Source organism: Zea mays, chromosome 6, assembly GCF_902167145.1.
Source record: "Zea mays cultivar B73 chromosome 6, Zm-B73-REFERENCE-NAM-5.0, whole genome shotgun sequence".
Taxonomy (NCBI): domain Eukaryota; kingdom Viridiplantae; phylum Streptophyta; class Magnoliopsida; order Poales; family Poaceae; genus Zea; species Zea mays.
Genome location: NC_050101.1, coordinates 93,390,447 through 93,462,535, shown reverse-complemented (window position 1 = coordinate 93,462,535; position 72,089 = coordinate 93,390,447). Strand labels below are relative to the sequence as shown.

General features: G+C 47.0%; 1 protein-coding gene across 6 annotated transcripts; it reads right to left on the bottom strand.

The window, feature by feature from the left end:
• Positions 1 to 58,978: 58,978 nt before the first annotated feature.
• On the bottom strand, positions 58,979 to 62,410 carry LOC100282457 (uncharacterized). Of its 6 annotated transcripts, none has more exons than NM_001412153.1 (3): positions 62,182 to 62,410; positions 61,173 to 62,043; positions 58,979 to 59,676 (listed from the first exon to the last, which is right to left on the bottom strand). In NM_001412153.1, exon 2 carries the CDS (start codon positions 61,976 to 61,978, stop codon positions 61,175 to 61,177), a length of 804 nt encoding a protein of 267 aa, NP_001399082.1. In that variant the 5' UTR covers positions 61,979 to 62,043; positions 62,182 to 62,410; the 3' UTR covers positions 58,979 to 59,676; positions 61,173 to 61,174. The 6 variants fall into 6 exon arrangements, with proteins under 6 accessions (NP_001399082.1, NP_001399081.1, NP_001399083.1 ...); NM_001412152.1 differs by having other exon boundaries at positions 61,173 to 61,980; NM_001412154.1 differs by having other exon boundaries at positions 61,173 to 61,983; positions 62,186 to 62,410.
• Positions 62,411 to 72,089: the final 9,679 nt, after the last annotated feature.

Sequence of the window (72,089 nt, the reverse complement as noted above, 5' to 3'; positions counted from 1 at the left end):
CATCTCTTTCCAGGGTGTTCTAGGGTTAATTTGGCGCCATTTTGTCAATTGGGTCGAAGGGTTTTGAAAAGGGGATTAAGGTGAACATGTGGAGTCTTTGTGCAAAGGTTAGTTTTTGTACTTAGGCAAAAACTGAATTCTCCCTTGTGCTGAATCTTAGGTGAACTTTTTAGGGCTTTTCTGAAAACTTTTTGGGGGTACTTCCTTACTATTAATTGTAGGTTATTAAGTATATTACAACTTTTATATTTGGCCCAAACCATGATCATAAGGTTTACATGATCTTTTGGTCATGGCTTCAATTAGGGCTCCCATTGCCTATGGGGGTTTTGCTTTAGGGTTTTGGGGAGATCCCCACTTAGATGTGCATGATAAGCTAGGGCATGACATCCAAGGTGGGTTACACTTGCTTAGGACCTAGAATTCCAAGTTTGGTATACTTTGCCCAATTCAATCTTCATGTGATAATGGGTGAAAAAGGGGGTAACCCTGGGGTGGACACCCTGAGTAACACCTAGGGTGTTACAGCCCTCCCCCCTTAAAGGAATCTCGCCCCGAGATTTCAGGTAGAGCCCTTTGGAGGGATGCTTGAAGGTGTGCTGGTGTTGTTTTCCCCTTTATACATAAGTTTCTCTTATTTACTGCTCTTCGAATGTCATCCTCTTTGCAACTTCAGAAGGAAGCCCTTCTTAAATTAAATCCACAACTTAGACTATCCTTGTTATCTAAGTTTTTCTTATAATTGATTTCAAAGGGCAGGTGGGGGTGGGGTTTTGGGGTTACGTACCGACTCCTTTGGACAGAAAGTCGGGGAAGCGAGAGCGTAGAAAATCCTCAGTCTCCCATGTAGCTTCTTCCGCTGAATGGTGACTCCACTGAACTTTATACATTCTGATCGACCTTGCCCGAGTTGATCTCTCTTTTTGATCTAGCACCTTGACGGGGTACTCTTGGTAGGACAAGTCTGGTTCTATCTCAATGTCTGGTTCCGGTAGCACTTCAGTGGGTAGACGAACACATTTCCGCAGCTGAGATACATGGAACATATTATGAACTGCTGACATGTGAGGTGGTAATTCCAATTGGTAGGCTACGGGTCCACAGCTTGCCTTGATCTTATAGGGTCCAATGTAGCGAGGAGCTAACTTGCCCTTGATCCCGAATCTCTGGACACCCTTGGTGGGTGATACCTTAAGATAGACATGATCTCCCACCTCAAACTGTAGAGGCTTCCGCCTCTTGTCATGATAGCTCCTTTGCCTGGCCTGAGCAGCTTCTAAGTTCTTGGTAATGACCCTGACCTTTGCCTCTGCCTCGAATACCAAGTCTGGCCCAAAAATTTCCCTTTCTCCTGCTTGAGACCAGTTTAGTGGGGTCCTACACCTTCTCCCATATAATGCCTCAAAAGGTGCCATCTTCAGACTGGACTGATAGCTGTTATTGTAAGAAAATTCTGCCAAGGACAGACACTTGTCCCAATCCTTTCCATAATGTAGTGCACATGCTCGCAACATGTCTTCCAAAATCTGATTCACCCTTTCGGTCTGGCCATCTATTTGTGGGTGATATGCTGAGCTTCGGATGACATGGGTCCCAAGCGACTCTTGCAATTGCTCCCAAAATCGTGCCACAAAGGGTGCTCCTCTGTCAGATATAATGGTCTTGGGAATACCATGCAACCTTACTATCTGATCAACATAAATTTCTGCGTACTTCTCTGTCCTGTGGGTGGTGTGCACTGGCAAGAAATGAGCAGTCTTGGTCAATCTGTCTACGATAACCCAAATAGAATCATGGTGCCTGGAGGTATTGGGTAATCCCACTATGAAGTCCATGCAAATGTCCTCCCATTTCCAAGATGGTATGGGAAGGGGTTGCAAATGGCCTGCTGCCTTCAAGTGACTAGCCTCAATTCTCTGGCAGGTGTCACATTCGGATATGTACTTGGCGATTTCCCTTTTCATTCTAGTCCACCAATATAGAGATCTGAGATCATGGTACATCTTGTTGCTACCAGGGTGCATGGAGAATTTTGAAAGGTGAGCTTCATCCAATATTTGCTTTCTGAGCTCAGGGTCCTTGGGAACAACCAATCGATCTCCAAACCATAGAATTCCCTTGCTGTCCTGTCGGAAACACTTGTATTTTTCTGCCTTTTGCTTGATCACATCCTTGATAACCTGAACACCCTTATCCTCAGCCTGGGCCCTGATGATCTGCTCTTGCAACGTGGGTTCCACCGAGATATAGCTTAGGTTACCCGAAGAGACAACTTCCAGGTTCAGCTTGCACAACTCATCACACAGGGTGGTCACTCCCACATCCATGCTCATACAATTACACTGGGTCTTTCTGCTCAAGGCATCTGCCACAACATTGGCCTTACCAGGGTGGTAATGCACCTTCAAGTCATAGTCCTTGATTAACTCCAACCATCTCCTTTGCCTCATGTTCAGACCTGCCTGAGTGAAGATGTATTTGAGACTCTTGTGATCAGTGTAGATGTTACAGTGAGCTCCCATCAAGTAGTGTCTCCATATCTTTAGAGCATGGACTACCGCTGCCAATTCTAGATCATGTGTAGGGTAGTTCTGCTCATGGGGCCTGAGTGCCCGGGAAGCATAAGCAATCACTCTGTTCTCTTGCATCAAGACACATCCCAATCCGGTACCAGAAGCATCGCAATAAACTTCAAATGACTTGGTGTTGTCAGGTTGGGCCAGCACTGGGGCTGTTGTCAAATGCTGCCTCAAGGTATGAAAGGCATCTTCACACTTTTGGCTCCACTCAAATTTGACTCCCTTCTTCAACAGTTCAGTCATTGGTTTGGCAATTCTGGAGAAATCCGGAATAAATCGTCGATAATACCCTGCCAATCCCAGAAAACTCCGAATCTGCCTCACTGTAGTCGGGGGTTTCCAATCCATTACCTCTTGTACCTTCTCAGGATCAACTGATACCCCATCCTGAGAAATTGTGTGACCCAGGAATTTAATCTCCCTCAGCCAGAACTCACATTTAGACAACTTAGCATAAAGATGATGATCGTGCAGTCGCTGAAGCACAATGTGCAGGTGCTCAGTATGTTCGTCCTCATTCTTGGAATAGACCAGAATATCATCAATGAAAACGACCACGAACTTGTCCAATTCTGGCATAAACACTGAGTTCATCAGGTACATGAAATAAGCCGGGGCATTGGTCAGCCCAAAAGACATCACCAGAAACTCATATAGTCCATATCTGGTAGAGAAAGCCGTCTTGGGAATATCGCTGGCACGGATCTTGATCTGATGGTATCCTGAGCGAAGGTCTATCTTGGAGAATACCTTGGCTCCTACCAACTGATCAAACAGAACATCAATGCGGGGCAGTGGGTATTTGTTCTTAATAGTTACCGCATTGAGAGGGCGGTAGTCAACACACATCCTCAAACTCTCATCCTTTTTCTTCACAAATAAGGCTGGACATCCCCATGGTGAAGTGCTTGGACGAATGAACCCCTTGTCCAACAATTCTTGCAATTGTTTCTTCAATTCCGCCAATTCCGCGGGAGGCATCCTATAGGGTCTCTTGGAGATAGGAGCAGTCCCGGGTTGCAATTTGATGGCGAACTCAATATCTCGGTCAGGTGGCATCCCTGGCAATTCGTCTGGGAAAACATCTGGGTAGTCGCAGACCACTGGGATCTTTTCCACCGGGGATTCTATCATAACAAAGGCACAAGATCGGGTACAACCCTGGTCGGGTAAATATAAAACAGTCTCGCCATAAGCAGGGGAATGAATTTCAATGGCTCTGGCTGCAATGTCCAATACTGCCTGATGCCTGGTCAACCAGTTAGCTCCCAAAATAATATCCATGCTATCCAATCCTAAGATGAGAAGGGTGGTCCTAATCACCAGACTACCAAATTTTATAGGCACTTGCCTGTTGATTTGATAAGTGGCAACTCTGCCTCCTGGCGTTGAAATTGTAATGCCCCCATCGGTATGGTGAAAGGGCAACTGGCACTTGGCACTAAACTTAGCACTGATAAAACTATGCGATGCACCCGAATCAAATAAAATAATCGCAGGATAATTCAAAACTGTAAAGATACCAGTCATGACGGGTGCTCCCTCAGGAATGTCAGCCATGGTGGTGAAGTTCAGCCTGCCTTGCCTCACTTGCACCCTCTGCCTCTTGCCTTGGCTCTGATTAGCATTCTGCCCCTGCCTCTGCTGGTTCCTGGGGCAATTCTTGGCATAATGCCCAGTGTTGCCACATGTGAAGCATCTGTTGTCATTGGCCGGGCGGTACTGCTGCTGCTGCTGATTGCTCCTCTAAGCTGGAAATTGGGTGCGGTTGGGTGCCTGCTGCTGCTGCTGCTGCTGAGGTCGGATCACCCATCGCCCTTGCTGCTGCTGGGGTCCCCTACCCTGGGTGTCGGACACAATCCTGAAGCGCTGTGGCTGAGCTGAGGGTCCTGCCACAGGGGTCTTCCTCTTCTTCTCTGCCTGCCTAGCTGTAATGCAGTCCTCCTGGGAGATGGCCATGTTGACCAACTCATTGTAGCTGTTGGCCCTGACGGTGTTGAGACGATCCCGGAGCTTAGTGTTGAGCCCCCTCCTGAACCGATCCCTCTTCTTCTCATCTGTATCTGCATGATATCCCGCGTACTGGCACAAGTCATTAAAGGCCTGGGCATATTGCAACACTGTCCTGTTGCCCTGAGTGAGTGCCAAGAACTCATTGAGCTTCCTGTCCATGATCCCGGCGGGTATATGGTGTCCTCTAAAAGCTGCCTTGAACTCCCTCCACTCCACCTCTCGGTCCTCTGGCTGCATAGCAAGAAAATGATCCCACCAAGTCCTTGCGGGTCCGCGAAGCTGCTGGGTGGCGAACCTGACTTTGGTGACCTCTGAGCAAGCCCCATGGAGTAGTGGGAATTTGGATTCCACCACTCGCAGCCATACATCTGCGTCAAGTGGGTCCTCCGCCCTCGTGAACAATGGAGGCTGGGTGCTAAGGAACTCCTGGTATGTAGCCGCCGCGGGGTGACGCTGATGGTCTCCACCACCATAATGCTGAGGTGGTGGCTGACGCTGAGCCAGCTGCCTCAGGATCTCATTCTGCTGAGCCATGAGCTCCTGTAGAGTGGGAGGTGGTGGCGGCGGTGGAGGAACGTGCTCGTTCTGGCCACGACGCTGCCTCCTGGCCATCTGAAAAAATCACATACTTACTTAACACCACAGTTCCAAATTTCAAGATTTTATCACGGGGAAAAGTTAAAACAACATGATAGACTCCGACTTCCACAAAAGGGGTTTCAAGAGGCGTAAATTCCTCCTTCCAAATCTAAACTGATAATAGCATCCATCAAACTAGCTCCCAAGAGAGTTTTAGCACGATTACATCAATTTGTTCCAAAATGACTCAACTCTATCTAGCCTAGTACCCCAAGGGTGCAAAAGCTAAGCTAGCTGCGAGGAGTCCGACTATCCAACTTCTAAGCCTACCCTGGACACCTAGTGAGCGAACGAAGCAACACTCGACTCGGGGGAAGGTGGTCTTCCCGAGCCAGCAGTGTCCACACTGGAGGCAGGCTCATCTCCTCCCTCAAGGTCGACGTCCTCGTTGGCCTCCTGGTCCTGGATCTCCTGGTGGTGCATGTCCAGGTGCTCGTTAGCCTCAGCGAGCTGCTGCTGAGTGTTAAGGAGCTGATCCTCCAGAACCTCGATGGTGTTCTCCCGGGTGCCTACCAGCTCCTCCAACTCCTGAATGTTAGTGGACAGCTGCTCCACCTGCAAGTCCTTCTCCACCATTTCTTGAGACAAGTCAACCACAAGTTCCTCTCGGTTGTCCAATGTAATCTTTGTTGCCTCCAACAGTGCCATCAGATGGGACATTGCCTCACCGCGCATCACTTGCAGACGGTACAAAGCATTCATGCACCGTACTGTCAAGTGCGCAGTCTGACCTGGGTAGATGGCCCAGATATCCTTGGCATGCTCCACCCGATCCTTCCACATTGGGTCGTCCTCCTTCTCAGCGGGGAACAAGCCAATGGGGTGGGTAGCCAGCTCCAAGGGATGGAATCCGCAGAAGGTAGTCAATCCATGCAGAGCGATCGCCTCGATCGTGTCCTCTGCCCAGTACCCGAAAGACTCGGAGTCCAAGGAGCGCCATCCTGGCTGCAGGGGATGAGGCTCCAAGGTCATCCTCACCCTACAGCGAGGCACTCGGTGCTTCTCGAACTGCTGCACCGCGTACTGAGGGGGTGTCGTGTATCCGGCCCCCTGAAGTACTTCCCACAAAATGCGGGGAAAGCCCTCTCGTGCAAGTCCGTCAGTGTGGGTCAGTGCATTTCCGTCATCGGAGGATCCGTGGGAAGTCATCTGTGTACGGTTAAGCGTAAGTAAAAGAAAAAGAATTATAAAAGAACAAGGAAAAAAAATAAAACTCAGCCCTTCTTTAGTTAATGAAAAGGCACTGGAGACCTAGTTGGTTGTTATCTTGTTTTTAAGTCCTTTACTCAGTTATCTATTTGCTTAATCATGAATGCATGCATGCTCGTCCTGAACGACCTCACAATAAGATGAAAGAAGTAGGGAGGAACTCCCATCCCGAAAAAAGTGGCCTGTAGGGCCTAGTTACTTAGCCACCTAGCTACCCTTCTATTAACCTAAGGCTTCACGTCCTAGGTTTATCCTGCTCGTCCTACTATCTATCCAACCTTGTTTCTATCAAGTTTTATTTAGAAAATTGATGGTATTTACATTTTATTGATTCCTCTGTGGTGGTACAAGCTCCGATACCAGCTGTGGCGGAACTGCCCGAATTATTCCAACTTAAGTGCCCAAGTCCCGCCTTAGAGGCTAGACCACACTTAAATGGGAATAACCCGTCAATCCCTCGGATCTAGTCCGACACGGCCACTGACAGGATCAAGTACCACAATCTCACTCGAAGGTGAGTCACAGAGCAAATACAATAAAGCATAAAACCATACATGTCACAATGTTAAATTATTACATCACCATCATCATCATCGGAGTTTTTGCAAAAGTAACCATCATTGTTCGAAGTGCAGCGGAATAAAACTAACGATAATTTAACCGAGAGATGGGGAAGCCTGTCCCATCACTCCACATGCTCCTCCTCAGCCGAGGCAGGGTCCCACTCAACAGTCCAACCCGGTGGCAAGGTGGACGGCCAAGTTATCCCAGCAACCATCTCCTCCAGAGAACCTGTAAAAATTATGCCACAAGCAAGGCTGAGTATACTAATACTCAGCTAGACTTACCCGGTGTGAGGAGTCTACTCCTCTACCTCTAGACATGCAGCTGTTTGGCTGTGGGGTTTGGTTGCCAAAAGCACTAGCTGAGTTTCTAAATCAAAGTTTTAACTTAGTCAAAGTTAAGTGTGACTCTCTTAAGGCTAAAAGTGGACTATCTACTCATACATGGTAGCAAGCATTATTAACAATCAACATCTTATCTCAACTCATCATACTTCCACTTGTTACTCAATGTAGCAGCATGGATCAAGCAGTCTCATTATCTGTGAGAAGCAGACGATTCGAATCGAGTTTTTATCCTTGCAAGGTAAACCTAAACACACGACATGTAGGGGCATTCCATCCCCACACACATCAACCGTCCCCATCGATTCCCCGTCAGCAGAGAGGGGCTCACCACCTTGGCGTACAATGCCTCACTGACCCCGACTGGACGTCGTGCAGTGACCGCACTTGTACCCACCATAACCGGAATGGGAGACCTCGTCTCAGGTCGCGTGAGGAGGGCAATCTGCTGCCAGGTTCAATCAGGTACTAGGCTTACCGATTTACCATATTTCTCGGCATGTGCTTAGTACGTTCAAACGCTTGACACACGGTACCACACCTTAATCCTTATTCCCATCTTTACCTTGTAAACAACCAATCCCCATGGATTGTTGTCCACCAACTAGTATCATGACAGTGTGAAAGTGGGTACAATCAATTTCCTGATCTCGCGCGAGTGCTAGAAAAATCACTCGTCTTCTACCGAGATCCTAATTAAATAAAGCAACTACTCGACCTGTCATACTAGTATTCATTTCAAAAGGATTCCTGAGATCATGCAACTAGGGCTTCAAACAATTCCTACACCTAAGTGCACAATCAATCCTACAATCATTAAGTGAAGTAAAATAGCATAAATAACAGGTTATGCATAAAACCGGGGCTTGCCTTCCAAAGCAGTGGCAGGCAGGTCCTCTGGTGCAGGCTCGAGTGCTGGATCTGGGGCTACCTCCTGAGCAGCTCCTTGCTCCGGCACGAGGATGTACTCTCCGTCAGCAAGATTACAGTCTATCGAATGCAATGAACATGCATGTCATGATTATGCAGGATGTAATAATATTATGCGGAAGAGAACTAAGTTAAGAAGTAACTTAGGGTTTCTTAGTCATGCGGGGCTTCCAGTGGGTTAGGTTCAATACTCCTTAGGCTTGGGTTTTTAGTGAGGATAACATAGTGGATTGGTATTACCTTAATACATTTTAGTGGACAGATTACAAAGGTTTTAGGATAACATTAATTCACATCTTTCATTTTTCTTTCCTTAATTTCCATTTAGGGTTTTTAGTGTAGCTTTGAACTACAACAGGGTTTTAATAATTTCCAAAAATTCTGTAAAAATTACAGTGGGTTGTCACTGGCTATTCTAGCTAGTTTTAAGAATTTGAGGCTTAAAGTATAAAAGCTAGGCTTTAAACAAAAATAACAACAGTTAGGCAAAATGGGCCACTTTACACTACACCTCATAGTTAGGGGTATGTTCTGTCCTAAAGGTTATTTTTGCTGGCATCCCATAGTAATAATAGGTCTCTGTGCTAAAAATCACAGAAAACTAAGGGGTGGTTATTTAGTTATGATTTTCTTAAGTTTAATGTTAAAAAGGCACTTTCTACTACATTATTATTTGAAAAATGTCAAACAGCAGATTTCATATTTTTCCTAAGTTCTCTCTAATAAAACAATAGTTATCCCAAGGGTGGGGGTGTTTTTACCTTGGGGTTATTTTTGTAGAGTTTTCCTAAGTTTTACTTGTTTTATTAAAACAAAAGGGGTCTTACTTATTTTACACTAAAAGAGGGTATGATATATTTTTCCAGGGAACTATATTGAATAAGTAACCTAATAAAAAATAGAGGCACTCTCTGGTTCATTAATTAAATTACATTTCCTATTTTCCTTATCCTTAAGCATATTATAGAATAAGGGGTAAAACTAATTTAAATGGAGTAGACAGAGGGGTTTAACATTTTTACTTGGTCTAGTCGATAGATATAAACTTCTCAAAAATTTTCTAACCCTGGTCAAACAATATTCCTATTTTTCCTTCTAATATTGAGTTTTGAGCAGTTTTCTTATTTAATTCAAAGCTTCAGAAAGGAATACAGAAGACATAGGTTCTATTATTTTTATCTGATAGTTCATGAACTCCAGAATCTAGCAAAATTGGTTTGAACATTTTTGGAGGATTATTCTTCGAGTTATGCATTTATTTAGCTATCTGTTATAACAAAAAGAAAAGAAATTCGAAAATGGAAAAGAAAACAGGTTTACGCTGAGGCCCCTGGGGTTTTTTTCCTTTTCTTTTCTCACAGAACAGCCCTTGGTCCACTATTGGCTTGGGTCACTGACATTGCGCAAAGCCCCCTGGACTTAACTGAAATCTAACCCGCGCTCCCTGACCGGCTTAAACAGTACCCGCGGTATAGATTACGGCGGTGGGGCTTACCGGCGGCAGTAGAGCTCCGGCGGGGTGGTCAGTGACGTCCGGGAGGTCGCGACGGTCACGTCGGTGTGCGGGTCGGTGTCGGAGGTGGTCGGAGCTACCCTAGCCACGAGCACAGGCGGCGGGGGTCGTCGGTGGCTCCTGCTCCGGCCAAACCACGGCGGTATAGTTCAATTAGGGTGCACGAGGAGCTTCACGGGGTGACACAGAGGCCATGCGCGCAAGGAATTTGAAAACGGTGCAGGGGCTTACCCGGTCCACGTGCGCCGGCGGGTCTTTGAACTCCGGTGAGCACGATTGAGTTATTCCGGTGACGCGGGTCCACGGGTTAAGCTTGAGCAAGTCTCTCGGCCTCACCAGGAAGCTATCTGAGGGCTTGGATCGAACGGAGGAGGACGGGTGAAAGGGAATTAGGCTTACACCTAGTCCCTAATTAATTTTGGTGGTTGAATTGCCCAACACAAATAATTGGACTAACTAGTTTGCCCAAGTGTATAGATTATACAGGTGTAAAAGGTTCACACTCAGCCAATAAAAAGACCAAGTTTTGGATTCAACAAAGGAGCAAAGGGGCAACCGAAGGCACCCCTGGTCTGGCGCACCGGACTGTCCGGTGTACACCGGACATGTCCGGTGCACCAGGGGAACTCAGACTCAAACTCGCCACCCTCGGGAATTCCCAGAGGCGACTCGGCTATAATTCACCGGACAGTGTCCGGTGCGCCAAGGGAGGTCGGCCTCAGGAACTCGCTAGCTTCGGGAATCTCCAACGGCTGGTCCACTATAATTCACCGGACTGTCCGGTGTGCACCGGACTGTCCGGTGCGACTCCGGAGCAACGGCTATCTCCGCGCCAACGGCTCTCTGCAGAGCAATAAATGCGCGCGCAGCGCGCACAGGAGTCAGAATCGCCCATGCTGGCACACCGGACAACAAACAGTACATGTCCGGTGTGCACCGGACACCCTGGAGGGCCCACAAGACAGAAGCTCCAACGGTCAGAATCCAACGGCAGTGATGACGTGGCAGGGGGCACCGGACTGTCCGGTGTGCACCGGACTGTCCGGTGCGCCATCGAACAGACAGACTCCCAACGGCCACTTTTGGTGTTTGGGGCTATAAATACCCCAACCACCCCACCATTCATTGCATCCAAGTTTTCCACTTCCCAACTACTACAAGAGCTCTAGCATTCAATTCTAGACACACCAAAGAGATCAAATCCTCTCCAAATTCCACACAACGCCATAGTGACTAGAGAGAGTGATTTGCTTGTGTTCTTTCGAGCTCTTGCGCTTGGATTGCTTCTTTTCTTTCTCGCTTGTTCTTGAGATCATAACTCACTTGTAATTGAGGCAAGAGACACCAATCTTGTGGTGGTCCTTGTTGGAACTTTGTGTTCCAAGTGATTGAGAAGAGAAAGCTCACTCGATCCGTGGATCGTTTGAGAGAGGGAAGGGTTGAAAGAGACCCGGCCTTTGTGGCCTCCTCAACGGGGAGTAGGTTTGCAAGAACCGAACCTCGGTAAAACAAATCTCCGTGTCTCACTTGCTTATTCGCTTGGGATTTGTTTTGCACCCTCTCTCTCGCGGACTCGTTTCTTTATTACTAACGCTAACCCGGCTTGTAGTTGTGTTTATATTTGCAAATTTCAGTTTCGCCCTATTCACCCCCCCTCTAGGCGACTTTCAATTGGTATCAGAACCCGGTGCTTCATTAGAGCCTAACCGCTCGAAGTGATGTCGGGAGATCACGCCAAGAAGGAGATGGAGACCGGCGAAAAACCCACTACAAGCCACGGGAGCACTTCATCGGAAGAGTCCCGCACCAAGAGGAAGGAGAAGAAGAAGGACTCCTCCAAACGGAAGGAGAAAAAGTCTTCCTCTTCTCACCACAAAGAGAAGAAGGAAAAATCTTCTTCCCACAAGCCGCATCGGAAAAGCGACAAGCACAAGAGGATGAGGAAAGTGGTCTACTACGAGACAGACACTTCATCAACATCAACCTCCGACTCCGATGCGCCCTCCGTCACTTCTAAGCGCCAAGAGCGCAAGAAGTATAGTAAGATCCCCCTACACTACCCTCGCATTTCCAAACATACACCTTTACTTTCCGTCCCATTAGGCAAACCACCAACTTTTGATGGTGAAGATTACGCTAGGTGGAGCGATTTAATGCGATTTCATCTAACCTCGCTCCACAAAAGTATATGGGATGTTGTTGAGTTTGGTGCACAGGTACCGTCGATAGGGGATGAGAACTATGATGAGGATGAGGTGGCCCAAATCGAGCACTTCAACTCTCAAGCAACAACAATACTCCTCGCCTCTCTAAGTAGAGAGGAGTATAACAAAGTACAAGGGTTGAAGAGCGCCAAGGAGATTTGGGATGTGCTCAAAACCGCACACGAGGGAGACGAGCTCACCAAGATCACCAAGCGGGAAACGATCGAGGGGGAGCTCGGTCGGTTCCGGCTTCGCAAAGGGGAGGAGCCACAACACATGTACAACCGGCTCAAGACCTTGGTGAATCAAGTGCGCAACCTCGGGAGCGTAAAATGGGATGACCACGAGATGGTTAAGGTTATTCTAAGATCTCTTATTTTCCTTAACCCAACTCAAGTTCAATTAATTCGTGGTAATCCTAGATATACTAAAATGACCCCCGAGGAAGTAATCGGACATTTTGTAAGTTTTGAGTGCATGATCGAAGGCTCGAGAAAGATCAACGAGCTTGACGAACCCACCACATCCGAAGCTCAACCCGTCGCATTCAAGGCGACGGAAGAAAAGAAGGAGGAGGCTACACCAAGTCAACAACCAATAGACGCCTCCAAGCTCGACAATGAGGAAATGGCGCTCGTCATCAAGAGCTTCCGCCAAATCCTCAAGCAAAGGAGGGGGAAAGACTACAAGTCCCGCTCCAAGAAGGTTTGCTACAAATGTGGTAAGCCCGGTCATTTTATTGCTAAATGTCCTATATCTAGTGACAGTGACCGAGGCGACGACAAGAAAGGGAGAAGAAAGGAGAAGAAGAGGTACTACAAGAAGAAGGGCGGCGATGCCCATGTTTGTCGGGAATGGGATTCCGACGAAAGCTCAAGCGACTCCTCCGATGACGAGGACGCCGCCAACATCGCCGTCACCAAGGGACTTCTCTTCCCCAACGTCGGCCACAAGTGCCTCATGGCAAAGGACGGCAAAAAGAAAAAGGTTAAATCTAACTCCTCCACTAAATATGAATCTTCTAGTGATGATAATGCTAGTGATGAGGAGGATAGTTTGCGTTCCCTTTTTGCCAACCTTAACATAGCTCAAAAGGAAAAATTAAATGAATTAGTCAGTACTATTCATGAAAAGGATGATCTTTTGGATTCTCAAGAGGATTGTCTAATTAAAGAAAACAAGAAACATGTTAAGGTTAAAAAGGCTTATGCTCTTGAGATTGAGAAATGTGAAAAATTATCTAGTGAGCTAAGCACTTGCCGTGAGATGATTGACAACCTTAGACATGAAAATGCTAGTTTAAATGCTAAGGTTGATTCACATGTTTGTAATGTTTCAATTCCCAATCCTAGAGATAATAATGATTTGCTTGCTAGGATTGAAGAATTAAACATTTCACTTGCTAGCCTTAGAATAGAAAATGAAAAATTAATTGCTAAGGCTAAAGAACTAGATGTTTGCAATGCTACCATTTCCAACCTTAGAGATAAAAATGATATTCTTCATGCTAAGATTGTTGAACTTAATTCTTGCAAACCCTCTACATCTATTGTTGAGCATGTATCTATTTGTACTAAATGTAGAGATGTTGATGTTAATGCTATTCATGATCATATGGCTTTAATTAAACAACAAAATGATCATATAGCAAAATTAGATGCTACAATTGCCGAGCACAACTTAGAAAATGAGAAATTTAAATTTGCTCGTAGCATGCTTTATAATGGGAGACGCCCGGGCATTAAGGATGGCATTGGCTTCCAAAGGGGAGACAATGTCAAAATTAGTGCCCCTCCTAAGAGATTGTCCAACTTTGTTAAGGGCAAAGCTCCCATGCCTCATGATAACGAGGGTTACATTTTATACCCTGCCGGTTATCCCGAGAGCAAAATTAGGAGAATTCATTCTAGGAAGTCTCACTCTGGCCCAAATCATGCTTTTATGTATAAGGGTGAGACATCTAGTTCTAGGCAACCAACCCGTGCTAAGTTGCCTAAGAAAACTCCTAGTGCATCAAATGAACATAGTCTTTCATTTAAAACTTTTGATGCATCTTATGTTTTAACTAACAAATCCGGCAAGATAGTTGCCAAGTATGTTGGGGGCAAGCACAAGGGGTCAAAGACTTGTGTTTGGGTACCCAAAGTTCTTGTGTCTAATGCCAAAGGACCCAAAACCATTTGGGTACCTAAAGTCAAGAACTAAACTTGTTTTGTAGGTTTATGCATCCGGGGGCTCAAGTTGGATACTCGACAGCGGGTGCACAAACCACATGACAGGGGAGAAACGAATGTTCTCCTCATACGAGAAAAACCAAGATCCCCAAAGAGCGATTACATTCGGGGATGGAAATCAAGGTTTGGTCAAAGGTTTGGGTAAAATTGCTATATCTCCTGACCACTCTATTTCCAATGTTTTTCTTGTTGATTCTTTAGATTACAACTTGCTTTCTGTATCTCAATTATGTCAAATGGGCTACAACTGTCTTTTTACCGATATAGGTGTCACTGTCTTTAGAAGAAGTGATGATTCAATAGCATTTAAGGGAGTGTTAGAGGGTCAGCTATACTTGGTAGATTTTGATAGAGCTGAACTCGACACTTGCTTAATTGCTAAGACTAACATGGGTTGGCTCTGGCACCGCTGACTAGCCCATGTTGGGATGAAGAATCTTCACAAGCTTCTAAAGGGAGAACACATTTTAGGATTAACAAATGTTCATTTTGAGAAAGACAGGATTTGTAGCGCATGCCAAGCAGGGAAGCAAGTTGGCACTCATCATCCGCATAAGAACATAATGACGACCGACAGGCCACTAGAGCTCCTACACATGGATCTATTCGGCCCGATCGCTTACATAAGCATCGGCGGGAGTAAGTACTGTCTAGTTATTGTGGATGATTATTCTCGCTTCACTTGGGTATTCTTTTTACAGGAAAAATCTCAAACCCAAGAGACCTTAAAAGGATTCTTGAGACGGGCTCAAAATGAGTTCGGCTTAAGAATCAAGAAAATTAGAAGCGACAATGGGACGGAGTTCAAGAACTCTCAAATCGAAGGCTTTCTTGAGGAGGAGGGCATCAAGCATGAGTTCTCTTCTCCCTACACGCCACAACAAAATGGTGTAGTGGAGAGGAAGAATCGAACTCTATTGGATATGGCTAGAACCATGCTTGATGAATACAAGACTTCGGATCGGTTTTGGGCGGAAGCGGTCAACACCGCTTGCTACGCCATCAACCGGTTGTATCTACACCGAATCCTCAAGAAGACATCATATGAACTCCTAACCGGTAAAAAGTCCAACATTTCATATTTTAGAGTTTTTGGTAGCAAATGCTTTATTCTTGTTAAAAGAGGTAGAAAATCTAAATTTGCTCCTAAAACTGTAGAAGGCCTTTTACTTGGTTATGACTCAAACACAAGGGCATATAGGGTCTTTAACAAGTCCACCGGACTAGTTGAAGTCTCATGTGACGTTGTGTTTGATGAAACTAATGGCTCTCAAGTAGAGCAAGTTGATCTTGATGAGATAGGTGAAGAAGAGGCTCCATGCATCGCGCTAAGGAACATGTCCATTGGGGATGTGTGTCCTAAGGAATCCGAAGAGCCTTCAAATGCACAAGATCAACCTTCCTCCTCCATGCAAGCATCTCCACCAACTCAAAATGAGGATGAAGCTCAAGTTGATGAAGTAGAAGATCAAGCAAATGAGCCACCTCAAGATGACGGCAATGATCAAGGAGGAGATGCAAATGATCAAGACAAGGAGGATGAAGAGCAAAGGCTGCCACACCCAAGAGTCCACCAAGCAATCCAACGAGATCACCCCGTCGACACCATCCTCGGCGACATTCATAAGGGGGTAACCACTCGATCTCGTGTTGCACATTTCTGTGAACATTACTCTTTTGTTTCCTCTATTGAGCCACACAGGGTAGAGGAAGCACTACAAGATTCGGATTGGGTGGTGGCGATGCAAGAGGAGCTCAACAATTTCACAAGGAACGAGGTATGGCACCTAGTTCCACGTCCTAACCAAAATGTTGTAGGAACCAAATGGGTCTTCCGCAACAAGCAAGATGAGCATGGTGTGGTGACAAGGAACAAAGCTCGACTTGTGGCCAAAGGATACTCCCAAGTCGAAGGTTTGGATTTCGGTGAAACCTATGCACCCGTAGCTAGGCTTGAGTCAATTCGCATATTATTAGCCTACGCTACTTACCATGGCTTTAAGCTTTATCAAATGGACGTGAAAAGTGCCTTCCTCAACGGACCAATCAAGGAAGAGGTCTATGTTGAGCAACCTCCCGGCTTTGAAGACAGTGAGTATCCTAACCATGTCTATAAGCTCTCTAAGGCGCTTTATGGGCTCAAGCAAGCCCCAAGAGCGTGGTATGAATGCCTTAGAGATTTTCTTATTGCAAATGGCTTCAAAGTCGGCAAGGCCGATCCTACACTCTTTACTAAAACTCTTGAAAATGACTTGTTTGTATGCCAAATTTATGTTGATGATATTATATTTGGGTCTACTAACGAGTCTACTTGTGAAGAGTTTAGTAGGATTATGACACAGAAATTCGAGATGTCTATGATGGGGGAGTTGAAGTATTTTCTGGGATTTCAAGTAAAGCAACTCCAAGAGGGCACCTTCCTAAGCCAAACGAAGTACACTCAAGATATTCTTAGCAAGTTTGGAATGAAGGACGCCAAACCCATCAAGACACCCATGGGAACTAATGGGCATCTCGACCTCGACACGGGAGGTAAGTCCGTGGATCAAAAGGTATACCGGTCGATGATAGGTTCTTTACTCTATTTATGTGCATCTCGACCGGATATTATGCTTTCCGTATGTATGTGTGCAAGATTCCAAGCCGACCCTAAGGAAGCTCACCTTACGGCCGTGAAACGAATCTTGAGATATTTGGCTTATACTCCTAAGTTTGGGCTTTGGTATCCTAGGGGATCCACATTTGATTTGATTGGATATTCGGATGCCGATTGGGCAGGGTGCAAAATCAATAGGAAGAGCACATCGGGGACTTGCCAGTTCTTGGGAAGATCCTTGGTGTCTTGGGCTTCAAAGAAGCAAAATTCGGTTGCTCTTTCCACCGCCGAAGCCGAGTACATTGCCGCAGGTCACTGTTGCGCGCAATTACTTTGGATGAGGCAAACCCTGCGGGACTATGGTTACAAACTAACCAAAGTCCCTTTGCTATGTGATAATGAGAGTGCAATCAAAATGGCCGACAATCCCGTCGAGCATAGCCGCACTAAGAACATAGCCATTCGGTATCATTTTCTTAGGGATCACCAACAAAAGGGAGATATCGAGATTTCTTACATTAACACTAAAGATCAATTAGCCGATATCTTTACCAAGCCTCTTGATGAACAATCTTTTAACAAACTTAGACATGAGCTCAATATTCTTGATTCTAGGAACTTCTTTTGATTAAAATTGCACACAATACTCCTTTATATACCTTTGATCATGTCTCTTTTATATGCTATGACTAATGTGTTTTCAAGTCTATTTTCAAACCAAGTCATAGGTATATTGAAAGGGAATTGGAGTCTTCGGCGAAGACAAAGGCTTCCACTCCGTAACTCATACTTCGCCATCACTCCAAGCAACTCTCTATTCTTTGGAGAGAAATGAGCATCAAGGCAAAAGGACCGGACTTCGTCTTTGGTAAAATCTTAACTCATTTATGACCAAAGGGGAAGATAGCACTTCGAGGGCTCTAATGACTCCGTTTTTGGCGATTCATGCCAAAAAGGGGGAGAAATGAGCCCAAAGCAAAAGGACCGCACCACCACCAATTTAAAAATTTAGTGTTGAATATTTTCAATTGGTATCCTATTATGTTCAAAAGGGGGTGAGGTAGTATTTCAAAAATTGTATATCAAAACCCTCTTGAACACTAAGAGGTGGATCTCATTTAGGGGGAGTTTTGTTTAGTCAAAAAGAGAAGCATTTGAAACAGGGGGAGAAAATTTCAAATCTTGAAAATGCTTGGCAAAATCTTATTCATTCACCTTTGACTATTTGCAAAAGAACTTTGAAAAGGATTTACAAAAGAGTTTGCAAAAACAAAACATGTGGTGCAAACGTGGTCCAAAATGTTATATAAGAAAGAAACAATCCATGCATATCTTGTAAGTATTTACATTGGCTCAATTCCAAGCAACCTTTACTCTTACATTATGCAAACTAGTTCAATTATGCACTTCTATATTTGCTTTGGTTTGTGTTGGCATCAATCACCAAAAAGGGGGAGATTGAAAGGGAATTAGGCTTACACCTAGTCCCTAATTAATTTTGGTGGTTGAATTGCCCAACACAAATAATTGGACTAACTAGTTTGCCCAAGTGTATAGATTATACAGGTGTAAAAGGTTCACACTCAGCCAATAAAAAGACCAAGTTTTGGATTCAACAAAGGAGCAAAGGGGCAACCGAAGGCACCCCTGGTCTGGCGCACCGGACTGTCCGGTGTACACCGGACATGTCCGGTGCACCAGGGGAACTCAGACTCAAACTCGCCACCCTCGGGAATTCCCAGAGGCGACTCGGCTATAATTCACCGGACAGTGTCCGGTGCGCCAAGGGAGGTCGGCCTCAGGAACTCGCTAGCTTCGGGAATCTCCAACGGCTGGTCCACTATAATTCACCGGACTGTCCGGTGTGCACCGGACTGTCCGGTGCGACTCCGGAGCAACGGCTATCTCCGCGCCAACGGCTCTCTGCAGAGCAATAAATGCGCGCGCAGCGCGCACAGGAGTCAGAATCGCCCATGCTGGCACACCGGACAACAAACAGTACATGTCCGGTGTGCACCGGACACCCTGGAGGGCCCACAAGACAGAAGCTCCAACGGTCAGAATCCAACGGCAGTGATGACGTGGCAGGGGGCACCGGACTGTCCGGTGCGCCATCGAACAGACAGACTCCCAACGGCCACTTTTGGTGGTTGGGGCTATAAATACCCCAACCACCCCACCATTCATTGCATCCAAGTTTTCCACTTCCCAACTACTACAAGAGCTCTAGCATTCAATTCTAGACACACCAAAGAGATCAAATCCTCTCCAAATTCCACACAACGCCATAGTGACTAGAGAGAGTGATTTGCTTGTGTTCTTTCGAGCTCTTGCGCTTGGATTGCTTCTTTTCTTTCTCGCTTGTTCTTGAGATCATAACTCACTTGTAATTGAGGCAAGAGACACCAATCTTGTGGTGGTCCTTGTTGGAACTTTGTGTTCCAAGTGATTGAGAAGAGAAAGCTCACTCGATCCGTGGATCGTTTGAGAGAGGGAAGGGTTGAAAGAGACCCGGCCTTTGTGGCCTCCTCAACGGGGAGTAGGTTTGCAAGAACCGAACCTCGGTAAAACAAATCTCCGTGTCTCACTTGCTTATTCGCTTGGGATTTGTTTTGCACCCTCTCTCTCGCGGACTCGTTTCTTTATTACTAACGCTAACCCGGCTTGTAGTTGTGTTTATATTTGCAAATTTCAGTTTCGCCCTATTCACCCCCCCTCTAGGCGACTTTCAACGGGAGAGGGGCTGGCCATAGTGGTTGCTCTCGGGCGGCACTGGCGGGTCGCGGGGAGGTCGCCGGAGGTAATGGCTGGCTCGGGCAAGTCCGGCGAGGTACGGAGGATGCAACGGGGAAGGCAGCCAAGCACTGGGGCGGGCTTTATAGCCGTGGCGCAGGCGTGGTCACGGGCGGCTGCGGGCGCGCGGGGGTTCGCGCACGGGCGTGCTCTAAGCGCGCCCCCGGATGCCAGCTCGCGTCGAACACGTGGAAGCTTGCTTCTGCCATGGTTCAACGGCCGATTAGAGCGCCATAGCGTGCGTATCTTGGCAAAGTCACTGTGTACGGTCGCTTCTCTGCTCCAAATCCTATCTTTTCGCTGTGAGTTCCAAGTCGAGATATGGTAGGGGTAGGGAGATAGAGAGGGGAGAAGTTTGCTATGTCAGCTGAGCCCGAACCGAGACAAAAGGGGTGTCAAGTCGTGTCTAGCGCCCTAGGGTAGGTGTCATCTCTTTCCAGGGTGTTCTAGGGTTAATTTGGCGCCATTTTGTCAATTGGGTCGAAGGGTTTTGAAAAGGGGATTAAGGTGAACATGTGGAGTCTTTGTGCAAAGGTTAGTTTTTGTACTTAGGCAAAAACTGAATTCTCCCTTGTGCTGAATCTTAGGTGAACTTTTTAGGGCTTTTCTGAAAACTTTTTGGGGGTACTTCCTTACTATTAATTGTAGGTTATTAAGTATATTACAACTTTTATATTTGGCCCAAACCATGATCATAAGGTTTACATGATCTTTTGGTCATGGCTTCAATTAGGGCTCCCATTGCCTATGGGGGTTTTGCTTTAGGGTTTTGGGGAGATCCCCACTTAGATGTGCATGATAAGCTAGGGCATGACATCCAAGGTGGGTTACACTTGCTTAGGACCTAGAATTCCAAGTTTGGTATACTTTGCCCAATTCAATCTTCATGTGATAATGGGTGAAAAAGGGGGTAACCCTGGGGTGGACACCCTGAGTAACACCTGGGGTGTTACAATTCCAAAGACCGATGAGTAGACATTTGACTTTTATTTGGATGAGTATTTGCCACTTGCTTCCCGGCTTGACAAGAGCTACACAATTTGTTCTTCTCAAATTTCACATCTTTCAAGCCATAGACTAAATCATGTTTGGCCAAACGATTGAGTTGCTTCATTCCAACATGATCAAGTCTTCTATGCCATATTCAACCTAGTGAAGCCTTTGAGAATAAGAAAGTTGTGAGCTTTGCCTCACTAGATGAGAAATCAACAAGGTAAAGATTTTCATATCTAAAACCTTTAAACTTAAGATTGCTACCATCAACACTAGAGATAATAACATCATCAACGGTGAAATTGCAACTAAATCCTAAATCAAAATTGAGCTACGAATAGTAAAATAAAATTCAAAGACTCAACTAAAAGCACATTTGATATGTAATGATCATTTGAAATAGCAATTTTACCCAAGCCTTTAACCTTTTCTTTGCGATTATCTCCAAATGTGATGCTATCATAATTTGAGCAATCTTCCTCACTCATTTGGGTGAACATTTTCATATCTCCGGTCATGTGTTGAGTGCATACAATATCCAACACCCAATGATTCCCTCCCGCCTTGTAGTTCACCTACAAAAGCAAATCAATCTCTTTTAGGTACCTAAACTTGCTTGGGTCCTTGGATGTTAGTGACCAAGGTCTTTGGCACCCAAATAGCTTTCTTTTTGTTGCCAACAATTGAAGTACCAACAAATTTAGCATGAACACCTTTTGCATTATGAGAAAGAACATAGCAATGCTCAAAACGAGAGGAGGATACATTCTTGAGCTTAGGACAAATCTTCTTAATATGTTCCTTCTTGTGACACTTGTGACACACTTTGTCACATTCTTTAACAAACAATGTCTTTTGCTTTATAAAAGCATTCTTTCCTTTCTTGGGAACATATCCAAGACCCTCACGGTTAAGTGAGCACCGTTGACTTCCCAATATGAAATCCAATTTAGCCTTTCCACCATATGCCTTCTCTAGATCATGAGTTAGAGCGTTTACTCTATCTACTAACACTTCATTATCAACAATGACTTGTGATTCATCAAGAGCAATATTATCATTTATAATAGAAATTTTGCATTTATCACAAATAGAGTTAGTAGGTAGTGGTTCACTTGTAGGACTATCAAGTAAGTCACAAGTGACTCCAACATCCTCGGTGACCACCACAACTTCATGCACAATAGATGAATTTTGAGCTTCCACAAGCTTCTCACAATTCTCTTTTAGATCGTTGTGAGAGGTCTTGAGCTCCTCAAAAGACACTTGGAGGTTTTTATACAATTCCTTCAAGGTCTTAAATTTTTCTTTTTCTTTGTGCATGTAGTCATCGGCCTCACCTAACATTCTAACAAGATCATCATATGAATACCCATCATCATCAACATCATCATCATTTATATCATTTAAATCGGTGATGATTTTTACCTTAGCATCTCTCTTTGCCATGAGGCAATGAGGGGATGAGAAAAGTGAAGGAGCTTCCTTGATGGCAATTCCGGCATTAAGCTTGGATGAGGTGTCATCATCATCATCATTCGAGCTATCATCTGAATCCCATTAAACTAGGTACTCTTTGCCATCTTTCTTCTTGTTGTAGAATTTCTTCTTCTTCTTATCATCTCCATCTTTGCCCTTCTTCTTGTTAGGACAATTCATGGCAATGTGACCAGGTTCCCCACACTCAAAACATTTTCTATCATTGAAAGCATTTCTTCTTGATGTTTGGCCTCTTCTAGGTTGACCTCTCTTCATCTTCATGAATTTGTTGAATTTCTTTACAAATAGAGCCATATCTCCATCACTCTCACTTTCATTTTCTTCATCATCACTATCTTCTTTTTCAATTGCCTTAGAGGCTTTAGCTTTGAGAGCGATTGATTCATTCTTCACTTTCTTTGCCAAACTTATAGCATCGACTTGAGATTTATTGAATATATCTTGAGTAAGAATTTCCCCCAATACTTCAGTTAGAGAAGTTGTAGATAGATCACTTCTTACTAACATGGTCACAATGGTCTCATACTTCTCCGGAAGAGATCTAAGGAACTTATGAGTAAAATCCACATCCGGAACATTAAAACCAAGTCCCTTGAGTTCATTCACTATCTCATTTAACCGGTTGAACATATCGGGTACACTTTCATCTTCTTTCATAATGAATTGCTCAAATTTTCCTTTGCACACATATAGCTTGGCACTCTTCACAATTGTAGTTCCTTCATGAATTTCCATTAGCTTAATCCAAATCTCATGAGCGGTTGTGAGATTCTTGATACGGTTGAACTCATTTATATCAAGAGCATCATAGAAAACATTCATGGCTTGATCATTTGTAAGAATGTTTTCATTGTCACTAACCGATGGTTCATCTTCTTTCAACACAACAAACCCATCCTTGACAATTGGCCAAATTTTTCCACCCATTGCTCTAAGATGCATTGACATTCTTATTTTCCAATAGTCATAGTTATTCCCATCAAAATGTGGTGGCTTCCCAATGTGCACATTGTTGTTACTAGCCATTTTGTCCCACTCCAGGATGATTAGATCCACAAACAATGGAGTCCTCGGCTCTGATACCACTTGTAGGATCTAGGACACCGGCTAGAGGGGGGTGAATAGACGGTTTTGACAAAAATAAAAAACACTAGAGAAATTTAATCAATATGACAAGAGGTATAAATTCTCTAGTGATAGCAAGTAAACAATCTATGAGAATCAACTAAGGTGATTGTATACTTGAAGAACAATATGCAAAATACTAATCACTTGCACGACAATAAGTAATGCAAGAAAATAAAGACACCGGATTTTATCCCGTGGTATCGGTGATTTGCCGATCACCCCTAATCCACGTTGAGGTGGACTTCAAGCTCTCACTTGCTGCTCTATCAAGATACGGCTTGATCTTTGAGCCAAGTGGACAAGAAATCACTCAATACCTCGTTTCCACTAATGTCACCTTTGCCGCTCCGGCGAGGTAGGCGCGAACGATTCACAATCGACACCGCGGCTCCTCCACAATCTTCTTGGAGAGCTCGACGGAGACAACACCCGAGCCAGCTAGGAGGCGGTAACTGAAAGGGAAACGTGCCTTGGGCCATTTCTAAGTATTTTGGTGATTGAGTGCCAACGTAAGTGCTTTTGTGCTAATCTTTGCGATGTGGTGGACAAAGTGCAAATCATGTCAAAAGGTATGTTTCTGTAACGTCCTGAATTTGGGGGTAGAATTTTTTCTTCTTTTCTCTCACCAAATTCGGGCGTTACTCTTTTCTTTTCTCGTTCCCTCGCTAAACTTTGACCTTTTCCAAAGTTTTAGCGGGGTTCGGCTTGGAATTCCCGTGTTAAGAAAAAACCCTAAATTACCTTATGTTGTTTGATGCACCATGCCGAACTATGCATTCTTTGATTGCTTAGGAATGTAAGTGCATTCATCTAAGAAGATCGGATTTCGAAAAGAAGAAAAACCTTTCCTTTCTTTTTCTTTTTCTTTTTTCTTTCTCTCCCTCTTCCTTTTCTCTCCCCCGCGTCGTGGGCCGCGCCCTGGCCGGCCCAGCCGCCCCCCGCGCGCCCCTTTGGGCCCAATTGGCCCATGCCGCCCCCCTCCCTTTATTTTTCCCAAAACCCCTCTCCCTCCCTCTCATTCTCTCTCTTCCCCACCCCAGCCGCCGCCCCCCTGCCCTAGCCGCCGCCCCCTGCAGCTCGGCCGCCCCTGTAGCTCGGCCGCCCCGCCGTTCGGCCGCCCGTCCCCGTCCCCGGTGAGGTCCCCCTCCCCCTCTCCTCCCTTCCCTCTCCCCCTCCTCTCCTCCCTCCCCCTCCCCGGCCCAACCGCTGCCCAGCTCGGCCGCCGCCGCCCCTGCGCGCCCGCTGCCCAGCTCGGCCGCCCTTGGCCGGCTCGGCCGCCGCCGCCCCTGCGCGCCCTGCCCCGCCCCCTGGCTGGTTCGGCCGCCCGCCCGCCCAGCTCGGCCGCCCCCCCCCGCCGGTTCGGCCGCCCAGCCTGGCCGCCCCCTGCGCGCCCCAGCTCGGCCGCCCCCCTGCCCCGCGCCCGCGCCCTGCCCAGCCGCCCCTGCCCCAGGCCGGTTCAACCGCCCCCTGGCCGGTTCAACCGCCCCCTCCCCTCTTTTTTTTTATTTTATTTTCATTTTATTTTTATTACTGGTATGTGTTTTATTTTAGGCAGGTTAATCATTGTTCATGTTATTGAAACAGGAAATTTAATTTGGAATTCCGTTACGCTAGTTGATTCATATAATCAATTGTTTATCCAGTTCAATATTGATCAACTAAAAATGACTAGGTTCCCATTAGTGCATATAACTAAATTCTTTTGTTAGAACCAATTGTAACTAATCGTTAGTGCATAAGCTTTAACCCCTGCGAGACCTTTTCCCGTTTCTTTCTAACCATAATGAATGCGATATCGAATGTCATACTTGATGCATATTCACTTTATTTGTTCCCTTGTATGATGTACTGTTTGTTTCCCAATTTGAATGGATGAATGTATGTATGCTTGCAATCGCATAGAGAACGATCCGGTCGAAGAGCCCGAGGAACTCGCAGGAGAAGCCCCTGAGCAGCAGTCGGTTGGTGGAGGCAAGTGTCCTTTGACCTATCTCTGTCCTATTCATTATTTAATTCACCTCCCGCATTACACATTTATACCTAAGGATTGACTAGCTTTTGTTGTCCATGTCCTTGTTTACCTATCTGGGTTGGATTATTATTATTATTAGTTAGCTTTATGCTATTGCTCAACTCTAATCAATGAACATGATGAGATTATCTATGATACGCTATTTTCCCTTCTCTTATTATGATGTTGTACTTGTGGCTTTAAGGGGGCTCGAGCGGTTTCTCGAGTGCCTCTCCGTAAGGACCTGTTCTATGGATGACCGCCCGGGAAAACAGTGCAACCATGAGGGTAGAATGGGGTGCCCTTAGCTGAATAATTAGAGGATCCGGGATGTAGTTCACTTAGCCGTCGTGCCGTCAATGGGGCTCGGTGTATGCGGCTCGCTCTGCCAAGGTTGATTTGTCCCTTGGGGAGGAGTGCGGTACATTTAGGAAACCTAACGGGTGGCTACAGCCCCGGGGAATCTTTGTAAAGGCTACGTAGTGATGCCCTGCTAGGCCACCTAGGTAGTGGTCAATGGGGAGTAGCTCTCTCCGGGCAGAAAGGGAATCACGGCTTGTGGGTAAAGTGCACAACCTCTGCAGAGTGTTTGAAAACTGATATATCAGTCGTGCTCGCGGTTATGAGCGGCCAAGGGAGCTCCAGTGATTAGTGGTACTTGATCAGAGACATTGTGGTACAGGTGGCTATGAGAATCGATGGTTTTGGTTATGACTATGGTGCTGGTAAGTGGTATTCTTTCCGTTTGGAAAGGGTACATCGGGTTAATAACTTGGGTAATGCTAAAACTTGGCTTTCTACTAGTAAGTAATAATCTGACCAACTAAAAGCAACTGCTTGACTTATCCCCACATAAAGCTAGTCCACTACAGCCAAACAGGATACTTGCTGAGTATGTTGATGTGTACTCACCCTTGCTCTACACACCAAACCCCCCCCCCCATCCCCAGGTTGTCAGCATTGCAACCACTGCTCAAGCGAAGATGAAGCTTTGGAAGGAGACTTCCAGGAGTTCCAAGACTACGACGAGTTCTAGGAGTGGGTTAGCGGCAACCCCCAGTCGGTTGCCTGTGAAGGCCACAGTTATCTACGTTTCTTTTCCGCACTTTGATTTATTGTAAGAACTATATGGACGTCTCAGACGTATGATGTAATCAACTATTATTCCCTTTTAATACTATTTTGAGCACTGTGTGATGATGTCCATGTTATGTAACTGCTGTGTACGTGAATAACTGATCCTGACACGTACATGGTTCGCATTCGGTTTGCCTTCTAAAACCGGGTGTGACATAAGTGGTATCAAAGCCGTGCTGACTGTAGGACCGCTAACCTAGAGTAGAATGGTCGTTCTAAGGACTATAGACCTCTGTCCCTTCCTTGACTTTGATATCCCTTCAAAAGTTGGTCATACCGATCAAACCTATGTTCTACTATATATTATACCTTGCTGAAAATCATGTTTTATTCTAATCCTTCATTTACTTATGATTCATTATTTGCTGGTCATATTAATTCTGTTCTCACCCTTTTGCTTGCGATGTCTTTTATAGATGGCTCGACTTAGACACACTGCATGTAAGTCCGTCATCCCCTTCTTACCCTCCCGCCTTGCTGAGCGTCCGCTTCGCCGTCCCGTGGCCGGACAGTCCAGCCACTTGGAGAGACTGCACCACCGCCTGCATGAGGAGCAGGAACGTCGACGACAGGAGCAGGAGCAGCAGGGCTCTTCCTTCTCGCTCCACCAGGAGATAGAGTCTGTGAGGAGCTGCTCCCCTGTGCTTCCCCTGGAGGCGCCCCCTGCACCACCACAGGGCGCCCCAGCCCCTGGAGCAGCTGCTGGAGGAGATCCAGACGACGGAGATGGCGACGACAGCTCGAGCCATGACACTGACTTCTCTGCTAACCATGAGCTGGAAGGATGGTTTGCTCGATCCATCACTCGCGACGCTGCTCGCGGGTGTCACTTCCACGATGCGCTCGATACCCTGCTACGTCGGGCACTTAACCGGCATACTTGGTCCATCGAGTATCGCTGTGTGGTCTACCAGCACTGTCGCGGGGTCTACCCGGACCGCTGGGAGGCAACTTGCTTGGTGCGCCGCCCGGAGAACAGTCTCCAGGGTGCGGAGGCCTGCTCAGAGCACTATTCTATCTCTGAGCGGGACTCAGCTGAGGCAGCCATGCAAGATGCTGCACGGCGTGCGCTTTCGCACTACTGCTCGGTTTTCGGTGGGGTAGCTGACGGTCTTGACCTGAGGTATTACCCCCGCCGTTCATCTGGCAGCACAGGAGGCGTGATTGTGTCACCCGTCGGTGAGGGCAATCCTAGGTTGAGCAGCACAGTCAACCTAGCCGCCGTGCTAAACACGGAGCTGGACCATGCATTGGACGAGCTGAGTAGGGCTCGTGCTGAGATCGCCCTGCTGCGGGCTGAGCGCGCGGAACGTCGTCACCTGGAGGATGGTTCCCTCGCTCCCGTCAGGACTCAGCACCTGTACCGTTCACCTCGGCGTGGATCCCAGTCTTATGGCAATCCCGACTGCAAGACCAAGATAACTCTAGAACCATAGATCGTCAGAGTTGGATCTTGTAATTAATACGAAATATATATATACATAGAAGCTTCAGTCTTAGCGTTAGTCTCAGTTTTAGTTAGTCTTAGTTAGACAGGGTAGTTTGCTATATCCTGTGCATTTATGTTTGTCATGATGAACTATGTTTGGTTTGGATCTTTGTAATGATTGTCACCAGAGTGTGGGTATCCCCTGCATTTTGGTTTACCTATTATGTTAATTGAGTTAGTTATATAGTTGGGAAACCTTTTATTCCCCTTTCCTCTTTATCTGAGAAGCTGTGTGGTCTGTGTTGGAGATCAGTGAAGATGCTCATCTGTTCAGTGCTGTTGAAGAATCCTCTACTCTTTTCTTATGCTGCAAGACTTGCCAGATCAGTTCTGATGTGTGGTTGCATTCTGCAGATGTCAGAGAACAGGCGCAGAGGAGGAAGGCGTGCTCAGCAGGAGCGAGCCGCTCAACAAGATGAGGTGCCCCAGCAGCAGCACCTGCCGCCCCCGCCCCCGATGTCCATCGAGCAGATGTTTCTGATGCAGACTCAGGCAGTTCAAGCCATCGGTCAGACTTTGGCCGCCATTCAGCAGCAGCAGCAGCAGCAGCAGCAACAGCAGCAGGCCCCACCTCAGCCTCAGATGCCTCAGATGCCCAGAGACAAGCGTGCTGAATTCATGAGAGGTCATCCACCAACGTTCGCTCATTCTTCTGACCCCATGGATGCTGAAGACTGGCTGCGCACTGTGGAGCGGGAGTTGTATACCGCTCAGTGCGATGACAGGGAGAAAGTCTTGTATGGTCCCCGTCAGTTGAGAGGAGCAGCCCAGTCATGGTGGGAGTCTTACCTCGCCACCCATGCCCACCCTGACGCTATCACTTGGGAAGAGTTCAGAAGTAGTTTTCGTCAGTACCATGTTCCTGCAGGTCTGATGACAGTGAAGAAGGAAGAGTTCCTGGCTCTCAAGCAAGGGTCGTTGTCTGTCAGTGAGTATCGAGACAGGTTTCTGCAATTGTCTCGTTATGCTCCTGAAGATGTCAACACCGACGCCAAGCGACAGTACCGTTTCCTGAGAGGCTTGGTTGACCCTCTGCAGTACCAACTGATGAATCACACCTTCCCGACATTCCAGCACCTGATTGACAGAGCAATCATGACAGAAAGAAAGCGTAAGGAGATGGAGGATCGTAAGCGCAAGATCAGTGGACCCCAGCCTGGAAGCAGCAGTCGTCCTCGTTTCTCAGGCAATCAACCTCAGCAGTTCAGGCAGAACCAGCGTCCACCTCAGCAGCATCAGCAGTTCCAAAGGCAGTATCCTCAGCATCAGTATCAGAACCGTCAGAGCAATCAGTCAGGAGGTCAGTTTCAGAGGCAGAATCAGCAAGCACCTCGTCTTCCTGCCCCAGCAAACCAGCAGAACAATCAGGCAGCACCAGCTCAGGTTGGAAACAGGGCGTGTTTCCACTGTGGAGAGCAAGGCCACTGGGTGATGCAATGTCCGAAGAAGGCAGCCCAGCAGCAGTCAGGCCCCAATGCCCCAGCGAAGCAGAACGTGTCTCAGCCTGGAGCAGGCAATCGCTCTCAGCTGCGTTACAATCATGGGAGACTGAACCACTTGGAGGCGGAAGCAGTTCAGGAGACCCCCGACATGATAGTAGGTATGTTCCCAGTCGACTCCCATATTGCAGAAGTGTTATTTGATACCGGAGCAACGCATTCTTTCATTACTGCATCATGGGTAGAAGCACATAATCTTCCAATTACTACCATGTCAACCCCCATTCAAATTGACCCAGCCGGTGGTAGAATTCGAGCCGATAGCATTTGTTTGAATATAAGTGTGGAAATAAGGGGGATAGCGTTTCCCGCCAACCTTATAGTAATGGGTACTCAGGGAATAGATGTCATCCTAGGGATGAATTGGCTAGACAAGTATCAGGCAGATATCAGCTGTGATAAAAGGACAATCAAGTTGGTGTCTCCACTAGGAGAGGAAGTGGTGACAGAGTTAGTCCCGCCTGAGCCAAAGAAAGGAAGTTGTTATCAGATGGCCGTTGATAGCAGTGAAGCAGACCCAATTGAGAGTATCAAGGTTGTGTCTGAGTTCCCAGATGTGTTTCCAAAGGACTTACCGGGTATGCCACCAGAGCGGAAAGTTGAGTTTGCCATAGATCTTCTTCCTGGAACCGCCCCTATCTCTAAGAGAGCTTACAGAATATCTGGACCAGAGTTGGTTGAGCTTAAGGAGCAGATTGATGAGCTGTCAGAGAAAGGTTACATCCGGCCAAGCACCTCGCCTTGGGCCGCCCCTGTCTTGTTCGTAGAAAAGAAAGATGGCACCAAAAGGATGTGTATCGATTACCGAGCTTTGAATGAAGTCACGATCAAGAACAAGTATCCCTTGCCCAGAATAGAAGATCTGTTCGACCAGTTGAGAGGAGCCAGTGTGTTCTCCAAGGTTGATCTGAGGTCAGGTTATCATCAGCTCAGGATCCGACCTTCGGACATTCCGAAGACGGCATTTATTACCAAGTATGGTTTGTATGAGTTCACAGTGATGTCTTTTGGTTTGACCAATGCGCCAGCGTTCTTTATGAACTTGATGAACAGTGTATTCATGGATTACCTTGATAAGTTTGTGGTGGTATTCATTGATGACATTCTGATTTACTCTCAAAGCGAAGAAGAGCATGCAGATCATTTGAGGATGGTATTGCAGAGATTGCAAGAGCACCAGTTGTATGCAAAGTTGAGCAAGTGTGAGTTCTGTTCTTGGGTCATATAATCAACAAAGAAGGTTTGGCTGTGGATCCGAAGAAAGTGGCAGACATTCTGAACTGGAAAGCGCCAACAGATGCTCGAGGAATCAAGAGTTTCATTGGAATGGCCGGATATTATCGGCGATTCATTGAAGGGTTTTCGAAGATTGCGAAACCAATGACAGCGTTGCTAGGCAACAAAGTTGAGTTCAAGTGGACCCAGAAATGCTAAGAGGCCTTTGAAGCGCTGAAAGAGAAGTTGACTACAGCGCCTGTCCTAGTCTTGCCTGATGTGCACAAGCCCTTTTCTGTGTATTGTGATGCTTGTTACACAGGTTTGGGATGCATGTTGATGCAAGAGGGAAGAGTTGTGGCTTACTCGTCCCGACAGTTGAAGGTTCATGAGAAGAATTACCCAATCCATGATCTAGAGTTGGCAGCAGTGGTTCACGCACTGAAGACATGGAGGCACTATCTGTATGGACAGAAATGCGATGTTTACACAGACCACAAGAGTCTGAAGTACATATTCACTCAGTCAGAGTTGAACATGAGGCAACGAAGATGGTTAGAGTTGATCAAAGACTATGAGTTGGAGATTCATTACCATCCAGGCAAAGCAAACGTAGTGGCAGATGCTTTGAGCAGAAAGAGTCAAGTCAATCTGATGGTCGCTCGTCCGATGCCTTATGAGTTGGCCAAGGAGTTCGACAGGTTGAGTCTCGGATTTCTGAACAATTCGCGAGGAGTCACAGTTGAGTTGGAACCTACCTTAGAGCGCGAAATCAAAGAAGCGCAGAAGAATGATGAGAAGATCAGTGAGATCCGGCGACTGATTCTAGATGGCAGAGGCAAAGATTTTCGAGAAGATGCAGAAGGCGTGATATGGTTCAAAGACCGCTTGTGTGTTCCCAATGTCCAGTCCATTCGGGAGTTGATTCTTAAGGAAGCTCATGAGACAGCTTATTCGATTCACCCTGGCAGTGAGAAGATGTATCAGGATCTGAAAAAGAAATTCTGGTGGTACGGAATGAAAAGGGAAATCGCAGAGCATGTGGCTATGTGCGATAGTTGTCGAAGAATTAAGGCAGAGCACCAGAGACCTGCTGGATTGTTGCAACCGTTGCAGATCCCTCAGTGGAAATGGGATGAAATTGGTATGGATTTCATAGTCGGATTGCCTCGCACTCGAGCCGGCTACGATTCCATTTGGGTAGTAGTGGACCGCTTGACCAAGTCAGCCCACTTCATACCTGTCAAGACCAACTACAGCAGTGCAGTATTGGCAGAGTTGTATATGTCTCGGATCGTTTGTCTTCATGGTGTGCCAAAGAAGATAGTGTCAGACAGAGGAATGCAGTTCACCTCTCATTTCTGGCAGCAGTTGCATGAAGCCTTGGGCACGCATCTGAATTTCAGTTCAGCTTATCACCCGCAGACAGATGGCCAGACCGAAAGGACCAACCAAATTCTTGAAGACATGTTGAGAGCCTGTGCGTTGCAAGATCAGTCCGGATGGGACAAGAGATTGCCTTATGCAGAGTTTTCCTATAACAACAGTTACCAGGCCAGTTTGAAGATGTCACCATTTCAGGCGCTCTATGGAAGGAGTTGTAGAACTCCGTTGCAATGGGATCAGCCTGGAGAAAAGCAAGTGTTTGGGCCAGACATTTTGCTGGAAGCCGAAGAGAACATCAAGATGGTCCGAGAGAATCTGAAGATAGCGCAATCAAGACAGCGAAGCTATGCAGACACAAGAAGAAGAGAGCTGAGTTTCGAAGTCGGAGACTTTGTCTATCTGAAAGTGTCACCGATCAGAGGAGTCAGAAGATTCGGAGTGAAAGGCAAGTTAGCACCCCGCTACATTGGTCCGTATCAGATTCTTGCAAGACGTGGAGAAGTGGCCTATCAGCTCAGTCTACCAGAAAATTTGTCTGATGTGCATGATGTCTTTCATGTGTCTCAGTTGAAGAAGTGCTTGCGTGTGCCAGAAGAGCAGTTGCCAGTGGAAGGTCTTGAAGTCCAGGAGGACTTGACCTACGTTGAGAAGCCAGTGCAAATCCTTGAGGTTGCAGACAGAGTCACCCGAAGGAAGACCATCAGAATGTGCAAAGTCAGATGGAATCACCACCCAGAGGAAGAAGCAACCTGGGAGCGTGAAGATGATCTGATGGCTAAGTACCCAGAGCTCTTTGCTAGCCAGCCCTGAATCTCGAGGGCGAGATTCTTTTAAGGGGGATAGGTTTGTAACGCCCTGAATTTGGGGGTAGAATTTTTTCTTCTTTTCTCTCACCAAATTCGGGCGTTACTCTTTTCTTTTCTCGTTCCCTCGCTAAACTTTGACCTTTTCCAAAGTTTTAGCGGGGTTCGGCTTGGAATTCCCGTGTTAAGAAAAAACCCTAAATTACCTTATGTTGTTTGATGCACCATGCCGAACTATGCATTCTTTGATTGCTTAGGAATGTAAGTGCATTCATCTAAGAAGATCGGATTTCGAAAAGAAGAAAAACCTTTCCTTTTTTTTCTTTTTCTTTTTTCTTTCTCTCCCTCTTCCTTTTCTCTCCCCCGCGCCGTGGGCCGCGCCCTGGCCGGCCCAGCCGCCCCCCGCGCGCCCCTTTGGGCCCAGTTGGCCCATGCCACCCCCCTCCCTTTATTTTTTCCAAAACCCCTCTCCCTCCCTCTCATTCTCTCTCTTCCCCACCCCAGCCGCCGCCCCCCCTGCCCTAGCCGCTGCCCCCTGCAGCTCGGCCGCCCCTGCAGCTCGGCCGCCCCGCCGTTCGGCCGCCCGTCCCCGTCCCCGGTGAGGTCCCCCTCCCCCTCTCCTCCCTTCCCTCTCCCCCTCCTCTCCTCCCTCCCCCTCCCCGGCCCAACCGCTGCCCAGCTCGGCCGCCCTTGGCCGGCTCGGCCGCCGCCGCCCCTGCGCGCCCGCTGCCCAGCTCGGCCGCCCTTGGCCGGCTCGGCCGCCGCCGCCCCTGCGCGCCCTGCCCCGCCCCCTGGCCGGTTCGGCCGCCCGCCCGCCCAGCTCGGCCGCCCCCCCCCCCCCCGCCGGTTCGGCCGCCCAGCCCGGCCGCCCCCTGCGTGCCCCAGCTCGGCCGCCCAGCCCGGCCGCCCCCTGCGTGCCCCAGCTCGGCCGCCCCCCCTGCCCCGCGCCCGCGCCCTGCCCAGCCGCCCCTGCCCCAGGCCGGTTCAACCGCCCCCTGGCCGGTTCAACCGCCCCTCCCCTCTTTTTTTTATTTTATTTTCATTTTATTTTTATTACTGGTATGTGTTTTATTTTAGGCAGGTTAATCATTGTTCATGTTATTGAAACAGGAAATTTAATTTGGAATTCCGTTACGCTAGTTGATTCATATAATCAATTGTTTATCCAGTTCAATATTGATCAACTAAAAATGACTAGGTTCCCATTAGTGCATATAACTAAATTCTTTTGTTAGAACCAATTGTAACTAATCGTTAGTGCATAAGCTTTAACCCCTGCGTGACCTTTTCCCGTTTCTTTCTAACCATAATGAATGCGATATCGAATGTCATACTTGATGCATATTCACTTTATTTGTTCCCTTGTATGATGTACTGTTTGTTTCCCAATTTGAATGGATGAATGTATGTATGCTTGCAATCGCATAGAGAACGATCCGGTCGAAGAGCCCGAGGAACTCGCAGGAGAAGCCCCTGAGCAGCAGTCGGTTGGTGGAGGCAAGTGTCCTTTGACCTATCTCTGTCCTATTCATTATTTAATTCACCTCCCGCATTACACATTTATACCTAAGGATTGACTAGCTTTTGTTGTCCATGTCCTTGTTTACCTATCTGGGTTGGATTATTATTATTATTAGTTAGCTTTATGCTATTGCTCAACTCTAATCAATGAACATGATGAGATTATCTATGATACGCTGTTTTCCCTTCTCTTATTATGATGTTGTACTTGTGGCTTTAAGGGGGCTCGAGCGGTTTCTCGAGTGCCTCTCCGTAAGGACCTGTTCTATGGATGACCGCCCGGGAAAACAGTGCAACCATGAGGGTAGAATGGGGTGCCCTTAGCTGAATAATTAGAGGATCCGGGATGTAGTTCACTTAGCCGTCGTGCCGTCAATGGGGCTCGGTGTATGCGGCTCGCTCTGCCAAGGTTGATTTGTCCCTTGGGGAGGAGTGCGGTACATTTAGGAAACCTAACGGGTGGCTACAGCCCCGGAGAATCTTTGTAAAGGCTACGTAGTGATGCCCTGCTAGGCCACCTAGGTAGTGGTCAATGGGGAGTAGCTCTCTCCGGGCAGAAAGGGAATCACGGCTTGTGGGTAAAGTGCACAACCTCTGCAGAGTGTTTGAAAACTGATATATCAGCCGTGCTCGCGGTTATGAGCGGCCAAGGGAGCTCCAGTGATTAGTGGTACTTGATCAGAGACATTGTGGTACAGGTGGCTATGAGAATCGATGGTTTTGGTTATGACTATGGTGCTGGTAAGTGGTATTCTTTCCGTTTGGAAAGGGTACATCGGGTTAATAACTTGGGTAATGCTAAAACTTGGCTTTCTACTAGTAAGTAATAATCTGACCAACTAAAAGCAACTGCTTGACTTATCCCCACATAAAGCTAGTCCACTACAGCCAAACAGGATACTTGCTGAGTATGTTGATGTGTACTCACCCTTGCTCTACACACCAAACCCCCCCCATCCCCAGGTTGTCAGCATTGCAACCACTGCTCAGGCGAAGATGAAGCTTTGGAAGGAGACTTCCAGGAGTTCTAAGACTACGACGAGTTCTAGGAGTGGGTTAGCGGCAACCCCCAGTCGGCTGCCTGTGAAGGCCGCAGTTATCTACGTTTCTTTTCCGCACTTTGATTTATTGTAAGAACTATATGGACGTCTCAGATGTATGATGTAATCAACTATTATTCCCTTTTAATACTATTTTGAGCACTGTGTGATGATGTCCATGTTATGTAACTGCTGTGTACGTGAATAACTGATCCTGGCACGTACATGGTTCGCATTCGGTTTGCCTTCTAAAACCGGGTGTGACAGTTTCTAGACTTAGTACATTGTTTATGGACTAATGTATTGTGTCTAAGTGCTGGAAACAGGAAAGGTTCAATGGGAAATGAGATGGCTCTGTTCTGCCATAAGTCAGCTCGGTCTGGGTGCACCGGACAGTGTCCGGTGCGCCAGGCTGGCTCGGGCGAACTGGCCGCTCTCGGGAAATCGTCGGCGACGTACGGCTATAATTCACCGGACTGTCCGGTGTGCACCGGACTGTCCGGTGAGCCAACGGTCGGCCGGGCCAACGGTCGGCCGCGCGATCTGCGCGGGACACGTGGCCGAGCCAACGGCTAGAAGGGGGCACCGGACTGTCCGGTGCGCCAACGGCTCTCAGGCTGCCAACGGTCGGCTTCGCCATTTAAGGAAAGAAATCTGCACCGAACAGTGTCCGGTGTGCACCGGACTGTCCGGTGCGCCAGGCGACAGAAGGCAAGAATTGCCTTCCCAGATTGCTCTCAACGGCTCCTAGCTGCCTTGGGGCTATAAAAGGGACCCCTAGGCGCATGGAGGAGTACACCAAGCATTCTCTAAGCATTACTAAGCACTAAGACATCAATTCCGCGCCTTTGATTCTTTGCGATAGCAATTAGAGCTCTAGTTGAGTTGTGAACTCATTGAGTTGTGTTGTGAGCTCTTGTTGCGACTTGTGTGAGTGGTGTTGCTGTGATTTCTTGTCTTGAGTGTGTTGCTTACCCCTCCCTTACTCCGTGCTTCTTTGTGATCATCTAAGTGTAAGGGCGAGAGGCTCCAAAGTGTGGAGATTCCTCGCAAACGGGATATAGTAAAGCAAGCAAAACACCGTGGTATTCAAGTGGGTCTTTGGACCGCTTGAGAGGGGTTGATTGCAACCCTCGTCCGTTGGGACGCCACAACGTGGAGTAGGCAAGCGTTGGTCTTGGCCGAACCACGGGATAAACCACTGTGCCATCTCTGTGATTGATCTCTTGTGGTTATTGTGTTTTGTTGAGACTCCTCTCTAGCCACTTGGCATTATTGTGCTAACGCTTAACCAAGTTTTTGTGGCTTAAGTTTAAAGTTTTACAGGATCACCTATTCACCCCCCCTCTAGGTGCTCTCAATTGGTATCAGAGTTGTTCTCTTCACGAAGGGACTAATCGCCCGAAGAGATGGATCCTAAGGGGAAGGGAATCGTGATCAACGATAAGGAGAAGGAGTCCTTCGTCAACGAGCCGAAGGATGATAAGCTTACCGACTCGGGCTCGGGTCACAGACACAAAGATGGGAAGAAGAAGAAGACGAGACGCATCAAGGAGATCGTCTACTACGACGACAGCGATGAGTCCACTTCTTCCCAAAAGGACAACGACGACAACGACTACGAGAGAAGGAAACCGGTTAATTCGAACTTTTCTTTTGACTACTCTCGTATTCCGCAAAGTACAAATGCTCATTTGCTCTCCATTCCACTTGGCAAACCTCCTCACTTTGATAGAGAGGACTACGGATTTTGGAGCCACAAAATGCGTAGTCACCTGTTCTCTCTCCATCCAAGCATATGGGAGATTGTGGAAAGTGGAATGAAATTTGATAGCTCGGATAGTCCTATGTTTATCAATGAACAGATTCATAGAAATGCACAAGCTACTATTGTGTTGCTAGCCTCTTTGTGCAGGGACGAGTACCATAAGGTGAGCGGCTTGGACAATGCCAAGCAGATCTGGGACACCCTCAAGATCTCTCATGAGGGAAACGACGTCACCTTACTCACCAAAATGGAGTTGGTGGAGGGCGAGCTTGGAAGATTTGCAATGATAAGGGGCGAGGAGCCAACCCAAACATACAACCGGCTCAAGACCCTTATCAACAAAATAAGGGGCTACGGAAGCACGCGATGGACGGATCACGATGTTGTCCGCCTAATGCTAAGGTCCTTTACTGTACTTGATCCACATTTGGTGAACAATATTCGTGAAAATCCTAGGTACACCAAGATGTCGCCCGAAGAAGTCCTTGGAAAATTCGTAAGCGGGCGAATGATGATCAAGGAGGCGAGGTACGTGGACGACGCGTTGAACGGTCCAATCCATGAGCCTCAACCCATTGCTCTCAAGGCAACGAGGAGCAAGGAGGCGCTACCTAGCAAGGTGGCGCAAGTTGAGGCGGCCGGGCTCAATGATGAAGAAATGGCCCTCATCATCAAGCGCTTCAAGACGGGCGCTAAAGGGTCGCAAGGGACAGTCAAGCAAGACCAAGACCAAGGGGAAGCGCTCATGCTTCAAATGTGGTAAGATTGGTCATTTTATTGCTAATTGTCCCGATAATGATAGTGACCAGGAACAAGGGAGCAAGAGGGAGAAGAAGAAGGCATACAAGAAAGCTAAGGGCGAGGCACACCTTGGAAAGGAGTGGGACTCGGATTGTTCGTCATCCGACTCCGAAAATGAAGGACTCGCCGCCACCGCCTTCAACAAGTCATCCCTCTTCCCCAACGAGCGTCACACATGCCTCATGGCAAAGGAGAAGAAGGTATGTACTCGAGACAGTACTACTTATGATTCATCTAGTGATGATGAATCTAGTGATGAAGAAATAGATTACTCTAGTTTGTTCAAAGGATTGGATAGAACTAAAGTAGATAAGATTAATGAATTGATTGATGCCTTGAATGAAAAGGATAGACTCTTAGAAAAACAAGAGGACCTTTTATATGAAGAGCATGACAAATTTATAGAGGCACAAAAATCTTATGCTTTAGAAGTTAAAAGAAATGAAATGCTTTCTTGTGAACTATCTTCTTACCATGAGACAATTTCTAGCTTAAGGAGCATGAATGATGATTTGAATGCTAAGTTAGAGATAGCTAGTAAATCTAACTCTTGTGTAGAACATGTTATGATTTGCAAGAGGTGTAAAGATTTTGACATTGATGCTTGTAGTGAACACCTAGTGTCAATTTCTAAATTAAATGATGAAGTGGCTAATCTTAGTGCCCAACTTAAGACTAGCAAAAACGAATTTGATAAGTTAAAATTTGCAAGGGATGCCTACACGATTGGTAGACACCCCTCAATTAAGGATGGACTTGGTTTCAAGAGGGAAGCCAAGAACTTAACAAGCCATAAGGCTCCCATCCCCGCCAAGGAGAAAGGGAAGGCCCCTATGGCTGGTAGTGCTAAAAACAACCATGCTTTTATGTATCATGATAGGAGACATGCTAGAAATGCAAATAGAAGTTATGATGCTTTTGATTCACATGTTTATGACTCTCATGCCATGTTTGCTTCTAGTTCTTCCTATATGCATGGTAGAGATATATCTAGGAGATATTTTGTTCATAGGCCTAGGAGAAATGTTGTTAATGTTCCTAGTAAAGTTAATGAACCCTCTACAATATATCATGTTTTAAATGTTTCCTTTGCTATTTGTAGAAAGGATATGAAGATAATTGCTAGAAAATTAGGGGCAAAATGCAAGGGAGACAAAACTTGCATTTGGGTCCCTAAGGATATTTGTGCTAACCTTGTAGGACCCAACATGAGTTGGGTACCTAAGACCCAAGCCTAAATTTGCCTTGCAGGTTTATGCATCCGGGGGTTCAAGCTGGATTATCGACAGCAGATGCACAAACCACATGACTGGAGAGAAGAAGATGTTCACCTCCTATGTCAAGAACAAGGATCCCCAAGATTCAATCATATTCGGTGATGGGAATCAAGGCAAGGTGAAAGGCTTAGGCAAAATTGCAATATCAAATGAGCACTCTATTTCTAATGTGTTTTTAGTTGACTCTCTTGGATATAATCTGCTATCCGTTAGTCAATTATGCAAAATGGGATATAACTGTTTATTCACAAATGTAGATGTGTCTGTCTTTAGAAGAAGTGATGGTTCACTAGCTTTTAAGGGTGTATTAGACGACAAACTTTACTTAGTTGATTTTGCAAAAGAGGAGGCCAGTCTAGATGCATGCTTAATTGTTAAGACTAGCATGGGCTGGCTGTGGCATCGCCGCTTAGCACATGTGGGGATGAAAAACCTTCACAAGCTTCTAAAGGGAGAACACGTGATAGGTTTAACTAACGTACAATTCGAAAAAGATAGACCTTGTGCAGCTTGTCAAGTAGGTAAACAAGTGGGAAGAGCACATCACAGCAAGAATTTGATGACCACATCAAGACCCCTGGAGCTGCTACATATGGACCTCTTCGGACCCGTCGCCTATCTAAGCATAGGAGGAAGTAAGTATGGTTTAGTTATTGTTGACGACTTTTCCCGCTTCACTTGGGTGTTCTTTTTGCAGGATAAGTCTGAAACCCAAGGGATCCTCAAGCGCTTTCTAAGGAGAGCTCAAAACGAGTTTGAGCTCAAGGTGAAGAAGATTAGGAGCGACAATGGGTCTGAGTTCAAGAACCTTCAAGTGGAGGAGTACCTTGAGGAGGAAGGGATCAAGCACGAGTTCTTCGCTCCCTACACACCACAACAAAATGGTGTGGTAGAGAGGAAGAACATGACGCTCATTGATATGGCAAGGACAATGCTTGGAGAGTTCAAGACCCCCGAGTGATTTTGGTCGGAAGCCGTGAACACGGCTTGCCACGCCATCAACAGGGTCTACCTTCACCGCCTCCTCAAGAAGACGTCGTATGAGCTACTAACCGGTAACAAACCCAATGTTTCGTATTTTCGAGTTTTTGGGAGTAAATGCTACATTCTAGTGAAGAAGGGTAGGAATTCCAAATTTGCTCCCAAAGCCGTAGAAGGGTTTTTGTTAGGTTATGACTCAAATACAAAGGCGTATAGAGTCTTCAACAAATCATCGGGGTTGGTTGAAGTCTCTAGCGACGTTGTATTTGATGAGACTAATGGCTCTCCAAGAGAGCGAGTTGTTGATTTTGATGATGTAGATGAAGAAGAAGTTCCAACGACCGCAATGCGCACCATGGCGATTGGAGATGTGCGGCCACAGGAACAAGATGAGCAAGATCAACCTTCTTCCTCAACAATGGTGCAACCCCCAACTCAAGATGATGAACAGGAGGCGTGTGATCAAGGGGGAGCACAAGATGATCATGTAACGGAGGAAGAAGCACAACCGGCACCTCCAACCCAAGTTCGAGCGATGATTCAAAGAGATCATCCCGTCAATCAGATTTTGGGTGACATTAGCAAGGGAGTAACTACTCGGTCTCAATTAGTTAATTTTTGTGAGCATTACTCCTTTGTCTCTTCTATCGAGCCTTTCAGGGTAGAAGAGGCCTTGCTAGATCCGGACTGGGTGTTGGCCATGCAGGAAGAGCTCAACAACTTCAAAAGAAATGAAGTTTGGACACTGGTGCCTCGTCCTAAGCAAAATGTTGTGGGAACCAAGTGGGTGTTCCGCAACAAACAAGACGAGCACAGAGTGGTGACGAGGAGCAAGGCTCGACTTGTGGCAAAAGGTTATGCCCAAGTCGCAGGTTTGGACTTTGAGGAGACCTTTGCTCCTGTGGCTAGGCTAGAGTCAATTCGTATTTTGCTAGCATATGCCGCTCACCATTCTTTCAGGTTGTTCCAAATGGATGTGAAGAGCGCTTTCCTCAACGGGCCAATCAAGGAGGAGGTGTACGTGGAGCAACCCCCTGGCTTCGAGGATGAACGGTACCCCGACTACGTGTGTAAGCTCTCTAAGGCGCTCTATGGACTTAAGCAAGCCCCAAGAGCATGGTATGAATGCCTTAGAGACTTTTTAATTGCTAATGCTTTCAAGGTTGGGAAAGCCGATCCAACTCTTTTTACTAAGACTTGTGATGGTGATCTGTTTGTGTGCCAAATTTATGTCGATGACATAATATTTGGTTCTACTAACCAAAAGTCTTGTGAAGAGTTTAGCAGGGTGATGACTCAGAAATTCGAGATGTCGATGATGGGTGAGTTAAGCTACTTCCTTGGGTTCCAAGTGAGGCAACTCAAGGATGGAACCTTCATCTCCCAAACCAAGTACACGCAAGACTTGATCAAGCGGTTTGGGATGAAGGACGCCAAGCCCGCAAAGACTCCAATGGGAACCGACGGACACACCGACCTCAACAAAGGAGGTAAGTCCATTGATCAAAAAGCATACCGGTCTATGATAGGGTCTTTACTTTATTTATGTGCTAGTAGACCGGATATTATGCTTAGCGTATGCATGTGTGCTAGATTTCAATCCGATCCTAAGGAGTGTCACTTAGTGGCTATGAAGCAAATTCTTAGATATTTAGTCGCTACGCCTTGCTTCGGGATCTGGTATCCAAAGGGGTCTACCTTTGACTTGATTGGATATTCAGACTCCGACTATGCTGGATGTAAGGTCGATAGGAAGAGCACATCGGGGACGTGCCAATTCTTAGGAAGGTCCCTGGTGTCATGGAGTTCTAAGAAACAAACTTCTGTTGCCCTATCCACCGCTGAGGCCGAGTATGTTGCCGCAGGACAGTGTTGCGCGCAACTACTTTGGATGAGGCAAACCCTCCGGGACTTTGGCTACAATCTGAGCAAAGTCCCACTCCTATGTGATAATGAGAGTGCTATCCGCATGGCGGATAATCCTGTTGAACACAGCCGCACAAAGCACATAGACATCCAGCATCACTTTCTGAGAGACCACCAGCAAAAGGGAGATATCGAAGTGTTTCATGTTAGCTCCGAGAACCAGCTAGCCGATATCTTTACCAAGCCTTTAGATGAGCAGACCTTTTGCAAGTTGCGTAGTGAGCTAAATGTCTTAGATTCGTGGAACTTGGATTGATTTATAGCATACATGTGTTTATGCATTTGATCTTGTTCCTTATGCATTTTATTGCTTAATTATGGTACTCAAGTTGTACAAGCACTCCCCGGACCTCACAAGTCCGTTGCAAAGTGATGCACATATCTAGGGGGAGATATGTTACAACTTGAACCTTTGCGACTAACTATGTGCTTGAGTTTGCTTGATTTAGTCTCGAAGGAGGATTGAAAGGGAAAAGGTGGACTTGGACCATGCAAGACTTCCACTGCACTCCGATGAACGAGTAACTTATTCCAAGTTCATCTTAGTACTCTTATTGCCTTTTACTCTTAGTTGAAGATTTTGGTGAGGTAATGGGGTTAAAGGGCCAAAATTGATCCCGTTTTGGTGCTTGATGCCAAAGGGGGAGAAAATAAAGGCCAAAGCAATAAATGGATCAGCTACCACTTGAGAATTTTGAAAATAATAGAATAGAGTTTTTGTTTTGTCAAAATACTCTTATTGGCTCTTTTTGTCAAAAGTTGGCCTCTTGTGGGGAGAAGTGTTGATTATAGAAAAGGGGGAGTTTTTGAAATCTTGAATCAATTTCTCTTGGGACGACTCTCTTTATGTCTCTACAAGTGTGTTTGACTTAGACATAGGAAATTGAGTTTGATTTGCAAAAACAAACCAAGTGGTGGCAAAGAATGATCCATATATGCCAAATTTGATTCAAAACAAATTTGAGTTTTCATTTGCATTAATATTGCACTTGTTCTAGTTGCTTTATGTTGTGTTGGCATAAATCACCAAAAAGGGGGAGATTGAAAGGGAAACGTGCCTTGGGCCATTTCTAAGTATTTTGGTGATTGAGTGCCAACGCAAGTGCTTCTGTGCTAATCTTTGCGATGTGGTGGACAAAGTGCAAATCATGTCAAAAGGTATGTTTCTAGACTTAGTACATTGTTTATGGACTAATGTATTATGTCTAAGTGCTGGAAACAGGAAAGGTTGAATGGGAAATGAGATGGCTCTGTTCTGCCATAAGTCAGCTCGATCTGGGTGCACCGGACAGTGTCCGGTGCGCCAGGCTGGCTCGGGCGAACTGGCCGCTCTCGGGAAATCGTCGGCGACGTACGACTATAATTCACCGGACTGTCCGGTGTGCACCGGACTGTCCGGTGAGCCAACGGTCGGCCGGGCCAACGGTCGGCCGCGCGATCTACGCGGGACACGTGGCCGAGCCAACGGCTAGAAGGGGGCACCGGACTGTCCGGTGCGCCAACGGCTCTCAGGCTGCCAACGGTCGGCTTTGCCATTTAAGGAAAGAAATCTGCACCGGACAGTGTCCGGTGTGCACTGGACTGTCCGGTGCACCAGGCGACAGAAGGCAAGAATTGCCTTCCCAGATTGCTCTCAACGGCTCCTAGCTGCCTTGGGGCTATAAAAGGGACCCCTAGGCGCATGGAGGAGTACACCAAGCATTCTCTAAGCATTCCTAAGCACTAAGACATCAATTACGCGCCTTTGATTCTTTGCGATAGCAATTAGAGCTCTAGTTGAGTTGTGAACTCATTGAGTTGTGTTGTGAGCTCTTGTTGCGACTTGTGTGAGTGGTGTTGCTGTGATTTCTTGTCTTGAGTGTGTTGCTTACCCCTCCCTTACTCCGTGCTTCTTTGTGATCATCTAATTGTTAGGGCGAGAGGCTCCAAAGTGTGGAGATTCCTCGCAAACGGGATATAGTAAAGCAAGCAAAACACCGTGGTATTCAAGTGGGTCTTTGGACCGCTTGAGAGGGGTTGATTGCAACCCTCGTCCGTTGGGACGCCACAGCGTGGAGTAGGCAAGCGTTGGTCTTGGCCGAACCACGGGATAAACCACTGTGCCATCTCTGTGATTGATCTCTTGTGGTTATTGTGTTTTGTTGAGACTCCTCTCTAGCCACTTGGCATTATTGTGCTAACGCTTAACCAAGTTTTTGTGTCTTAAGTTTAAAGTTTTACAGGATCACCTATTCACCCCCCCTTTAGGTGCTCTCAGTAACCTCCAAGAGTAACAAGCCGATGACGCTTGCTTGGTGTACCACCTAGTGCCTCAAGAATCACCAATGGATGCAAATGCACTAGGAACACTCAATCTCTCACTAGAATGTAATCTCAAGCAAGGAGTGTGAGAGAATGAGTGGGAGGATCACAAATGAGCTCAATGTGTGCAAGGAATGGCCAAGAGAGCCCTCACACACGAGCTCCCCTTCTATTTATAGCACTCCACTCAAATCCAACCGTTATGTGCAAACAACACACATTCTACACACACGCGGACGGTCCGCGCCCTAAGGCCAGACGGTCCGTCGTACACATAACGTCTATTTTTCCCGTTTGAAAACTGTCAGAGCTGTCAGAAAAGTGAGGTCCAGACAGTCCGCCAACCTTGGCCGGACCGTTCGCGACCTGGCAACTTGGAGCACCAAAGCTCTGACCAAGAGGAGTTAACACATGCGGACCGTTCGCCCTACAAGGCCGGAAAGTCCGTGACCTAGGAGTCAATATTGTCCGGTCTTATCCTCCGGACATTCCGTAGTACAAATCCCAAAAACCACACAGTCCCTGCCCAAACCAATTTGGCACCTGCGGACAGTCCACCCTACAAGGCCGGACGGTCCACACAATAATAAAGGGACTGTGCCGAGACCCGAGAGCACCCTTCTCTGGTCAGGACTACGGATGGTCTGGCCCCAAGGCCCGGACGGTCCGCAGTACAATTGAATAGGACCAGTCCGAAGTAAACCTACTTCGAACCCCACTGGAGGATCGCGGACGGTCCGCACTAGCAATTTTCAAACACACTTTTGAAAAGATTTTTAACTCTTGAAATTGGAAGCGTTGTTAGTCCTCAAGCAAATGCAACCACTAGATGCTCTATGAGGCACTAAGTTTGACACAGACAAACATCATTGACCCCTCTTAATAGTACGACCATCTAGCCTACTAATCCGGTCAAATAACTTCTCTAAACTCCTGGAGACCGGCAAAAACAAAACATATGTTATACCTTTGCCTTCACTTGATCCACAACCAATGCTTATAAATCTCCAAGATTTTCTGTTCTATGTGGTCCAACCATGGATTCTTATTTCTCCAAGAATTGTTAGTCCACAAACAATTGTCATTAATTACTAAAACATCACTAAGGGGCCTAGATGATTCACACTAGTACAGATTAAATCTATAGATGGCAATGGGTGAAGACCCACTGGGTTTTGCCATCCTAGACTAGTCCCCGTTAGACTAAAAACTCTCCGCTTCAACACCCGTACTCGTGGGCGGGTACAATTCCACACTCATACTGAAAGTCGCCTAGAGGGGGGGTGCATAGGCGGAATCTGAAATTTATAAACTTAAGCACACACTATAAGTCGGGGTTAGCGTTATAATTAAATCCGAGTCCGAAAGAGAGGGAAAACAAATCAACCAAGAAATAAAGCGGATGAACACGGTGATTTGTTTTACCGAGGTTCGGTTCCAAAGAACCTAGTCCCTGTTGAGGTGGTCACAAAGACCGGGTCTCTTTCAACCATTTCCCTCTCTCAAACGGTCACTTAAACTGAGTGAGCTTTCTCCTTAATCAAACGGGTCACTTAGACCCCGCAAGGACCACTACACACTTGGTGTCTCTTGCTTTGATTACAAGTCACTTGAGAATAAGAATGGGAAGAGAAGAAAGCACGATTGCAAAAGCCAAGCAACAAGAGCGACAAATAACACACGAATCACTCTCTCTCTCTCAAGTCGCTTAATCACTAATGATCACTTGTCTCAATTGTGGAACTTGGAGAGATTGGACGCTTTGATTGTGTCTTGGAATGAATTGCTAGCTCTTGTATTGAATGTGAAAGATTGGAGTGCTTGGGTGAAGTGAATGGAGGTGGTTGGGGTTGTATTTATAGCCCCCAACCACTTCCTAGCCATTGCTCCCTTTCTGCCGATCGCGAACGGTCCGCGCCCCTGGTCCGGACGGTCCGCCCCTGCAGATCAACGGCTAAAATCGCAATGGTCAGCAGTAACAGCTATATCAATGGCTATAGAGCATTTAATGCGTCGTCAGGTGTCAGATAAAGCAGTCGTGGACGGTCTGGTCGTGCACCCCGGACGGTCCGCGAGGACGCTAAAATTACATTTTACCAAACCCGTCACCTTCGAGTTTTTCTGGTTTTCACCAACCAAAATCGATTATAGGAAATATTGAGACTATAGGAAATATTGAGACTATTTTCCTTTCAATCTCCCCCTTTTTGGTGATTGATGCCAACACAATCCAAAGCAAATATAAAGTGTACAAATGTAACTAGCTTGCATTTTGACAGATGTGCATAAGTTATTTTGAAATGAAAGTATTTCTAAGTATATAAGTTTGATTTGATATTTAACATTTTGGACCACATTTGCACCACTTGTTTTGTTTTTGCAAATTCTTTTGGAAAATCTTTTCAAAGTCTTTTGCAAATAGTCAAAGGTATATGAATAAGATTGCAAGAAGCATTTTTAAGATTTGAAATTTCTCCCCATGTTTCAAATGTTTTTCCTTTGACTTTAAACAAAACTCCCCCTGAATTGAAATTATCCTCTTAGTTTTCAAGAGGGTTTTGATACATACCAATTTGAAATATACCAATAAAAATTTTCGAAACAACACAATTTAAAAATTAGGTGGTGGTGTGGTCCTTTTGCTTTGGGCTTAAAACTTTCTCCCTCTTTGGCATTAATCGCCAAAAACGGAGACTTGGAGAGCCCTTTTTACTTTCTCCCCATTGGTACAAAATAAGAGTGAAGGATTATACCAATTTGGAGTGATGTGGAGTGACGGCGAAGGGTAAATAATACCGGTAGAGTGGAGTGGAAGCCTTGTCTTCGTCGAGTACTCCATTTCCCTTTCAATCTACGACTTAGCATAGAAATACACTTGAAAGCACATTAGTCGTAGACATAAAAGAGATATGATCAAAAGTATATAAATGAGCTATGTGTGCAATGTTTCAATCAAAATTCCGAGAATCAAGAATGTTTAGCTCATTCCTAAGTTTGGTAAAGGTTTTCTCATCTAGTGGTTTGGTAAAGATATCAGCTAATTGTTCTTTGGTGCTAACATAAGCGATCTCGATATCCCCCCTTTGTTGGTGATCCCTCAAAAAGTGATATCGAATGTCTATGTGCTTAGTGCGGTTGTGTTCAACGGGATTATCCGTCATGCGGATTGCACTCTCATTATCACATAGGAGAGGGACTTTGCTCAATTTGTAGCCATAGTCCCTAAGGGTTTGCCTCATCCAAAGTAATTGCGCACAACAATGTCCTGTGGCAATGTACTCGACTTCGGCGGTAGAAAGAGCCACTGAGTTTTGTTTCTTTGAAGCCCAAGACACCAGGGATCTTCCCAGAAACTGACAAGTCCCTGATGTGCTCTTCCTATGTAATACCCAAATTCTATATGAATAGAGAGAGCTAATAATTCTATTATTATGTAGTTTATTTTTTTATTGTGCTCATTTTTTATGAATAAGAACACTTAATCAATAAATGTTTTGTAATCATTCCTTTATAAGTGGGTAATAAATAAATACATTTGAAATATTAGCATCCATACTGGATTTTGATTGTGCACTAAATTTGAAAAGAAAACCCAAAACTCAGATTTGAAATTTGGGGCCAAATTGGGATTTAGCCTTAAATTTAAATTCGGATTTGAAAATAAGAAAGGGAGAAATATTCTAAAATACAAAACAAAAAAACTTATAAAATTTAAACTATGTTCAAACTGAACATTTAAGGTGAAGATAAATGTGCCATGAAAACTTAAATTGGAATTAGGTCCTTGGATTTGGAATTTAAAACTGAAAAGAAAAAGAAATAGAGAAAAGGAAAAGAAAGGAAATTAAAAGAACCACCAGCGCTCGTGGGCTGATTTCCAATCTGGCCCAACTCACCCCTGTCTGCGCCAGCCCATCTGCTACTCCCCCTTTGCATTTTCTGTTGGGACACTTCCATGCGGGGCTCGCTCGTCGGAATCACCCTCCAGCCGCTTCACTTGCGTCTGTTTCATTGACGTATGGGCCCCAATCGACAGGGTTGTCTCCTACCTCTACTCCGAGACGAACGCAACAGCCGCGCGAACGCCGTGGATCCCGCGCGTGGACCAAGTCCGTCGCTCGCACAACGGCCTCGCCGCTTTCCCTCGCTCGCTCACGGGCTGCGCTGGTGGGACCGCTTCTCAGCTGCTCAGCGCGCCATGCCTGGTTAGGGACGGATGGGGCCCCGGTGTCAGCTTCGTCTCCATTGGAGCGAACCTCCGCATCCCTCGCCTGTCCGCTCGGAGTTGCAACTAAATCCTTATCCGCCACCGGGAACCGCGGATCTATGCCCCGTGCACGCCTGGGCTCTCCCCGCCCCTATAAACCGGCCGCGACCCCCTCCTCTCATCTGTTTGTGCCAAAGCCGAGTGCATCGCGTGAGCTGAGGGGTGAGAGAGAGAACTCACGTTGCCGTCGCGATTCCTCGATCCAGTCACAGTTCGGGGCACGAAATAAGGCCCATGGTGCTCGCCGGTGCCTACGGGATGGATGCGCGGAAGAATCCCAGTCGGCGAAGAAGCGCGTTGGGCGGAATTTCTCACCGGCAGGCCAGGGTCGCCGCAGATCCACACCACCCGTGGTCGGAATACCTCGGCGTCCGAACTATGGGTAAGTGTGCCCTTGACCAATTCGCCTTGATCTCAGTACCGTGTAGCGCGTATGGGCTTGTAAATTGGGGCACTGGTGCGCCTGATGGCTGAACTCCGGCCAACCCTCCACCGCGGTTGGGTGTAGCGCCGCCCTACTGGTGGCTGGGTTGGGGGTGATGGCGTGTGGCGTTGATTTTCTAATGAACGGTGAAGATTAGAAGCGCGATAACGATTCACCCGCGGCTGTTAGATCTCGATCGGGCGGATGAAAATCGATCGCGTGACTTTAAAATCTAGACCGTCGATCCTCAATCCGGTGGCCTAGAAAACCAACTGGTTCAGTGTTTGGCCGATCTAATCCTAGCCCTTGGTTTCTAATCCTGTGGCTCGGATCCTAGTGTACCCCTTCGCCGAGTCTTTATGCATAAGAGCCCCTGGACTTTATAAAGATCAACCCGCAGTCCACTATAACTGTAGCCTGAGTCTAGTATTTCTTGCGCAGAAGCCCCTGCATTTGACTGTTTTTGCGCGCGCAGTCCAAACAGAGATATAATTAGGAATTTATTTAAGAAATGAATTTTCAGGTATAAAAATAAGTCCAGAACTTATATAATTCATAGAAAATTTATCTTAGCTTATTTTTAATACATTCCAGTGGCATTAATTTTGTTTTAATATTTTTTTATCACCTAGTAACTTTGATTAGACATGAAATATATATTAAAATTGTTTACTTAATTTATCCTGTGTCAAGTACTAAATAACTTCAGAAAACCATATCTCTTTAACCACAACTCCGATTTTATTGATTCTCGAACCTACGATCTCGTAGCGACGCGTAGAATATTATTATTCAGTTTGTACTTATGTTTGGTGTGATGTTAATTTTGCCTATACACTGTTTGTCTGTATTGCTACGTTTAGCAGTGAGGACACATGTCACCTGAAGATCATCCTGGTACCTAGAATCTCAAGTCCCAGGCAAGTTGTGCCCTTGATCACTTCTTTTTACCCACTCATGTTCTAATTAATCATAATGATCTGTATAGGTTAATTTTGATGGGACCCAATAGGTTACCCTAGATTGTTTATCTCATTACCTTGTTTACCCCTGAATCACTTGGGTAGTTTGCTATTGCTTTACATGGATTTGGGATAATTATTTATCATATCTATGTTCCAGTTATTTTGTTATTCTATTTATGTTCATGTCAAGATCATTAATGTTAATTGGAACATAGAGCTTAACTTGAGAAACACGTGCCACCACAAGGGTTTATGGACGCCCTTGGCTGATTAATTAGGAAAGCTAGTGGAGGACTACCTTACCCAAAAGGGGCAAGGGCAGTAGGGGAGTGGTCAGTGTAGGGAGGTCCTTGGTTGATTTTGCTGCGATGGCGGTCAGGCAAGAACCCTGCATTGGAGCTTCCTATAAACTGTAGCGGGTTTCCTGAAGCTAGTGGAACTTTGTAAAGGCCTCATAGTGTTACCCTGCCTCACCTCCTTGGTAGAGGTGTATGGGAAGTCGCGATCCCTTGGCAGATGGGTAACATGACTTGTGGGTAAAGGGTACCACCTCTGCAGAGTGTAAAACTGGTATACTAGCCGAGCTCACGGTCATGAGTAGCTCAGGACTCTCTGATGATTAATTTATGGAACTAAATTCAATTTGTCATATGCATTGCATCGCAGGTGATAATGTTACTTTTGTTCTACTACTTAATTGGGTTGGTATTTACTTATACTTAGTAACTGCTAATAAAATTTTGACCAACTTTAAAAGCAATGCTCAGCTCTAACCATCCTATTTGGTAAGCCTTACACTTCACGTGAGCTCCCACCTTTGGCGAGTTCATGCACATTATTCCCCACAACTTGTTGAGCGATGAACGTATGTGAGCTCACTCTTGCTGTCTCACACCCCCCACAGGTCAAGAACAGGTACCGCAGGATGAGGCGCATGGAGGATGCTGCGATGAGTTCGTGAGAGATCTAGGCCGTCGTCTCCCAGTCAACTTTGGGTTGCTGGACCGCTGTCTCCTTATAATGTAATTATTTATTTATTTTGTATAGAACTCCTGTTATGTAGTAAAGATGTGACATTCGATCCTGTGCCATGATTCATCATATGTGTGAGACTTGGTCCCAGCACACCTGGTGATTATGTTCGCGCCCGGGTCTTGGTGCCCCTAAAACCCGGGTGTGACATCCTATCAATTTTACACCCTGCCCAATCAGCATCTGAATAACCTATTAAATCAAAAGTGGATCCCTTGGGGTACAAAGTCCAAACTTAGGAGTATAAACTAAATATCTCATGATTCTTTTCACGGCTCTAAGGTGAACTTCCTTAGGATCGGCTTGGAACCTTGCACACATGCATACGGAAAGCATAATATCCGGTCGAGATGCACATAAATAGAGTAAAGATCTTATCAATGACCGGTATACCTTTTGATCTACGGATTTACCTCCCGTGTCGAGGTCGAGATGCCCATTAGTTCCCATGGGTGTCTTGATGGGCTTGGCATCCTTCATTCCAAACTTGGTAAGTATGTCTTGAATGTACTTGGTTTGGCTGATGAAGGTGCCTTCTTGGAGTTGCTTGACTTAAATCCTAGAAAATACTTCAACTCCCCCATCATAGACATCTCAAATTTTTGAATCATGATCCTACTAAACTCTTCACAAGTAGATTTGTTAGTAGACCCAGATATGATATCATAAACATAAATTTGGCATACAAACAAATCATTTGCAACTGTTTTAGTAAAGAGAGTAGGATCAGCTTTACCGACTTTGAAACCATTAGTGATAAGGAAATCTCTTAGGCATTCATACCATGCTCTTGGTGCTTGCTTGAGCCCATAAAGCGCCTTTGAGAGTTTATAGACATGGTTAGGGTACTCACTATCTTCAAAGCCAGGAGGTTGCTCAACATAGACCTCTTCCTTGATTGGTCCATTGAGGAAGACATTTTTCACGTCCATTTGATAAAGCTTGAAGCCATGGTAAGTAGCATAGGCAAGTAATATACGAATTGACTCAAGCCTAGCTACGGGTGCATAGGTTTCTCCAAAATCCAAACCTTCTACTTGTGAATATCCCTTGGCCACAAGTCGGGCTTTGTTCCTTGTCACCACACCATGCTCATCTTGCTTGTTGCGGAATACCCACTTGGTTCCTACAACATTTTGGTTAGGACGTGGAACTAAATGTCATACCTCATTCCTCGTGAAGTTGTTGAGTTCCTCATTGCCAACACCCAATCCGAATCTCTTAATGTATCTTCCACCCTGTATGGCTCAATAGAAGGCACAAAAGAGTAATGTTCATAAAAATGTGTGACTCGAGATCTAGTTGTTACCCCCTTATGAATATCGTCGAGGATGGAGTTCACGGGGTGATCTCTTTGAATCGCTTGATGGACTCTTGGGTGTGGCGGTCTTTGACCCTGAATTTCTTGCTCATCTTCCTTGTCCTTATTAACTTGATCTCCCCCTTGATCATTGACCTCCTCTTGAGGTAGCTCATCCTCTTGATCTTCATCATCATCTTGAGCCATATCCTCATATTGAGTTGGTGGAGATCCTTGCATGGAAGATGACGGTTGATCTTGTCTTTGTGTGGGCTCTTCGGATTCCTTAGGACACACATCCCCAATGGACATGTTCCTTAGCGCGACGCACGGAGCCTCTTCATCATCTAGCTCATCAAGATCAACTTGCTCCACTTGGGAGCCATTAGTCTCATCAAACACAATGTCACAAGAAACCTCAACTAATCCAGTGGATTTATTGAAGACTCTATATGCCCTTGTGTTTGGGTCATAGCCAAGTAAAAAGCCTTCTACAGCCTTAGGAGCAAATTTAGATTTTCTACCTCTTTTAACAAGAATAAATCATTTGCTACCAAAGACTCTAAAATATGAAACATTTAGCTTTTTACCGGTGAGGAGTTCATAAGATGTCTTCTTGAAGATTCGGTGAAGGTAGAGCCGGTTGATGGAGTAGCAAGCGGTGTTAATCGCCTCAGCCCAAAACCGGTCCGGAGTCTTGTACTCATCAAGCATGGTTCTCGCCATGTCCAGTAGAGTTCTATTCTTCCTCTCCACTACACCATTTTGTTGAGGTGTGTAGGGAGAGGAGAACTCATGCTTGATGCCCTCCTCCTCAAGAAAGCCTTCTATTTGAGAGTTCTTGAACTCCGTCTCATTGTCGCTTCTTATCTTTTTTATTCTCAATCCAAACTCATTTTGAGCCCGTCTCAAGAATCCCTTTAAAGTTTCTTGGGTTTGAGATTTTTCCTGCAAAAAGAATACCCAAGTGAAGCGAGAATAATCATCTACAATTACGAGACAATACTTACTCCCGCCGATGCTTATGTAAGCTATCGGGCCGAATAAATCCATGTGGAGTAATTCCAATGGCATGTCGGTCGTCATGATGTTCTTGTGTGGATGGTGGGTACCAACTTGCTTCCCTGCTTGACATGCGCTATAAACCCTGTCTTTCTCAAAATGAACATTGGTTAGTCCCAAAATGTGTTCTCCCTTTAAAAGCTTGTGAAGATTCTTCATCCCAACATGGGCTAGTCGGCGATGCTAGAGCCAACCCATATTAGTCTTAGCAATTAAGCAAGTATCGAGTATAGCTCTATTAAAATCAACTAAGTATAGCTGACCCCCTAATACTCCCTTAAATGCTACTGAATCATCACTTCTTCTAAAGACAGTAACACCTAAATCTGTAAAAAGACAGTTGTAACACATTTTGCATAATTGAGAAACTGGAAGCAAATTGTAATCTAAAGAATCTACAAGAAAAACATTGGAAATGGAATGGTCAGGTGATATAGCAATTTTACCAAGTCCTTTGACCAAACCTTGATTTCCATCCCCGAATGTGATAGCTCTTTGGGGATCTTCGTTCTTCTCGTAGGAGGAGAACATCCTTTTCTCCCCTCTCATATGGTTTGTGCATCCGCTGTCTATTATCCAACTTGAGCCCCCGGATGCATAAACATGCAAAACAATTTAGGCCTTGTTCTTAGGTAACCAAACGGTCTTGGGTCCTTTCACATTAGAAACAAGCACCTTGGGTACCCAAACACAAGTCTTGGAGCCCTTGTGTTTGCCCCCAACATATTTGGCAACTACTTTACTTGATTTGTTAGTTAGCACATAAGATGCATCAAAAGTCTTAAATGAAACATTAGGTTCATTTGATGCAGTAGGAGTTTTCTTTTTAGGCAATTTAACATGGGTTGATTGCCTAGAACTAGAAGCCTCATTTTTATACATAAAAGCATGATGTGAAACATTATGAGGTTTTCTAGCATGAATTCTCCTAATCTTATGCTCAGGATAACCAACAGGATATAAAATGTAACCCTCATTATCCTGAGCCATGGGAGCCTTGCCCTTAACAAAGATAGACAATTTCTTAGGGGCATTAAGCTTGACATTGCTTCCCTGTTGGAAACCAATGCCATCCTTAATGCCAGGACGTCTCCCACTATAGAGCATGCTTCTAGCAAATTTAATTTTTTATTCTCTATCTCATGCTCATTAATTTTAGCAGTAAGTTGAGCTATATGATCATTTTGTTGTTTAATTAAATCAAGGTGACCATGAATAGCATCAACATTAATGTCTCTACATCTAGTACAAATAGCAACATGTTCAACAATAGATGTAGAGGGTTTGCAAGCATTTAATTCATCAATCTTAGTATATAAAATAGCATTCTCATTTCTAAGATTGGAAATAGAAACATTGCAAACATTCATATATTTAGCCTTAGAAATTAACTTATTATTATCAGTTTTAAGGCTAGAAATTGATTCATTCAATTTATCAATCTTAGCAATTAAACTATCATTTTCATTTCTAAGACTGACAATTGAATCATCACAAACCTTTAACTTTTCAACCTTAGTAATTAAACTAGCATTCTCATTTCTAAGGTTGGAAATAGTGTCATGGCAAGTGCTAAGCTCCTTAGTCAAGTTTTCACATTTTTCTATTTCCTGAGCATAAGCATTCTTAACTTTAACATGCTTTTTGTTTTCCTTAATAAGGAATTCCTCTTGGCTATCCAAGAGTTCATCCTTCTCATGAATAGCTCCTATCAATTCATTTAATTTTTCCTTTTGTTGCATGTTAAGGTTGGCAAAAAGGGTGAGCAAATTATCCTCATCTTCACTAGAGCTACCCTCATCACTAGATGTTATATATTTAGTGGAGGCTCTAGATTTTACCTTCTTCCTTTTGTCGTCCTTTGCCATGAGGCACTTGTGGCCGACGTTGGGGAAGAGGAGCCCCTTGTTGACAGCGATGTTGGCGGCATTCTCATCGGAGGAAGAGTCGGTGGAGCTCATGTCGGAGTCCCATTCCCGACACACGTGGGCATCGCCGCCCTTCTTCTTGTAGTACTTCTTCTTTTCCTTCCTCTTTCCTCTCTTGTCGTCGCCCCTATCACTATCACTTGACATAGGACATTTTGCAATAAAATGACTGGGCTTACCACACTTGTAGCACACTCTCTTGGAGCGGGGTTTGTAGTCCTTCCCCCTCCTTTGTTTGAGGATTTGACGAAAGCTCTTGATGATGAGTGCCATCTTCTCGTTGTCGAGCTTGGAGGTGTCGATGGGGAGCCTACTTGATGTAGACTCTTCTTTCTTCTCCTCCATCGCTTTGAATGCTACGGGTTGCACCTCGGGTGTGGAGGTGCCGCCTTGCTCCAAGCTGATGATTTGTTTGGAGCCTTTGATCATCAATTCAAAGCTCACAAATTTTCCTATAACTTCCTCGGGAGACATTAGCTTATATCTAGAATCATCGTGTATTAATTAAACATGCGTAGGATTACGAAAAACAAGTGATCTTAGAATAACCTTGACCATTTCATGGTCATCCCATTTGGTGCTCTCGAGGTTGCGCACTTGATTCACCAAGGTTTTGAGCCGATTGTACATGGCTTGTGGCTCCTCTCCTTGGTTGAGGACAAATCGACCAAGCTCCCCCTCGATCGTCTCCCGTTTGGTGATCTTGGTCACCTCGTCCCCTTCGTGCGCCGTCTTAAGGACGTCCCAAATTTGTTTGGCGGTCTCTAACCCATGCACTTTGTTATACTCCTCTCGACTTAAAGAGGCGAGGAGTATAGTTGTTGCTTGGGAGTTAAAGTGACGTATTTGGTCGGCCTCGTCCGAATCATAGTCCTTATCCCCCACCTGTGGTACCTGCGCTCCATACTCAACAACATCCCATATGTTTTTTGTGGAGTGAGGTTAGATGACCTTTCATTTTAACACTCCACATAGAATAATATTCACCATAAAAAACTGGTGGTTTGCCTAATGGGCTGGAAAGTAAAGGAGTGTGTTTAGAAATGCGAGGATAGCGTAGGGGGGTCTTACTAAACTTCTTGCGCTCATGGCGCTTAGAAGTGACGGACGATGCGTCGGAGCCGGAGGTGGAGGGCGACGAAGAGTCGGTCTCGTAGTAGACCACTTTCTTCATCTTTTTCTTCTTGTCGCCACTCCGATGCGACTTGACGCGGGGAGGTGATTCCTCCCTTCCTTTGGCGCCGGACTCCCTTGATGGAGCCTTCCCGTGGCTTATGGCTGTTTCCATCTCCCTCTTGGCGGATCCTCCTGACATCACTTCGAGTGGTTAGACTCTAATGAAGTACCGGGCTTTGATACCAATTGAAAGTCGCCTAGAGGGGGTGGATAGGCGGAATCTGAAATTTATAAACTTAAGCACACACTACAAGTCGGGGTTAGCGTTAGAATTAAATCTGAGTCCGAAAGAGAGGGAAAACAAATCAACCAAGAAATAAAGCGGATGAATACAGTGATTTGTTTTACCGAGGTTCGGTTCCAAAGAACCTAGTCCCCGTTGAGGTGGTCACAAAGACCGGGTCTCTTTCAACCCTTTCCCTCTATCAAACGGTCACTTAGACCGAGTGAGCTTTCTCCTTAATCAAACGGGTCACTTAGACCCCGCAAGGACCACCACACACTTGGTGTCTCTTGCTTTGATTACAAGTCACTTGAGAATAAGAATGGGAAGAGAAGAAAGCACGATTGCAAAAGCCAAGCAACAAGAGCGACAAATAACACACGGATCACTCTCTCTCTCAAGTCGCTTAATCACTAATGATCACTTGTCTCAGTTGTGGAACTTGGAGAGATTGGACGCTTTGATTGTGTCTTGGAATGAATTGCTAGCTCTTGTATTGAATGTGAAAGATTGGAGTGTTTGGGTGAAGTGAATGGAGGTGGTTGGGATTGTATTTATAGCTCCCAACCACTTCCTAGCCGTTGCTCCCTTTCTGCCGACCGCGGACGGTCCGCGCCCTGGTCCGGACGGTCCGCCCCTGCACATCAACGGCTAAAATCGCAACGGTCAGCAGTAACAACTATAGAGCATTTAATGCATCGTCAGGTGTCAGATAAAGCAGTCGTGGACGGTCCGGTCGTGCACTCCGGACGGTCCGCGAGGACGCTAAAATTACATTTTACCGAACCCGTCACCTTTGGGTTTTTCTGGTTTTCACCGACTGGATGGTCCTCGCCTGAGGCCGGACGGTCCGCGCTTGGTCTCGGACGGTGCTCGCTTCTCCGTCGGACGGTCCGTAGTGTAGACTTGTGTTTTTGCAGTGTTCCTGTCCGAGGGTCACCTTGGTGCCGCGGACGGTCCGTCGCAAGGGCCCGGACGGTCCGCGCGTAGGTGTTTTTCCAAAAAGCTTCTCCTGTCCGGAATAATCTACGGTATTCCGGACAGTCGACTTAGAATGGTTGTAGATGAACTGGTTAGTCCACAAGGTTTGTGATGGTCGTTAAACACCAGATTCGATTATAGGAAATATTGAGACTATTTCCCTTTCACATACCCAGACCCGCCGGGTATTCTATACCCGATGGGTACCCATACTCGTCTAGAGTGGTGGAGTTGCACCTATCTGTCCATTTTAGTTTAGGATGAATGGTTAGCACCGAGCGATAACATCCGGTCTTCCGTCTTCTAGGTGTGGTCGTGTCATGTGTCTGTGTACAACTTGGTCGCTTGATTGCACATTAACGAAGAGTGGCATCGCAGAAACTTAGAGCCTTGGACATGCTTTAAAGTTTTGGCTGGTTGTCTGCTTACTGCTACCATGTGTCGCAAGGCCTATATAGCGTATGGGAACGTATCCTGTGCTCATGGAGCTCTTGTGCTCATATGAGCACTTTAAATCTGGTGCCTTCATTTCTCATCCAAGTGTGAATAGACATTTTCTAGTTTCTTCTGTGTGTCACCCTTGTTACGCCGCGCCGCCTGTCTCTTCTGTGTGCCACTGCTGCCCTCACCCCCTGGATGAGAAATGAAGGCACCAGATTTAAAGTGCTCATATGAGCACAAGAGCTCCATAAGCACATGATACGTTCCCATAGCGTATAGTTATACTCAGAAGCCAGGAGCCCAATACAAATCATTGAGCTATGCTAAAATGTTAGAGAATTATTGGTTATATTTTGGATATAAAATACCATGGATAGGAATACGGGTTTAATGAGTACGTACTCATACCCGTTCTACCCGTTAGGTTCTATTTTTCTTCCGTTAATAGACCCGTGAGAATATAATTACAACCAAACTCATACCCTAATGGAGTAATTACCCACCGGGTAACGAGTCCCCATTACCATCTTTAATTAAAGCCAAACAATAATTATCTCCTACACTGTTGCAAAGGTTAATTGATAGCTAGGATGAAACATATAGTGCTCATCCCATCCTAATATTAAGGCTAAAAATATATCCGCTAGCTATCTACTCTTAAACAATTTTCCAACTCTAAGGCCATCTCTAGTCTGTATAAATGGTCATGCAAAATACTGTTTTGCACTATAAATTACACTATTTAAAGAGTGAATTTTAAAATAGGGAGTAACATAGAGAGCCTGCTGAAGATAGTCTAACTGTTTTTAGCTCCCAACGAATAACGAGTCCTAGTGATCCAAACACGCCTTTTTAATAATAATAATAATGCCCACAAGTCAGTCAACACCAAAATATGAACATTCAGAATGAGATGTTTTCAAACACCCCCAAACAAAAGTAACGCCCTGCACGGCTGCCCCAAACTTGCAGTGTCTGGTCGGTAACATCACAGGGTAAGATGTAGAATTGCTGCTACTCAGAATTTTACCAGGTCTAGAGTTATAAACTTCCCATGCAATAAATTATTTACTTGCGACAGAAACAGTGAAACATTCAAACAATAAATGAATCCAGGTTCCCTCAGATCTCGCACATAGCAGAAGAGGGACACTGCACCTACACGAGGGATTTCGCGATCCATGCATCTACATATGCCAGATTTTAACAAGTTCATGTTCAACTCCTTACGATCCGGTTCAGTTCTGCACTTGATCATAGACCGTCTGGAAACTAGGCAAAGTAAACGAGGATGTCCTGTCAGCTTTAGAGCTAACAAACTTGAATCGCCTCAGACACCATAGAAGCATCATGGGCGACAAACTCAGTGACATACTAACATAGCAGTATAGCAGTTTGAACCAGATGCAGTCCTACATAGAAAAGCTAGCAGTTTATACAGCATGTCTCTGGAAAGGAGAGACCATAAACACCGCCAGGAGTCCTGAAAAAAGAGCAACAGAATGGGTGTTACTTGAGTTTAGAACATGAAAAGTGACAAATAATAAAATACCACCATGTATCAGGCTTATTCGCTGTAAATTATACAAGAAAGGGCTATCGAGTGCTAAGGTACATATGAACTTATCCGGATAGATACAAGTTAGGACATTTTGGAGAAGGCACCATCTCCTGTTTTTTTCTTGAATAAGTTTATGATGGTAAGATATGATCAATAGCAACATTCAGTTCAGTAACAAAATTATACCAACTTCTTCGCTACATCCCAGTAACTTTGAAGAATCAAATGGACATACCACACACAAAAAATGTATTAAAATTCATAACAAAACAGCATAAACAAAATAAAGCAGGAAAGCTTGTGCACTGCAAGATACACAAATGACACAACCTAAAGCACTGCCATAAAAACTGAGAGTGCACAGTTTAGAGGGAGATATCGCAATTATTTCCAAAAAAAAAAATGCCAGACACCAACCCAAGTATTATGAACTCCAAAACTACTTATGCTAATACAAAATCACTGTGAAACATAATACTCTTCAAAACTAGCAAAACTTGGAGGCATTGATGCATATAATACTGCTTCATGGCATAATTTCCTAATTAATATTTTTTTCAAGTGCACAACATTGTCTTTTCTTGAAATGCAACGTAGTAGCACCGACATTGTGTTTTCTTTCTTTGCTATACGGTACCATGGCATAATGTTCTAATTTACTATTTTCTGGTAACACAATTCACCAAAAAAATGGTTCATATTCACAGGTCACAGATGGATTGTCAAGGCATACTTCAAGATCATTCACCAGGAATGAGATAATTAAATGTAGCACCGAGAAAAAAAATAAAACCTATGTTCACTAGCCCAGTGTTTGATAAGTTGGCCAAGCACAACCTCAAAAAAGTATCACAATCCTATAGAACCAAGCGGTTTTCAAGTTGTAAAGGCAAATCCAGTCACCTGAGCACTGCCTAGATTATGACTAGGTCAAATAAAACATGGTTGAGTTATTTGGCTAGTTCTGGCACTTTCAAGCAATTACTGAACTGAGTGCAAGGAACAACGTAAAGGTAAATGGGAAATAGTATTAACTATAGCCAACTTCTGAAGGTTAGCAGTACAAGACATCTAGTTGAATAATAGACCACTAGAACTCTAGCTCTGGATTGACAAGATGGAACAAAAGAAAAATCTGGTCTTCACCGTTCACAATAAGATGATAATTCACTCAAAATCGCATTCAGCCAGAATGCAACAAACCAATAGAACCAGAAAACAATGGCTCCGTGACATGGGTCGGGTAGGGTTATGCTCCTTTTCAGTTAAGCCTATACATAACAAAAGGCTACTAAAGTGATACAATCATGAGTTCACATGCGTTTGCAGATCACTAACAAAATGATAACTGAAATGAATCTATCTAGCAGCTAGACAGAAGTTTTTATAAGTATAGCAAGAAAAGCCAAGTTACTTACCATCACTTCTTTTCAACATTTGGTAAGCAGACAGCAGGTAGTGTATCCAGACCCCCACAAACAGGTAGCTTAGTGGATCCAGACTTGGTGCTTCCAATGCATTGCATACTGGCGACATCACAGGCACCTTGTCCCAACACCTGACCGCTGATAGCGCCCTGCATCCCAGGGTTGCAGTACATCTGATGGTTGCATCTAAAATCACAGGAGTTGGCAACCTGGGCAGCAGCGCTGCCAAGGAGGCTTTCCTGGTCAACACTAGACAGGAGGTCGACGTTCTTGACCGCCGGCGGCCTCTGATACGGGAACGCACCAATCTCCCCCTCGATCCTGCCCCTGATGTCGACGAGCAGGCAGCGGAGCCTGGCCGCCTCCGCCTCGAGCGCGGCGTGGCTCTGGAGCTTTTTCATGAGCTGCTGGTTGAGCGCCCGGAGGTGCACCACCTCCTCCTCGAGCGATGCGGTGTGGGCCTTCTTCTTCTCCCGGTACTTCCTGACGGCGGCGCGGTTCCCCGACGGGCGCTTCTTAGAGGCGGCGTTGCCGTTGCTGTTGTTCTCGGACGGCGACTCGGCGTCGCCCGGCGAGGCCGCGACGATCTTGGTATGGACGTGGACGCAGGTGTGGGTGTGCGAGAGGTCGTGCACCGGCGGGTTGCAGGTGTGGGTGTGCGTGCAGGCGAGGTGCTCCGTGTCCTTGAGGATCTCGTCGAAGTAGCTGTCCATGGAGCAGCTGCTGGGCGGGTCGGTGCCGAGGGCCGGACACAGGTACGTGTCCGGGTTGGAGAAATCCAGGTCCCCGTCGTCCATTGCTGCTGCGGGGTGCGGGCGGGCGCCGGGCAGTCAAAGACGCATCCACCCACTTGGGAACACGACTAAGGAATTGTACTAGTATTACTACTCCGCCGCTGCTCCGGATACAAACGGATTCGAGGGCTCGCAGCAGCGAACGAATTGTACCAGAGACAAACGGAGCGAGAGAATCCGTCGGAGCCAGAAGAGGAATTCCTTACCTACCAGCAGAACGGGGAAAGGACAGTCCAAGCCCCGGATGGGCGGCGGCGGCGGCGACGACGAGAAGGGGGAGAGGGGGTGGATTGGATGGAGGGAGGGAGACGAAGGGGAAGGGTGGATGAATCTGGACGGGGGCGTGTTGGGCGCGTAGGCGGCGGAGGGGAATCCCGAGCCGAACGAGTCCAGTCCTCACCACCCAGGCACCCACCCACCCACTCACCAATTGGGATGGTAACGGTCACGGTTTACAAAACCGTTTTAGATGTAAAAACCGCCCCCCACCGGTAACGGTTTACCGTCGGTAAACCGGTGGAAACCGGTAAAAACCGACCGGTTTGGCCAAACCAAATCATTTTGAATTCAAACCGGTTTACCAGCGGAAAACCGGTGAAAAACCGGTAGAAACCGCCGGTTAACCGCGAAACAAACTGGTTTTTATTGTTTTTTGCAGAAAAATTGAAAATTTTGTCAGAATTTATTTATAGTTTGCTCAATTCACATTGTACAGTAAATATTAATTGATCTACACAACATGCATTCACCAAAAAACATATAATATATATATATATATATATATATATATATATATATATATATATATATATATATATATATATATGCAACCACAAACTCCAGTTCTCATGTAATAAACAACCAGCGAACTTCGCATACTCAAATACAAGTTCTTTTACACCTCTCCAACGAGGCAACAACACATAGGTCGACTTATTTCACAATACTCACATGTTCACCTCGAGTCATAGTGATAGTACTTAAGCATGTTGAAGGGTCGTGATATTGTTTCAATCCATCATAGTGATAGTGATAGGTCTATACAAAAGATACGAGATACATTAGCGAGAAAATAAGAACGACAAATAAATACTTATCCACAAAGCAAAACAACATACCAGTATGTATGTTTGGTGTTTGTGTATTGCACGTGCACCTCACCAAGTGTTGAACTTTTCTTCTGATCAGCAAATCTTAGGAACACATACAGAAGAACTGGAGCTAAGAGTTCTAGCTAGATTGAGTATTGTCTAGATGGAAACTTATTAGAAGAACTGAAGCTACTTGATCCACAGATTCCATCTTGGACAGGAAATGTAACCGAAATTGACCACTAAATGTCTAAACTTGACTTGAGCTACCGGTTTCATCTTCAAGCAAATCTTAGGAACACATACAGAAGAATTGGAGCTAAGAGTTCTAGCTAGATTGAGTATTGTCCAGACGGATACTTATTAGAAGAACTGAAACTACTTGATCCACGGATTCCATCTTGAACAGGAAATGTAACCGAAATTGACCACTAAATGTCTAAACTTGACTTGAGCTACTGGTTTCATCTTCAAGCAAATCTTAGGAACACATACAGAAGAATTGGAGCTAAGAGTTCTAGCTAGATTGAGTATTGTCCAGACGGATACTTATTAGAACTGAAGCTACTTGATCCACGGATTTCATCTTGGACAGGAAATGTAACCGAAATTGACCACTAAATTTCTGAACTTGACTTGAGCTACGGGTTTCATCTTCAAGCAAATCTTAGGAACACATACAGAAGAACTGGAGCTAAGAGTTCTAGCTAGATTGAGTATTGTCCAGACGGATACTTATTAGAAGAACTGAAGCTACTTGATCCACGGATTCCATCTTGGACAGGAAATGTAACCGAAATTGACCACTAAATGTCTAAACTTGACTTGAGCTACGGGTTTCATCTTCACATATAGCATATAACATCTCCACATATAACATATAACATTAAACAAGACTAGTATACCTAAATTGACCACTAAATACTCAATCGTGGCATTAAATTCGGGTTTCCGGCAAAAATTGGCGGTTTACCGATCTAAAATAACGGTTTACCGGTCCCAAAAAACGGTTTACCGGCGGTTTCCGGTTTTTATGAATTTTTTCAAATTTTTCAAATTTAGAACGAATTTTGAAAAAAAACCGGTGGTTAACCGAAACCGCACCCCAGCGGTTTCGGTAAACCGACCGGTTTACCGCCGGTTTTTACCGGTTTTGTAAACCGTGGTAACGGTACATGTACGTCGGCTATTATCATTCCACATTCATATCTATTAAAAAAAATCTAACCGTCGGTTACTTATTATGTTTGTGGGTATAAAATTTACCATACTTATACCAAGCGAGTAATTTTATCTATCGGACACATACCCGTTAAGGCCTAGTTTGGGTACTCTAGTATTTACCCCAATCCACATGTGTTGAGGTAGATTGTGGTGTAAATTAGTTTAAGTTACACTCCAATCCACTTCAATACAAGTGGATTGGGGTCAATACTAGAGTACCCAAACTAGCCCTAAAGAAGTCTTAAATTCTAATATATTAATCACTTAAAATATCAAATAAACACACAAAACTAAGTTCAACTTCAAATATAACAAATCATATTATTGCATAGCTTGATAGCCAGTAGCGGACCTAGATTTTTATATAAGGTGTGCCAATGGTGTAGTAAAATTTTAATATACAATTATATATAATCAACACTGCTCTATTAAAGACAAATCAATGTTGCTTCTTTAAGTAATCATAATTAAGACTAAATTTCTATTATAATTTGTATATAGCCCTTCACCAGTAAAAAATACTAAAAATGAAACTACAGTGAAAAATTAAAAACCTGGGACTATTGGACGTGCGGCTTTGGACGCGGGGTGCTGGACGTTTGGACGCGGCTTTGGACGCGGGGTGCTGGACGTGCCTACGTGTGGTGCGTGGATGAGTGGAGCGTGAATGGCACGCACGTGATAGTTGGTAGCGGCGGTAATATCCTGTTATCGGGGACCATAATTAGGGGTACTCCCAAGACTCATAAACTCGGCTGGTAAAAACCATCAGCACAAAGCTACAAAGGCCTGATGGGCACAATTCAGGTCAAGGCTCCATCCAAGGGACACGATCTCGCCTCGCCCGAGCCCAGCCTCGAACAGGAACAGCAGACCCAGGTGGATTCACGCCTCGCCCGAGGCCTCCTAAAGCAACGGGCGCACCTTCGACTCGCCCGAGGCTCAGCTCGTGCAGGCTTCGCGGAGAAGCAACCTTGGCCAGATCGCCTCGCCAGCCGACCGGATCGCAGGAGCATTCAATGCAAGGATCGCCTGACACCCTATCTTGACGCACTTCCTCAGTCGACAAGGCCGAAGTGACCGCAGTCATTTCGCCCCTCCACTGACTGACCTGACAGGAAAACAGCGCCGCCTGCGCTGCTCCGACTGCTGTGCCACCCGCCAGGGTGAGGCTGACAGCAGCCCAGTCCAGCCTCAGACGCCATAGGAAGCTCCGCCTCGCCCGACCCCAGGGCTCGGACTCAACCTCGACCTCGAACGACGATCTCCGCCTCGCCCGACCCCAGGGCTCGGACTCAACCTCGACCTCGGACGACGGTCTCTGCCTCGCCCGACCCCAGGGCTCGGACTCAACCTCGACCTCGGACGACGATCTCTGCCTCGCTCGACCCCAGGGCTCGGACTTAACCTCGACCTCGGACGACGGTCTCCGCCTCGCCCGACCCTAGGGCTCGGACTCAGCCCCAACCTCGGAGGAGTCTCCGCCTCGCCCGACCTTGGGCTCGGACCGACCACGTCGCAGGGGGTACATCATTACCCTACCCCTAGCTAGCTCAAGCTACGGGGAACAAGACCGGCGTCCCATCTGGCTCGCCCCGGTGAACGGGTAATGATGACGCCCCGCATGCTCCGTGACGACGGCGGTTCTTAGCCCCCTACGGAAGCAAGGAGACGTCAGCAAGGTCCCATCAGCCCCAACAGTTGTGATTCTACAGGGCTCAAGCGCTCCTCCGACGGCCACGACGCCACATGAACAGGGCTCCAACACCTCTCTGACAGCCACGTCGGCATGTACATAGGACTCTGGCACCTCTCTGTTAGACACGTTAGCACTTTGCTACACCCCCCATTGTACACCTGGGCCTTCTCCTTACATCTATAAAAGGAAGGTCTAGGGCCCTCGTACGAAAGAGGTGGCCGCGCGGGAGAACGGGCTGACGGATAGGCTCTCACTCTCTCCCTCGCGAACGCTTGTAACCCCCTACTGCAAGCGCATCCGCCCTGAGCGCAGGACAACACGAGCCGTGGTTCCCCTTTATTGTTCCCCTTGTGTTCCGTCTCGCGCCGACCCATCTGGGCTGGGACACGCAGCGACAATTTACTCATCGGTCCAGGGACCCCCGGGGTCGAAACGCCGACAGTTGGTGCGCCAGGTAGGGGCCTGCTGCGTGTTGACGAACAGCTTCCCGTCAAGCTCCAGATGGGTAGTCTCCAGCAACCTTTCCAGCCCGGGACGATGCTCCGTTTCGGGAGTCTCGAGTTCATGTCCATCGACGGCAGCTAAGACATGATACTCCTTCCTCCGCCGTGCGACAACGACAATGGCGGCCGTCAGCCCGCCCGCTGCCTGTGGAATCGACGACGTCTTCCCCCCATGGCGGAAGAGCAGCGTCCGGGTCTGTCCCGTCACCTTCCCCGCCGACGAAGGAGGAGGCGGGGCAACCATGGCCAAGCAGGAGGCGGCACCTCGTTGGCTGTCGAGCGAGTCGACGACGCCGGTGCCCCAGCGGGGGACACGGTGGACGTTGACCTCGCGTCTGAGGCGAAGACGAGCGTCGTTTCCCCGCAACACGCCAAACCCAAGCGGGCGAATGATGCCAACACGCTCGCGAAGGACTTGCTGGGCGTTAGCCTCGTACCTGAGATAACGGTGCAGTCCGTCCCCGACGCGACTTCGTCACCATCCGTCGATCAAGAGGTACCGTCCGTTTTCCACCCTGTGCCTTTTAGATTCAGCTTCGACCCACCAAGCGACCCGCTTCGGTGGACGCTTTCATAAAGGCATACCCAAACCTTTCGGGGTACCATATGCGGTCAACCTGGGACCGACTCACGACCGTCTCGACCTACAGGCCCCCGGGTTCCGAGGAAGATGATGAGCCCGACTCTGGTTGGGATTTCTCCGGGCTCGGTAACCCCAGTGCCATGCGAGACTTCATGGCCGCATGTGACTACTGCCTCTCCGATTGCTCCGATGGTAGCCACAACCTCGGTGACGAGGACTGTGGCCCAAGTCGTGAATGTTTCCACGTCGATCTAGGGGGTCTCGACGAAGGCAACCACCTTGGTATGCCGGAGGATGGCGATCCCCCTAGGCCTGCGCCTCACGTTGACATCCTTCGGGAGCTAGCTGTGGTCCCAGTCCCTGCGGGGGGTCAGGACACACAGCTTGAGCAAATCCGCGAGATGCAGGCCAGGCTCGACGAGGAAGCAGGACAACTTGTGCAGCTCCGACAGAACATCGGGCAGGAGTGGGCAGGCCGAGCTCCAGCCGGAGAAGCGCGTCATCTGGCCCAGGACATCCAGCACCGCATCGCCGACGATGCCAGGGCAAGGCTACCCCGGCTTCCAGTGGGGTCGGCCAGAACCTGGCTGCAGCGGCAATACTACTCCGAGCGATGCCGGAACCATCCACCACCGAGGGGCGACGTATCCAGGGAGAGCTCAAGAATCTCCTGGAGGATGTCGCGGACCGACGGGCCGAAAGCTCTGCCTCCCGAAGGCAGGGGTACCCCTCGGAGCATCGCGCCGCGACTTCCCGATTCATGCGGGAAGCCTCGGTCCACACCGGGCGCACGCGGGACACAGCGCCTGCAGCCCCGGGTCGCCTCGGTAACGAGCACCACCGCCGCAACCGTCGAGCCCACCTCGACGAGAAGGTGCGCCGAGGCTATCACCCCAGGCGTGGGGGACGCTACGACAGCGGGGAGGATCGGAGCCCTTCGCCCGAACCGCCCGGTTCGCAGGCTTTCAGTCGGGCCATATGACGGGCGTCGTTCCCGACCCGGTTCCGAACCATGACTACCATCACCAAGTACTCGGGGGAGACAAGGCCGGAACTGTGGCTCGCGGACTACCGGCTGGCCTGCCAGCTGGGTGGAACGGACGATGACAACCTCATCATCCGCAACCTCCCCCTATTCCTCTCCGACACCGCCCGAGCCTGGCTGGAGCATCTGCCCCCTGCGCGGATCTCCAACTGGGATGACCAGGTCAAAGCCTTCGCCGGCAACTTCCAAGGCACATATGTGCGCCCTGGGAACTCCTGGGATCTCCGAAGCTGCCGCCAGCAGCCGGGAGAATCCCTATGGGACTATATCCGGCGATTCTCGAAGCAGCGCACCGAGCTGCCCAACATCACCAACTCAGATGTCATCGGTGCGTTCCTCGCCGGCACCACTTGTCGCGACCTGGTGAGCAAGCTGGGTCGCAAGACTCCCACCAGGGCGAGCGAGCTGATGGACATCGCCACCAAGTTCGCCTCTAGCCAGGAGGCGGTCGAGGCCATCTTCCGGAAGGACAAGCAGCCACAGGGGCGCCAGTCGGAAGACGTCCCCGAGGCGTCCGCTCAGCGCGGCACCAAGAAGAAGGGCAAGAAGAAGTCGCAAACGAAACGCGACGCCGCCGACGAAGATCTTGTCACCGCTGCCGACCATAGGAACCCTCGGAAGCCTCCCGGAGGCACCAACCTGTTCGACAAGATGCTCAAGGAGTTGTGCCCCTATCATCAGGGTCCCGTCAAGCACACCCTTGAGGAGTGCGTCATGCTTCGGCACAACTTCCACAAGGTCGGGCCACCGGCGGAAGGTGGCAAAGCCCACGACAACGACAAGAAGGAGGGCCACAAGGCAGAGGAGTTCCCCGAGGTCCATGACTGCTTCATGATCTACGGTGGGCAGGTGGCGAACGCCTCGGTTCGACACCGCAAGCAAGAGCGCCGGGAGGTCTGCTCGGTGAAGGTGGCGGCGCCAGTCTACCTAGACTGGTCTGACAAGCCCATCACCTTCGACCAAGGCGACCACCCCGACCGCGTGCCGAGCCCGGGGAAGTACCCGCTCGTTGTCGATCCCGTCATCGGCAACGTCAGGCTTACCAAGGTCCTCATGGACGGAGGCAGCAGCCTCAACATCATCTACGCCAAGACCCTCGGGCTCTTGCAGATCGATCTGTCCACGATCCAGGCCGGCGCGGCGCACTTTCACGGGATCATCCCCGGGAAGCGCGTCCAACCCCTTGGGCAACTCGATTTGCCCGTCTGCTTCGGAACTCCCTCCAACTTCCGAAAAGAAACCCTCACGTTCGAGGTGGTTGGGTTCCGAGGAACCTACCACGCAGTGCTGGGGAGACCATGCTACGCCAAGTTCATGGCCGTCCCCAACTACACCTACCTCAAGCTAAAGATGCCAGGCCCCAACGGGGTCATCACCGTCGGCTCCACGTACCGACATGCGTACGAATGCAACATGGAGTGCGTGGAATACGCCGAGGCCCTCGCCAAATCTGAGGCCCTCATCGCCGACCTGGAGAGCCTCTCCAAGGAGGTGCCAGATGCGAAGCGCCACGCCAGCAACTTTGAGCCAGCAGAGGCGGTTAAGTCCGTCCCTCTCGACCCCAGCAACGACGCCTCCAAGCAAGTCTGGATCGGCTCCAAGCTCGACCCCAAATAGGAAGCAGTGCTCGTCGACTTTCTCCATGCGAACGCCGAGGTTTTTGCGTGGAGTCCCTCGGACATGCCTGGCATACCGAGGGATGTCGCCGATCACTCGCTGGATATCCGAGCTGGAGCCCGACCCGTGAAGCAGCCTCTGCGCCGATTCGACGAAGAAAAGCGCAGAGCCATAGGCGAGGAGATCCACAAGCTGATGGCTGCAGGGTTCATCAAAGAGGTATTCCATCCCGAATGGCTAGCCAACCCTGTGCTTGTGAAAAAGAAAGGTAGGAAATGGCGGATGTGTGTAGACTACACTGGTCTAAACAAAGCATGTCCAAAAGTTCCCTACCCTCTGCCTCGCATCGATCAAATCGTGGATTCCACTGCTGGGTGCGAAACCCTGTCGTTCCTCGATGCCTACTCAGGGTATCACCAAATCAGGATGAAAGAGTCCAACCAGCTCGCGACTTCTTTCTTCACACCTTTTGGCATGTACTGCTACATCACTATGCCATTTGGTTTGAGGAATGCAGGCGTGACATACCAAAGGTGCATGAACCACGTGTTCGGAGAGCACATTGGTCAAACGGTCGAGGCTTACGTCGATGACATCGTAGTCAAGACGAGGAAAGCCTCCTACCTCCTCACGTACCTTGAAACGACATTCAAGTGTCTCAAGGCGAAAGGCGTAAAACTTAATCCTGAGAAGTGTGTCTTCGGAGTCCCCCGAGGCATGCTCCTGGGGTTCATCGTCTCCGAGCGGGGCATCGAGGCCAACCCGGAGAAAATCGCGGCCATCACCAACATGGGGCCCATCAAGGACTTGAAAGGAGTACAGAGGGTCATGGGATGCCTTGCGGCTCTGAGCCGCTTCATCTCGTGCCTCGGAGAAAGAGGCCTGCCTCTGTACCGCCTCTTAAGGAAGACCGAGCGCTTCACTTGGACCCCCGAGGCCGAGGAAGCCCTCGGGAACTTAAAGGCGCTCCTTACAAGCGCGCCCATCTTGGTGCCCCCCGCTGCGGGAGAAGCCCTCTTGATCTACGTAGCCGCAACCACTCAGGTGGTCAGCATCGTGATCATAGTCGAGAGACGAGAAGAAGGGCATGCATTGCTCGTCCAGAGGCCGGTCTACTTCATCAGTGAGGTACTGTCCGAGACCAAAATCCGCTACCCGCAGATTCAGAAGCTACTGTACGCGGTGATTCTGACGCGGCGAAAGTTGCGACACTACTTCGAGTCTCATCCGGTGACTGTGGTGTCATCCTCCCCCCTGGGGGAGATCATCCAGTGCCGAGAGGCCTCGGGTAGGATTGCAAAGTGGGCGGTGGAGATCATGGGCGAGACAATCTCGTTCGCTCCTTGGAAGGCCATCAAGTCCCAAGTCTTGGCGAACTTTGTGGCTGAATGGGTCGACACCCAACTTCCAGCAGCTCCGATCCAACCGAAACTCTGGACCATGTTTTTCGACGGGTCGCTGATGAAAACAGGAGCGGGCGCGGGCCTGCTCTTCATCTCACCCCTCGGGAAGCACCTCCGCTACTGAGAGCACCTAGAGGGGGGGGTGAATAGGTGATCCTGTAAAACTTGAACTTAATGCCACAAAAACTTGGTTAAGCGTTAGCACAGTATTGCCAAGTGGCTAGAGAGGAGTCTTAGCGAAACACAATAACCACAAGAGAATCAACACAGGTAGACACAATGGTTTATCCCGTGGTTCGGCCAAGTACAACACTTGCCTACTTCAACGTTGTGGCGTCCCAACGGACGAGGGTTGCAATCAACCCCTCTCAACCGGTCCAAAGACCCACTTGAATACCATAGTGTTTGCTTTTCTTTTCTATATCCCGTTCGTGAGGAATCTCCACAACTTGGAGTCTCTCGCCCTTACAAAGATGTTCACAAAGAATCACGGAGTAAGGGAGGGATTAGCAACTCACACAAGACACAAAGATCACAGCAAATACGCACACACAAGACCCAGACTTAAGCTCAAAAGACTAGCACACTAGAACGGAGCTCAAATCACTAGAATGTCGAACAAGTGCGCAAGAATGGAGTGTGAGTGATCAAGAGTGCTCAAGGAATGCTTGGTATCCTCTTCCATGCGCCAAGGGGTCCCTTTTATAGCCCCAAGGCAGCTAGGAGCCGTTGAGAGCATTCCAGGAAGGCAATTCTTGCCTTCTGTCGCCTGGCGCACCGGACAGTCCGGTGCACCAACGGACACTGTCCGGTGCGGATTTCTTTCCTTCTTTGGCGAAGCCGACCGTTGGCGCCTTGGAGCCGTTGGCGCACCGGATACTGTCCGGTGCACACTGGACAGTCCGGTGCCCCCTCCAGACCGTTGGCTCGGCCACGTGTCTCGCGCAGA

Excerpts from the sequence above, each read along its gene's own strand:
- LOC100282457 (NM_001155367.2), bottom strand. The coding sequence starts at position 61,978 with ATGGACGACGGGGACCTGGATTTCTCCAACCCGGACACGTACCTGTGT.